At 33.7% G+C, this 67,723-nt stretch overlaps 2 long non-coding RNA genes across 2 annotated transcripts; both read left to right on the top strand.

Annotated features, from left to right (window-relative positions):
* Positions 1-15,904: 15,904 nt before the first annotated feature.
* On the top strand, positions 15,905-25,770 carry LOC128548316 (uncharacterized). The gene is made up of 2 exons (XR_008366943.1): positions 15,905-16,139; positions 24,788-25,770. It is a non-coding gene; the product is annotated as an uncharacterized LOC128548316 (long non-coding RNA).
* An 85-nt stretch (positions 25,771-25,855) lies between these two features.
* Positions 25,856-37,316, top strand: LOC123546520 (uncharacterized). The gene is made up of 4 exons (XR_008366940.1): positions 25,856-25,983; positions 35,399-35,579; positions 36,466-36,641; positions 37,205-37,316. It is a non-coding gene; the product is annotated as an uncharacterized LOC123546520 (long non-coding RNA).
* The last annotated feature ends 30,407 nt before the right edge of the window (positions 37,317-67,723 follow it).

The following is a 67,723-nucleotide window of genomic DNA, read 5'->3' as shown; positions in this document are numbered from 1 at the left end:
AACATGTGAAGCAAAGACTTAATCTGCGATGGGTTTCATATGCTCTACTTATTAAGTTGCTTTGCCTGTTACCAGTATAAAAATGATTTAAATCGTTAACAGGTTCATATCATTATGTTGTTACAAACTCATTCACCAAAACAAGTCCACACACACAAAACTGGTCAATGTATAATGGAATGTCAATGATGGCTATTGTCCACTTTCAAAGACAACACATGTAGGGCATTATCCATATTCATTTTCGGCTATTCTCCATTTTTCACACAAGGATCAATATAAATGGATTTGACATAAAAAGGCAAATGTAAATAACTTACTTTAAACTATGTCAGATAGTGAGATGGTAGAGCTGTACATACAGTGAATTACAAGCATAAAAACAACTCTAAATATTTTTTATGAATTTTCAAACTAAACTTTCATGGATTTTGTAAACTATTTAACATATTGTGTATTGTATTCACAAAAATAAAGTAAAATAATATCAGTTCCATGGAAAAAAAATCACCATTCGTTCTTTTTGCAACATCTGGTGGTTTAAAATCTCTCATCAAGCCTAAGCAACTTACCGAAAAACCTGAAATTTTCAGAAGCGTTCATCGGTCATTGTGTAGCATTTTGGAATTATCATAGCATTATGTATTACCCTGATTACCACTTCTATTCAATCTATTTTCAATATGACCTCTAATCAAGGTTTCTCTGTCTGCATATTTGTATCTAAGAATGATGTTGCATTTGAATACTACTAAATGAGTCAATAAGAAATTAGTTGCATTGCAAAACATATTGAGGAATACTATAAATTTCAGTTACATGAACTTCACAATTTATATATGGCACCAGTTTCTTTGAAATTTAAAAAAATCTGTGTTTCAGATTAAGGTTGAATAATATGGATAAAATGCTCCTTCTACAAACACTGTGGGTCTTACGGAAACCTATGGTCTTACAATCTTTTTTTATTATGATCCATATTTTTACATATTTTTTAATATGACATATTACATAATAAATATATTTATAAAAGTTATTATGTCATATCTGGTATCAAAATCTTTGATTTTATGTGTAGATATTAAAAATAATAATTTCATTTTTGTAACTTTAAAACAATCACAATTGTTAGTTAAATTTATATTTTAGGCATAGTTTTACAATTTGAATCGTCTTGACACCTAACAAGGTGTTTGCTTTAATGACTTTGCCATTAGCATCTTAAGTTAAGCTTCTTCCATCTCAACAACTTGTACTTAACTTGTACTAAGCAAAGTAAAAATCTTGCTACAAAATCAGCTTATCTCTTTTACACAGGCCTTTTTAAAAATAGTCTACTATCTTTAACAAGAATTGTCTTTGTTTATACAGGAAGCTACACTAATATTTCCTTCTTGTAACCAATTCTTCAGAAAATAATGTTTATACTTGGTTTGACAGAGCCCAATAAAAACTACAGTCTCCAATGTCTAAGTATCATTCAAACTTGGACATTCAAAATAAATATACTGGATTTTTAAACACGTGTTGACTCTGTCATTTTCAGGTATGTACTTATTTTATTATTTTAAGACTTTTTATAAAATCAACTTTGTGTATTTTTATTTTTTTGTTGAAATATGACATGACTTGAAATTTAGAAATAATAACAGAACAGAACAGAACAGAGAATTTATTAGTCGAATGCATAATACAGCATATAGACATAAACAATGGTAAATACTAGCAATGCATGGTAACAAATAGTACAAGTATGAAATAACCTTTACAAATAAACACAATAATAGCAATATTTAACGAGAGTGTCTATTTCATTCACGAATAACTTTTGTAAAATATGCCATTTATAGCCCATATTGATGTTTATGATTAAGTCATAGAAATGCATTTGTTATTAATCTTTGTATTATGTACCTCTTACTTAAAGTGAGAATATCGGCTAATTTCCCCATTTCTTACTTAAAGCAAGATCAGCTAATTTCCCCATTTTATTAAATATAAAATATTGTGTATCAAATAAGAATCTAATTTCCCATTTCTGTTAAAATTCTAATATATTGTTTGATGTATCGATCATGATGATTATAATTCAAACTTGGACATTCGAAATAAATATACTGGATTTTTAAACCCATGCTCACTGTCATTTTAAAGATTTCGACAAAAAGGTGTAATAACAGTCCCTAGTATAGTACGAGTAAACAACTGTAATAAAAAAAAGGCTGCAAAACAAAGATCATAAAACCTTTAAGGGTTTTAACCAATTTATATCCAGTGTGTCTGTGCAGTGGCATCATTGAAAAGGATACCTTTATAGAAAAACTGAGAATAAAAGTTCATTTGTTTCCTGATTTCTTTTACATTTTATTATGATAGAATGAATAATATATTTATATTCCTTTTAATATTATTATACAGCTCTATCTTTAATGAACTTCTGAAGTATATTTTGTAGGGAATTTTCTATTATTCTTATTTCATATTCTCTTGCATACAAGTGTAGTCCCGTACAAGTGAAAAATTAAAATGATACATGTATTTTCATTGTTTGAAACAGTGAATTTAACTGCAATTCTTAGGGGTGCGTAGGTTCAAGCCCTACTGGGACCAAATTTTTTCTCTCCTTATTTTCCTTTTTTTCTAGTAAGTTTTTACTTCTTTCAAGACTTATTATTGATTTCTTGTACAAAAATGGAAAAAGATGAATCTTATAAGCGATTTCTTGGTGTTCAAAGTGAATTTGCTACTTAACCAGAAGGGGTAGAGTTACACATCTTTAAAAATATTGAGTTACACGCGGTGGATGTTCTCTATTTTGCTTTCACTCTTAGATTATATATTGTGGAAGAAATTTAGGTAGGTTTTACGTCTGCCCTAAGGTTATTTTTAAATGAAGTAAGCAAAATTCAAAACAGAAACATGGCATTCGACCTTATTAGTCCCCTACTGGTTGAAAACCAGTTTCGGGGACTATAGGAATGTGCTTTTCCGTCATTCCGTTATTCTGTCATTCCGTCCGTCCGCAATTTCGTGTCCGGTCCATAACTCTTTTATCCATGAAGGGATTTTATTATTACTTGGCACAAATGTTCCCCATGATGAGACGACATGTCATGTGCAAAACCCGGACCCCTGGCTTAAAGGTCAAGGTCACAATTGGAGGTCAAAGGTCAACAGGGCTTTTTTCTCTCTGGTCCATAACTCTCCCATCCATGAAGGGATTTTAATATCACTTGGCACAATTGTACCTCATAATAAGACGATGTGTCATGCACAACTTTCAGACCCCTAGCTCAAAGATCAAGGTCACACTTAGTAGTCAAATGTTAACATGGCATGAACAGGGTCTGTTTCATGTCCGGTCCATAACTTTTTCATCCATGAAGGGATTTTAATATTACTTCACACAAATGTTCCCCATGATGTGACGACATGTCATGCGCAAAACCCGCACCCCTAACTCAAAGGTCAAGGTCACAATTTGAGGTCAAAGGTCAACAGGGCTTTTTTCCTGTCCAGTCCATAACTCTCTCATCCATATCAATTGCCAAAATTGTACATCATAATAAGACGATGTGTCATGCACAACTTTCAGACCCCTAGCTCAAAGGTCAAGGTCACACTTAGTAGTCAAATGTTAACATGGCATGAACAGGGTCTGTTTCGTGTCCGGTCCATAACTCTGTCATTCATTAAGGGATTTCAATATTACTTGGTACAGATGTTCTCCATGATGAGACAACATGTCATGCGCAAATCCCGGAGCCCTTGCTCAAAGGTCAAGGTCATACTTAGAGGTCAAAGGTCTAATTCAAGAATGACTTTGTCTGGAGCATTTCTTCTTTATGCTTGGAGGGATTTTAATGTAACTTGGCACAAATGTTCACCACCATGAGACAAATTGTCTTGCACCAGAACCAGGTCGCTAGGTTTAAAGTCAAGGTCATACTTAGAGGTCAAAGGTCAAATTCAAGAATGACTTTGTCCGGAGCATTTCTTCTTCATGCATGGAGAGATTTTGATGTAACTTGGCACAAATGTTCATCACCATGAGGCACATTTTTTTAGAATTACATCCCTTTGTTGTTACTATAAATAGATTACATTGTAACTTTTTTATTACTGGCCGTAGGGAAAAATCGAGACCACTTTTCTGTGGTACAACATGCATGTTACATCCAATATTTAGGTGTATTTTGATCTATCTCTACCTGGTAAAGATTTTCTTGTGGAATTAAATTTTATAGATTTTTTTTTTTTTTAGGATTAATTTCACTTTGTTGTTACTATAAATAACTTTTATGATAACTTTTTGTATAATCGGCCAAAAAAATTCCAAATGAAAACAACTGTACGTTTTTATATATGCTTTGTTATATTATATTGTATTATATTGACAGATATCAGTTCATAATATTATGTTATACCGCAGTAGAGAAAATTAGGTGCCTTCCAGTAGGGGACTTTGTATTGCATGGCAATACTTCATTCACTTGTTTTTTCAATGTTGAAGTATGAATTCTGTCTCATTAAATCCGTTTACTTGAGGCACCATAGAAAAAATGATACTGACATTTATATTTTGTGTTTTATAATTGTTTACCAATAGTTTGATGCTTCTTTTATTAAAATTAATGGTAAAATGAATTCTCTGCAAATGTTTTGGATAGTGGCTATCACTTTGAAATTTGTCTCTAAAGGTATCAACTAATAACGGTACTGTATAAGGTGGTAAAGGTATCAACTAATAATGGTACCGTATAAGGTGGTAAAGGTATCAACTTTTAACGCTACTTTATCAGGTGGTAAAGGTATCAACTAAAAACGCTACTTTATCAGGTGGTAAAGATATCAACTAATAACGGTACCGTATAAGGTGGTAAAGGTATCAACTAATAATGGTACCGTATAAGGTGGTAAAGGTATCAACTGATAACGCTACTTTATCAGGTGGTAAAGGTATCAACTAAAAACGCTACTTTATCAGGTGGTAAAGGTATCAACTAATAATGGTACTGTATAAGGTGGTAGAGGTATCAACTAATAACGGTACCGTATAAGGTGGTAAAGGTATCAACTAATAATGGTACTTTATCAGGTCGTAAAGGTATCAACTAATAACGCTACTTTGTCAGGTGGTAGAGGTATCAACTAATAACGGTACTTTATCAGGTGGTAATGGTATCAACTGATAACGGTACTGTATCAGATGGTAAAGGTATCAACTAATAATGGTACTATATCAGTTGGTAAAGGTATAAACTAAAAATGGTACTATATCAGATGGTAAAGGTATCAACTAATAATGGTACTGTATCGGGTGGTAAAGGTATCAACTAATAATGGTACTATATCAGTTGGTAAAGGTATAAACTAAAAATGGTACTATATCAGATGGTAAAGGTATCAACTGATAACGCTACTTTATCAGGTGGTAAAGGAATCGACTGATAACGCTACTTAATAGGTGGTAAAGGTATCAACTAATAACGGTACTTAATAGGTGGTAAAGGTATCAACTAATAACGGTACTTAATAGGTGGTAGAGGTATCAGCTAATAACGGTACTGTATCAGGTGTGAAAATTATCAACTAATAACGGTACTGTATCAGGTGTGAAAAGTATCAACTAATAATGGTACTGTATCAGGTGGTGAAGGTATCAACTAATAATGGTACTATATAAGGTGGTAGAGGTATCAGCTAATAACGGTACTGTATCAGGTGGTAAAGGTATCAACTAATAATGGTACTGTATAAGGTGGTAGAGGTATCAGCTAATAACGGTACTGTATCAGGTGGTAAAGGTATCAACTAATAACGGTACTGTATCAGGTGGTAAAGGTATCAACTAATAACGCTGCTTAATAGGTAGTAAAGGTATCAACTAATAACGCTACTTAATAGGTGGTAGAGGTATCAACTAATAACGGTACTGTATCAGGTGTGAAAAGTATCAACTAATAACGGTACTGTATCAGGTGGTGAAGGTATCAACTAATAATGGTACTTTATCAGATGGTAGAGGTATCAACTAATAATGCTGCTTAATAGGTGGTAAAGGTATCAACTAATAACGCTACTTAATAGGTGGTAGAGGTATCAACTAATAACGGTACTGTATCAGGTGTGAAAAGTATCAACTAATAACGGTACTGTATCAGGTGTGAAAAGTATCAACTAATAACGGTACTGTATCAGGTGTAAAAAGTATCAACTAATAACGGTACTGTATCAGGTGGTGAAGGTATCAACTAATAACGCTGCTTAATAGGTGGTAGAGGTATCAACTAATAACGGTACTGTATCAGGTGTGAAAAGTATCAACTAATAACGGTACTGTATCAGGTGGTGAAGGTATCAACTAATAATGGTACTTTATCAGGTGGTAGAGGTATCAACTAATAACGCTGCTTAATAGGTGGTAAAGGTATCAACTAATAACGCTACTTAATAGGTGGTAGAGGTATCAACTAATAACGGTACTGTATCAGGTGTGAAAAGTATCAACTAATAACGGTACTGTATCAGGTGTGAAAAGTATCAACTAATAATGGTACTGTATCAGGTGTAAAAAGTATCAACTAATAACGGTACTGTATCAGGTGGTGAAGGTATCAACTAATAATGGTACTTTATCAGGTGGTAGAGGTATCAACTAATAATGGTACTATATAAGGTGGTAGAGGTATCAGCTAATAATGGTACTGTAACAGGTGGTAAAGGTATCAACTAATAACGCTGCTTAATAGGTGGTAGAGGTATCAACTAATAACGGTACTGTATCAGGTGTGAAAAGTATCAACTAATAACGGTACTGTATCAGGTGTAAAAAGTATCAACTAATAACGGTACTGTATCAGGTGGTGAAGGTATCAACTAATAATGGTACTGTATAAGGTGGCAGAGGTATCAACTAATAACGGTACTGTATCAGGTGTGAAAAGTATCAACTAATAACGGTATTGTTTCAGGTGGTAAAGGTATCAACTAAGAATGGTACTATATAAGGTCACGGGGGAGGAACTGTTACACGAGACTCGGTTGTGGAGGATATCATGTTACAGATTTAGGATGCTTCTGTTACAGTATTCCTGGATAACGTTACAGCATTCGGAGTATAATAATAGCTGTCAGTATTTTGTTTGCCAAAGATGTGGAAAAGATTTATCTCTTTTTCCAAAAATAAAAATTGTTTTTCTAGATCAGTGATATGCACGTCTGTTGAGACATGGCTTAACCTGAGAAACACAGTATATTGATGTCAATCAAGCGTTTTATGAAAAAATTCGAAATTTTGATAGAAAAATATCTAAAAGAAATTGATTAAAAGATATTCCAACCATATTTCATGCAAATTTGCATTGATTAAAACTCTCTTCAGGCATGGACTTATAAAACGAGGTACAAAAATTACTGTTGATCTAATATTTCGTGGTTTTATAGAATGTTGCAGTTTAGCCGGATATGTTACAGTTGTGGGGTGCTGCTTTTGAATGTGTTACAGATTTAGGATGATACTTTTTCCTTCTTCAGGATTCTGTTGTTAGATGTAAATACTGCTAAACAACATTTATTTTGTCATTTGAGACAGTCAGACATGTACTAGAGTGGCGTTGCTGTAACGACGTTTAAAAACACAGGGAAGTCCACCTAACGGGAGAAGATGTCGGTTGTGATATGTCAAGAATCACATATGATGAACAGTTGATGATACAAGTTATGCAGAGCAAATCTCCCATCCCTTTTCCATGCAAATTGACCGATCGTTTGAACAATCTCTAAATACATCGGTTGTTAAATGTTTTTCCATAACCTCTAAATAAATCAGCAAAGATATCACGGAGCGAAGTCGAAAAATGTTTTAAGTGTGTATTTATTTATATTCACATAGATTAATTACTTTCATTCAAATCTAAAAAGAGAGTGAGTTACTATGTTTATAAGGTAACTCCTAATTTTTGAACAACCCGAATTTAATGTGCTCGAATTTACGCAATGTCTACAGTCCTGAGACATGCCTTTTAATGGCGCACAGTCCTGAAAAGCCCTTGCCACCGTCATACACACAAAGACAAAGACGCATATACTTTTAGATGAAAATCCTGAAACATTATCCATTTTAACTATGAACTGCGTATAAAATCCTCTGTTAAATGATTTAGGCTCCTAACTCTGACCAAACAGATTCAATGCTTCAGATTAGCCTATTTGATTGTGCATGCTTGCTAAATCTTCATTGCGCAGATGCATATCTGCTTGTAGGCAGCTACGTGCCTGCAAGCAGACTATGATTCGATGGTTGTTCCAACAGTAAACACGTATACATGTTTAACAAAAAAAGAATCTTTTGTTATTTGAAATAAAGTTTTATTGGACATGTGCGAGTTGTCATGAGAAAAGCCAATTAATTTCTTAAATTCTCCATTAGCGATTCCGAGAGGACATTTTCTTTTAAGCTTATTAGTAATTGAAATCGTTGATAAAGACACGCATTGCCAAGCTTTTCTGAAGCTAGGACACATCGTTTGCTAGCTTAATACATGTAGCATAAACAGGTACTATTTATGAAAGAACAGCTTATTAAAGTGCAAACGACGATTCAATGCGAATTGGTGATTATGGTATCATATACATTAGATATAGAACACTAGCTTTCCATTGAAAATGTTTATATATCATTTTATTATATATAACTGTTGAATCAGATTTAGAATTTCGAAATTAGAAAAAAATGCACTTGGTATAATATATTTGTTACATCTTACAAAAAATCCCGCATATTTCATGATATCTAAATTTTATTTGCTATCCTGGTATTGTATATTGTCAAAATGTATTCCAAAAAGTATCATCCTAAATCTGTAACACATCCAGAAGAAGCACCCCACAACTGTAACATTCTATAAAACCACGAAAAATTAGACCCACATTGATTTTTCTACCTCGTATTATAACTGCATGCCTAAAGAGGGTCTTTATCGATGCAAATGAGCATAAAACCTGGTTGAAACATATTTTAATCAACTTCTTTTAGAAAATTTTCTATCAAAATTTCGGATTTTGTCATTAAACGCTTTGATAGACATCAATATACTGTGTTTCACGTGTTAAACCATGTCTCAGCAGACGTACATACCACTGATCTAGAAAAACAATTTTTACTTTTGCAAAAAAGAGAAATATTTACTATTTTTTTGGCAAACAAAACACGGACAGTGATTTTTATCCTCCGAATGCTGTAACGTTATCCAGGAATACTGTAACAGTAGCATCCTAAATCTGTAATATGATATCCTCCACAACCGGGTCTCGTGTAACAGTTCCTCCCCCGTGAAGGTGGTAAAGGTATCAACTAATAACTGAATCCCAGGGATTGTATAAATTACATTCAATGTCATCTTGTGTGTACATTCATGAAAACTGCAACATTACTTTCTATTTAAAGATAAACAAGAGCTAATTACAGCAAATTTGGACTATTTGAAGCCCTTCCAATTAATATTAGAGTACATAAAAAAGCTTTTAAAAGTAAAATTTAACTTTAAGATGTGAAGTCTAATGTTGCAAAAGACATCATGGAGGTCATATAGAGATGGAGTGCCGAGGAAACATTGTGTGGTACTGTAGTTTTGTTATCCTGTAATAATCATATAGCTTATTAAGGAGTTTACAAAGTGAGTCCTGAAAACAGCTGGAGTGATCTGATACCGGAAATGGATATTCCAGCATTTTCCATATCCTAAAACAATATGACAATATGTTTTCCGATGCTGTTCTGTAAATCCTGACATCATAACATGTATTTTAGGTTTACCAGATACACACAATTAACTTGTCATTTAAAATCATGCAATTTTAACTTATCTGCATCTAAACTGTTCATGGCTTTTCAGTATATAAGCATTTTCAATTTCTTTTGCCAAATCGAGGGGGGGGGGGGAGGAAAGAATAATGTACAAGATACAAGATACAAATTTTATTTAAAGTCGGTGTTAAATATACAGACAACATTAGCTATGTATAGCTATTGACCGACATAAATAACAAAAGTATATTTAATAACATAATAAAGATGTACCTATTAAAAGAGTTACAACATTAGCAAATCAAGTTTATAAATAGTACATGAGTTATACATACAAATTGGTTAAACCTGAAATACATCTGTTAATCTTGGCCAGCGCCGTAGCCACACTGAGGCAAACCGAGGCAGCTGCCTCGGTTAAAATTTTAGGAGCCAAACAAAAAAAAAGAGTTAAAAGTAGGCCTATCACACTGATGAAAAATTCAGTTACAAAAATTCAGAAAAGTATATTAATATGAATAGAATATATCAGAATATCATTTGCCTCATTACATCTTTGAGGCAAGGTGAGGTAGAAATCCTAGCAGTCATATTAATAGCCTTGCCAGGCCCTTGCTCCATCCCCAGTTTGCCTATAAGTGACCTATACTCATCAAAGTTAAACCCAATTGTTTATTATCATTATCAAATTTAAACTCCAAAGCGCACCAGAGGCCACTATTTCATACCGATATTTCAAAATTTTCCAGAGGAGAATCCCCTAATCCAACTAAAATGAGGGTACCCCCATACCTGAAACTTAAGACCATAAAATGCACAAGAAGCCACCACTTTATATCTGTATTTCATGTTTTCCAGTGAGAGAGCCCATTAACCCCACTAACACGAGAGGGTTTCCCATTCAGTACCTAAACATTTACACCAAACAATGCACCATAGGCCACCATTTCGTAACTGTATTTCAAAATTTTCCAGGAAGAAAGCCCTCTGACCCCAATGATGGGGGAACATCCTCCCATACCTTAAAATTTAGACCTATATTTCAATTCTATTCGGTGAGAGAGGCCCCTAAAATGCCCCCCCCCTACCCCCCCCCCCACACACACCCCTCAGTACCTCATAATCAAGACAAAAAATGCACCATAGGCCACCATTTCAAATCTGTATTTCAAAATTTTCCAGGAAGAAAGCCCACTGGCCCCACTAAAATGAGGGGGAACCTCACGACACCTTACAATTTAAGCCGAAAAATGCACCAGAGGCCACCATTTCCTACTTGTATTTCAAAAATTTCTATGGGAAGATCCCCTGACCACCCCACCCCCGACCTCAAAATGGACAGAGCTCCCTCCCGTACCTACCCCGTCTCGGCCTATATAAACTAATAAACTACTAGTAAACTGATAAATAGCATGCTCTTGTATGTCTTTATTGGTGGGTTTCTGATTATATTGCCTTTTAGTTACAAAAATGATTGTATCCGAACATATACATTCCCAAATATCCTTGTTATCAATATATTTCTTTCTTAAAATATGAAAGTAGAACTCCGATAAATAGGGCTAAAAGGACGATTTATATAACACAATCTGAGAGGGCTTCAGAACGCACCAGAGCCTTCCTGAGGACAAATATTCCAGAGGGAGGGTATGCCCCCGGACCCCCTAGATTGCCTCGGTTAAAATTTGTGTCTGGCTACGGCACTCTTGGCCAAGGCCTAAAAGCTAGTTAAAAGTAAATAGATGGTAAAACACTGAACTGAAAAAGAACACTAATGCGTTTTTAGAAAAAGGTTTAAGACATCTACCACATCAAATCAGATTTGTTATGGACTGATTAACAGCTGTATTTCAGAAGTCAGTAAAAGAAACTTTCTATTTAAGAGCAGACAAAACATGCTACAGCTAGACTAAAAAATAAAGCAAAGCACTGAGCAACTAAAACGTGCATAATTAAATACAAGCAATCAGCACATGAATAATACTGTGTAAACTAAACACAACATGCCCGACAGAGGGCGGAAAAAGCAGGAGTGAACATATAACAGAAATTATATGAGAGCAACAAGAACAAAGCAAACAGCACATGCATAATACTAAGCACACTAGAAAAAAAAACCAAAAAAAAAAACCATATTGGTTGACAGAGGGCGGGAAAAGCAAAACTGAAAAATAACAAATATAATTTAATTCGAGCAACAAGAGCATCTACAATTCTGCCCGTCCCATGAGCTAATCAGACTCCGGAACTGATTTAGCCCCGTAACATCTCTGAAATGTTGGGGTAATGAGTTCCAGAGTCTGGGTGCCGCGGAACGGAAAGATTTGAGACCATATCTTGTGCTTATTTCAGCAGTGTTGGTGTATCTAAAAGAATAAGAATTACTTTTTATTTTAACTAAATCATGAAGATAAGATGGGGACTGCTTGTTAATTATCTTGAAAGTTTCTATAGCCATATATCTTAACCGTCTAATTTTTAAAGTTGGGAGTTGGGATTTACTTAACAGCTCTTCATAATCTGAATGATAATTGTTGTAGATGAATCTTAAGGCCCTTTTCTGAATGTTTTCTATCTTTTTGGTATTTACTTCCCCACAGAAATGCCATGTTAAAGGACAAAAATTGAAATTTGATAGAATGAAAGAATAATATATATTTAGTTTTCCTATTTTACATAGATGCCTACAAATATGTTTTAAAACATTTAATTGTCTGGAAGCTTTCTTACAAATATTTGAAATATGAGTCTCAAAGTTTAACCTAAAATCAATAGTAACACCTAACAGATTTACTTCATCATCACAGTTTATTTTATTTCCAGCCAAATCGAAAGTAATATTACATTTCTTAGTTTTAGGTCCTATAGCTACTGCCTGAAATTTGTCTGGATTGGCTTGCATTTTATTATCTGAAAACCATTTTATCAAAGATGTGCTGTCACGCTCTAAGGTGGATTTAACTGTGTCTAGGTCATGATTTGCAAAGGATAACGTATTATCATCAGCATAATTATAAAGTTGACTATCTTGAACAAAATGAAATATGTCGTTAAGGAAGATATTAAAAAGCACAGGACCTAATATTGAGCCTTGAGGAACCCCTTTATATATTTCCTGAAAATCACTTTTGACCTGACCTAATTTGATACACTGTTTTCGTTCACTTAGATAACTAACAATCAAGTTCAAAGAATTATCAGATACACCATAGCTTTTTAATTTAAGAATAAGTAAGTTGTGTGGTAAACAGTCAAATGCTTTGAAAAGGTCCATTAAAACTGACACTATATATTTATTATCATCAAGCGCTTGTTTCCAGTCCTCAATCAGCCCGAGTAGGGTTGTCTGACAGCCATAACCTGATCTAAATGCTGAGAGATAAGTATTGAAATGTTGGTAAAAAAACTGGGATAACTCTGTATTTATTGCTCTTTCGAAGATTTTTGATATAGCAGGTAGTATACTGACTGGATGGTAATTTCCTTTGTCTAAAGTACTTTTTTTCTTATGTAGAGGTGTCACTTGTGCTATTTTTAAATTATTTGGGAAAATTGATGTTTCAAAGGACTTATTTACCATAGAGGTAACATGGCTTGAGACAGTTTGCTTTGATAATTTAAGCAACTTTGGGGAGATACCATCAATGCCAGTGGCTTTTTTATACTTAATTTATCTATTTGTTTATCTACAAAAGAAGGTTCAACTGAGTGGAAGCAAAGTTCTGACTGAACATTATTATTTGATTTTATTGCTGTTATACTAGGGTGTTTTTCATCTACTGGTATTGTATCATTTCCAATGTTTTGGGCAACATTTACAAAGAACTGATTAAAAATATTACATACTTCTTGTTGGTCTGTAATTATATTACCTCCTTCACTTAAAATAGTATCTTTTTGAGTTGCATTTCCCTTATTTAGTAAGAAAGGTTTTACAGTAGACCAAAAGTTAGAAGATTTACAGTCCCCCACACAACGATCAATGAAATATTTATTCATGGATTTTCTCCTGATGCTAGTTACCAAGTTTCTCTGTTTTCTAAAGTTTTCCCAGTTTTTCGATGTTTTGTGTTTATTATATTTATTTAGTAACATCCTCTTTTTGTAAATTGCATTTTTTAACGTTTTGTTCATAAAAGGAGATGGTCTTTGTATTACTCTCTTCTTTTTTATGGGAGCATGTAAGTTTGCAGTTTCCAGAAAAATATCACTGAAATCACTGTACATTTTATTTACATCCGCTTGAGAAGTATATAATTTTAAAAGATTGGCTTTAAGATCAGAATTAAAATTTTCTTCATTAAAATGCTTAAAACTTCTGTAGGAACAAAATACGTTTTTTGACTTTTGGATCTCCTGTTTGAATTGTATACCAAAAAAATTATGGCAGTCACTTAGTCCGCAGTCAAAGTTACAAAAATTACCTAATAGATTTTTACTGTTTGTCAATATAACATAAATGAGAGTAGGAATAGCTTTGTTTGAAAAACAAGTAGGTTCTGATATGATGTTCACCAAGTCAAAAATATCACAAGAGTTTTTTAGAGTCTGACATTTTTCCTCTATTGACATGTTGTAGTTAAGATCACCTATAACCATTACATTATCATATTTACAAAAGGCTTTATCTAAGGTATTATCAAAATTTTCCTGAAAAACTGAGTTTAACATAGATGGTGGTTTATATGTACCAAAAATCAACCATTTAGTTTTATCAGAATTTACCTCTACACAGACAGATTCTATTTCCTTAAATTCTAAAGTATGTTTCCTTTCACCTGCAATATCTGATCTCAAGTATGTAATGAGTCCACCTCCATTCACATTTCTGTCAGCCCTCCACATGTGGTACTTGTCAACTGAAAATTGAGAGTCAGGAAAAGAATCATAAATTTTTATTTCGGATATAAAAAGAAGATCTACTAAATTTTCATGTAATATTTCTTGTAGACTCTACACTATAAAATTTATTTCTAAGACTATTAATATTCAGATAACCACATGTAAAATGTCTTGGAAATTGTTTTCTCAAGTTTGTAATTTTAAGCACTTCATAGTTGTTGATATTTCCATTGGCGTCAGTGGAATTAAACGAGTCATCTATGGAATAGAATGATTGTTCAAAAAAGCTATCGGTGAAATGAAATTGGCTGCATTGATTGCATAGCCAGGGGTTGTCACTGTTGCAAAGTTGTTTGTATTCAGTTGTTGTGAGCAAAAGTCAGGTGCTATTGACAATGTGACTAAAGTAATTGATCTTCTAAGTGAAGATCCATATCTGAGAATGACCCATTCACATTCGTCTTCTATATATTTTTGATTTCCAATATTGCTTTTTCGCAAATCTTTTTGGATCAATTAACAATGCAGAAATTTCCTTACTGCAAACCGAACAAAATAGTGGTTCCATGCCATAGATTAGGTCAACTATCAAAATATAATTACTCTGTCACGACTGTATTTTCAGCTGTCGAGCGTCCAAAACAAGAAATTCTTAACATATTTTCCAATTTTTATTATATACATTTCTGTTGTGTATTTCTGACTGCAGTGACATATTAATGCGCGAAAACTAGGTAACCGACAAACCTACGATGCCAGCTTTGTTTACAGCACAGACTGATCCTTGAGACATTGTTTAAAGATTACAGCTAACCTAGAAGAGTCTTTTCTGTAGCGATTTTGATCGATAAGATTTTACTGAACTGAAAAAAGAACAGTCCAAGACAAAGGGGTCCGGCACATGAATGGATTGAGTTTAATGACTTGTTTTGAGTCCTAGAGCCATAATTATGAAAAAATCCATACTAAATATAACTACTCCCTAGGGAGTAGTATAATTATGAAAAAATCCATACTAAATATAACTACTCCCTAGGGAGTATGGATTTTTTCATAATTATGGCCCTAGGGAGTAGTTATATTAGTATGGATTTTTTCATAATTATGGCTCTAGGACTCAAAAAAAGTCATTAAACTCAATCCATTCATGTGCCGGACCCCTTTGGTCCAAGATAGCAAGGAAAACAGCAGCTGTAGTTCGATTCGTCCTTAAAAAGTTACCTCCCTTCGTTTCATTTACGTCCTTTGCAAACATGTCAGAAATACATTTTTCCAGTTAATATCTCATTCCAACTTTTCAAATCAAAAGGCAAATCATAACTTTATTTTACAACAGACATGCTGATTTAATCTGTAAATGCTCTAGACTGCTGTAGTTTGTTAATATCTGTTTATGCAGGATGAAGGCGTAATTTCGCCCCAGTCAGTTCGTCCCCAATTTTAATGGAATTGGTTAGAGATCCGTTACTTAATATACAATAAGTAACATGTACGTATTATGTACTGTAAAGCAAGTGTATAAAGTAATTGCTTGTAAAGATTATGATTAGTTGTTATCACGATTTTTGTAAATGTTTTATTTATAATTCTGAATAATTACAACAAGTCATGAGCACACTCCATGCCTTATTTACTGGAGCAAAGAGCTAAAAAATAAATAGATTGGCAATTTGAAAGGCATATAGAACAAATATTTCCAACATCCCGTGACTACTGAATGAGATTTCGTTGTAAGCGTCCATTGATCACTATTAATTAAGTGGGCAAATGCTTTGAAATTAGATTAATTTCGGATGTTTGTTTACAATAATATGGTGTTTTTTTTTTATTGTTATTAGTATTTTCTACATGGGGAAGAAATGAACTTATGACCAGAAGTCTGGCAAATCAACAGTTGTTGATTGAAAAATGGACTCGATTCAGTTTATTAGGGCCAGGCGTACCGTCTGTTTTATACTTCAGGTAAGCGTCTGTTGATTTGATCACAATTGATCAAGTTGGCAAACGCTTTGAAATAAGATAACGCGCTTATATGCGATGATGCGGAAGTATCTCCAGTTGCCATTCTTTGTATTTTATAGTTCTTTGACTGAAGGAAACGTTAATTATTTTCATCAATCAGTTCCGAGACAAATATGAATTAAGAAAAGCTTCTGATTATGGTGTACAAATTGCTATATATATATATTATCATTGAAAGTGTCTCATCATCTGGTAACTGGATGTCTACTACTAGCCTTAGTTCTAGGCGTTTAATAGTCAAACTAATTTGACTTTGTCCTCAGAAATATTGAGATATTTGTTTCACTTGGGCAATATCCCCACTCACGTCAAACACTCGAAAGACCAAAATAGTTGAAGCGATTCCAATGAAACTTTCATCGCTGCTGACGCGTCACATGCTATAGGTTTAAATGCCAATTTTTGCACGGAATTGGCAATAAATTCAAATGCAACTTACTTGTATCAAAAGGGGATTCAATTCCTGATTGATTTATGTAAAAATTATCAAATAATATCCAAAATTACAAATGTTCTGGTGATTTAAACCTATGTATGTACTGTACACGATTAACATCTACTGTTACTTCACAAGTGAGTTAGGCCTAAAAAAATCCTTTATTTCCGGTAACATGCTAAAAAAAAAAAAATAGGGTAGGTAATTCGGAAATTTTTTTTTTTTTTGATTTTTTTTTTTTATCAGAGAGACTTTTCGGAAATTATTTTTGTTCAAAAAATGAAAACAAATAAGGGGGTTATGCCTTAACTCATTCTGCCCGCACGACGCATTTATGCGTCGACCATTTGTTATCTGAATACTGCGTGCCGCTTCTAGGCGGTGTTGTTAACTACATCTGGAAACCGCACGCCGCATACATGCGTCTTTACAGTAATAGCTCTGAATTCCGCATGATGCATTCAGTCGTCACGTTTCATTGGTCTTAAATAAAAACTTTTAGTTTTTTCTAACAAGTTGGACTCAAATTTTTTCTTGCGTAACATTTTTAAAACATAAATAAAACAGATGTTGTGAAAAAATGAATGCTTTGGTTGAAGAAAGCTGTAAAAGCAAGCGTCGTTCGAGTTATAATTTGTGATTTTTCGAAGCCTGAAAATTACGGATAATTCTTTATATGATCGAAACATAAAAAAAAGAATAAATAAATAAATAGATACCAACAAATATTCATTGAGAAATGACAGTTGAAATAATGCAAACCAAAAGTATATACTTTTTCGCTCATCGCTATGCGGCAAATAATGCCATCTGCGGGATCAAGCAATTTTACGAATAAATAGAGGATATTACATGAGTGTCTTTTCATATTGAATTTATTAAACTCGTTGAATAAAATAATAAAATGCGAGGCTATGCTGAGCATTTTATCAATTTTATTCAACGAGTTTAATAAATTCAATGTGGAAAGTCACAAATGTAATATTCTTTTTATCACATGTTAGTCTTTCCTGCCGAAACATCAAAAATTCTACTTTCTTTTATCATATCAACAAGTCAATTTGACCAACGTCTCCTATACTATAAATGACGTCGACGTCAAAGCTTTATTACACTAGTGTATTATCGTTTTTATTTAATGGCTTTATTACACTCCCACGACGTCAAACATGTGATAAATGAGTTTATTACGTTTTATTACTACAAAATTATCCTTAAACATTGTGCCAGAATTTCATTTAAATCTGTCAAAATTTAACAGAGATAAATATAAAAACATAGCTATGGGGCTAGAAAAGGCGTTGAGTATATTCTTTATAAGTACGGTTCTGAGTGCGGAAAAAATGCTGAATTATAAATGATCGGGTATTAATTGTTATGAAAAATACACTTCAGTAAAGACAGACGTACATAATTATCGCACAAAAATAACGTGTAAGTATCATACCGAAATGCAAAACAAAAAGCACACAGCACTGCCTGAACAAAACTGGTAGAATTGTGGATTGTATCATTGAAAAGAAAAGAACTAAAATATTTTCTTTTACATGAAAGATTAAACTATCTTCAACTCATTCACACCAGATCTTTAATTTTTACCTATGCGATATAATAATGCTCATGTGTGTATGAAAAAGTAAAAACATCTTGGTTGGTATCTATCTATTTATTTATTCATCTATTTATTTTGTTGTTAAACTTCGAGACTGTCTCTTGATCTATAGAATAAAGTGTTAATAATAACTCAATTATTTCGACAGCTTGTTTGTGATACTTTAGAAACTCCGCAAAATTGTTTCAAAATTCAAATTTTCATAAAGTACATGACTGTACATGTTTTCTGAAAATTAGCCCAAAATAATCTCATTTTCAGCACAATAGTTTCTGTCTAAAATAGCTAAAATATTCGTTTTATTACATCTTCATATTAAACACATACGCTATTTTTTATGGCAAATAACTTTATTTTGATGCATTTTGATTGCCTGGATGCGTATAAATGAGTAAAATCAGTGTTAGAAAATGACAATAATATGTATTTAAAATTATTTTTAAGAATTGTTCATATTTGCTGTTTAAATATGTGCATGGTAAATGTTGTTTAGCCAAAACAAAATCTGATGAGAGAATATGGTCATTTGTTTTGCGTTTTTAATTCAACAGTCTGTTGAAATGACTGTACTACAAAGCTGCATGAAATTAACTTTGTTGCATAGCTACTTCAATTTTCTTACAAAGAGTGCAAATTCCATACCTATTAGCACATATCTGATGTCATATGTCACTAATTAACAACAATATCCCAAGCAAAAAGCTACAAAATCAATGTTATCTCTCAAAACATCTCTCGGTATTCAGGGTAGATTGGCTTATCAGCCTCCTAGGTGGCTGAAAGATAAATATCAGCAGAGTAGAAGTGGAGATAACGCTTTAGGGCAGAATGAGTTAAGAGCATCAGTAAGTTGATTACCAACATCACTGGGCATATTTAAAGTTTAAAAAGTGCAGTTTTGCATCTTTTTGGTAGGTCGGGATACCAGAAACAAACAATGTTTTTATACGCCCGAAGGGACGTATTATGTTATGACGCTGGTGTCCGTCTGTCCGTTAGCAATTTCGTGTCCGCTCTGTAACTCTTGAACCCATTGAAGGATTTCAAGGAAACTTTACACAAATGTTCACCACACCGAGACGATGTGCAGACCGCATGTTTTGGATGTCTCACTTCAAGGTCAAGGTCACACTTAGGAGTCAAAGGTCATATCAGTTTGTTTCGTGTCCGCTCTGTAACTCTTGAACCCCTTGAAGGATTTCAAAGAAACTTGACACAAATGTTCACCACTCCAAGACGACGTGCAGAGCGCATGTTCCGGATAACTTGCTTCAAGGTCAAGGTCATACTTAAGGGTCAAAGATCATATATGACTTTGCTTTGTGTATATTGCTCTGCATTGCAGTGGTTTTGTTTTTATTTGGCAGAGTGATAAAACCAATAACTTTACATGACTGTGTAATTTTTTATTTATATCTTCCAGCCCGCCCGCTTAGCTCAGTAGGTAAGAGCGTTAGTTTACGGATCGTGGGGTTGTGAGTTCGATCCTCGGGCAGGGCGTATGTTCTCCGTGACTATTTGATAAACGACATTGTGTATGAAATCATTAGTCCTCCACCTCTGATTCATGTGGGGAAGTTGGCAGTTACTTGCAGAGAACAGGTTTGTACTGGTACAGAATCCAGGAACACTGGTTAGGTTAACTGTCGTTATGTGACTGAAATACTGTTGAAAAATGGCGTTAAACCCAAAACAAACAATTATATCTTCCATTATTTTGGTCCTTCAAAGTTTTGATGTTAAGATTGCCAGGAGTATCACAAATATAAAACAGTATGAACGTCAAATTATTTTGACGCGCCCTCCGGTGACCAGACAGCTAACAAATTCTCAGGTGATTTTCTAGCTGTCATGTTATTGATTTCTTAATGAATAAGTAATGATTTTATATAGTTTTAACTGTTATTTATTTAAGATGTCAGTACTTAGGCCAAAATTAAAAATATGTTTGTTTGCTGTCTCTCTACCTACCCACTAAAAATGCTGTACCCCAAAAGTTTTTATTGGACAATGCTGGTCAAATTTTTTTTTAAGTTGTGATATGACAAGTGCCACATATATTTCAAGTAAGCAAAATAATGAATAAGAAAGTTTAAATTGTATTATTTAGTTTCATCCTTTTATATAACATATACAAATATGTCTTATTAATACAGAAGAAATATTCTGTAAGAAACTATCATATATCTACTGATATTTGTCTATTACCCCCACACAAAAAAAAGAGTTGCCTACCTACCTACCTACCCAACTTTAAAAAGTAGGGTCGGGAGACAGCAAACAAAGACTTTTTAAATGTGGCCTTATCTGTAAACAAAATATTGTATGAAATTCACACTGTGAATACATACCAATGTATATTTTTCAACGTCTCGGATAGATTACCAATTTATCAGTCGATAAAACGAATAAGACCGTGTTTGTATACAAATCCATTGTTATTTTCTTTTAGAAATGATAAAACATTGATTGCCGAACGTCCGTGTTATGTTTTTCTAACGGCATAAACTTACATCCATAAAACACAAATTTAGAAATATCTTTTTGATGAATTGAAAGCTTATAAACCAAGCAATTCATTCATCAGTTTTTACTTTACACATGTATTTCGAATAAAATGGATTATTTATGAATGCTTAACTACTGGTTTTCTAAAATTTTGAACATCACATTGCCGCTATTGGTATTACATGTAATTTAAAAAAATTTTGAATACTAAAATTATAAATATTTCAAAACTGTTTTACCTTTGAAAATCCATTGAAAAAATTGTTAAAATCTAAAAATCTGAAAGAAATGTGTAATGTCTCATATTCAGTATTCAGACATTATCACAGTAAGAGAAAAAATAACAAGGATGAATTGTCAGCAGTACGTAAATATTAAAATTAGCAGTGACTAGGGGGCCAAAAACAGAACTTTTAGACAACACGTACAGGACAGTATGAATACTGAGAGACCTATATTTTATCTTTAAAATTAGGGCTGGGAGGATATCAAAATATTGAAACCGATTATTTATATGAAATCAAACCGATTTGTTTAATCGGCCGTCATATTCAAAATGCTGTTCTCTTTCCTGACGACTGTGTCAAGGTACATCCAGCAGCTGATTACATTAGGAACTTCCGGTGGACTTTATTGTTTGCAAGCAGTGCGCTAATTAATAAGTCATATTTTGGTGTACTTTATTTTAAATATATCATGACAAGCAAATTATTGACTATGTTCACTGTGTTTTAGCAGAAATATATTGTGGGTCTATTTGCTTGTCAAAGAAATGTATAAAGATAAAGTACTAATCTTGATTTTTATTGTGTGAGAGTGATTAGCGGTTTTGCAAAATTGAAACTGGTTTCACCTAGTAATCAAATCGGATCCAATTAACCAAGGAATCGTCCCATTCCTATATAAAATCGGGCGATGATTTCAAAAGTTTGCTCTCCTACTTCTTTTCTTGTCTGTTTATGTGGAAAGTTACAGGAAACATAATGGTGAAAATACAATGGCAAATATTAAAGGAAGTGTTTAGCTGTCCGGTAACTTGATACCTAGCCAGGGGACTTTGTAGCTGTCCAGACTAATAGATTTCTTGAGCCACACCATGAGAAAACCAACATAGTTGGTTTGCAACTACCACTTATCCAGACCAGCCTGCGAATATCCGCCCTGAGTCTGGTCAGGATTCATGCTGGTCGGAAAGCCGCTATGTTGGTTTTCTCATGACGCGGCTCTCTTAATGAATAAACTTACTTATACCTGTTACAATGTATTTACTAAAGATATTGATACTTATGTGTAAACAAAATTTTGATTTGAAACAAGATTTTAGAAAAGCATTGGTTCCTGAGTAAACTTTAACTGAACATGTGTAAATTCTAGATTAAGCAAAAGTATAAAAGAAACAGTAAGCTTCTGAACAACAGAAATGAGTTGCCTGCGATGAGCTTGACTAGCTGGACTTAGTCATCATTTTGGGGAGTAGGTGTTTGTGTGTGCATCTGTTCGTCTGTGCGATCGTCCGATTTTGTCCGGATCATAACTTTTACATGCATCTTGTTTATATTTAGCATGAATGTTTATCTAAGTTAGAAGATGTGACATGCATAAACCCCGTGTTCCTATCTCAAAGATCAAGGTCACAGTTGGGGGTCAAATTTCAATTTAAGTTCTTCTTCATGCATGGTTGGATTTTGATGTAACTTGGCATGAATATTCAGCTTTGAATTTGCAGGTGGCACTGCAGTTAAGTGCTTTTGCTTTATGTTCCTGATTGCCAAAAACAGACAGTGTCCAATTTGTATGTTCTTACAACTCAATTTTAGTGAATTTTACCAGTGTGACTGAAGTATTTCTAGTTTTACAAGAGAACTATAGGTTTAAAAAATGCTGCACAAAGACCTAAAAGTATTTATGAAGAATTTTCATCCTATTTCAAAATAATTACATAGGTAATTTCTTAAACTTGCATTTGGTTGAAGAATTTAATTTTGGATTAATCTCATGATTTTCAATTTCTTGAAATAAAATCGATGGAGGAAAATACATGTAGGCATAACAATACATTTTCACTTTGTCATTCTAATGTGTATACATTTGTTTTGAATTCTTCTGATATTGTATTTCAAGTATTACAATATTTTGCTAAATCCTCTCCATATTTCAATGTAAGAATGCTACTTACACCATGTAGAAGGAGGTCTGGGTTCAAGTCCCAGTGGAGAGTATTTTACTACTGGGTATAAAAAATGTAGACTGGATAAAAACATACCTGCTCTGCGTAAAAAGTGACTAAAAGGGAAATGTAAAAATTATAGTGTAACACCCACCCCTAATATACCAAAGTCAAAAGCTATACAATATACATAGCTTTAATATGTTTGTATTGTTATATTCAACAATAATATTGTTTACAGACAATGAATAAATATGGAATTGATTTCACAAAAAGTGTGTTTAACTTAATATCACCTGTTGTGCAAGCTTAAATTTGAATTTTCAGTTCAGTTTTGTTAAAATCTACTTCTCGATTACCATTCAAGATACTGCTGTGATAGGTCATAGGATGGTGAAATATGATTACTGAATGCAAAAGGTAAGCCGTCCGTTCCTGCATCAAAAGTAAAGTTCACAAATATGGTTAAATGTCAAACTTTGTGTACATTTTTACACTAGAAAAGGTTTCGCTGATATTTACACATAATGTGTACAATCTGTGTTGTTCAGAGACAATCGATCCTTCAGTACTTTCAGTGCTTTGATTTTATTTGAATCAATCAGACGACTTGTTTCAACAAGCATTTGGCTGAACCATCAATATAGCGTTGAATGTCAAAGAGTAAGAAAAATGTGCAGTCAGTCTGGGGCTCAAACCCCGGTTCCCTTGCTTACAGGGCAAATGCCCTATCGACTGAGCTAACTGGCTATCTGACACTTTACGTGACCAAGTGCGTACCATGACATATAAGTTCTCTCAAAATATGAGGGCGTAGTTGTGATGTGGTCATCATAAGAATTGTAAATAGGAAAAGCCCAGGCTAAATATAGATATAAAAATAAATAAACAAAATGTCGTAAGTAAGCCTTCTGATTGGCTAGCGGAATTAAGGGTTGTCAGAATGAGGCTATCAATAGTTTGTCTTCAGATCCTAAGCGTAGCATAATAGGAGATGTACTTCAGTCAGATTGGTGCTATTGAAGAATCGTCAGGTTTAGTGATTCTAGCTAAAATACTTTCTGAATTATAAGCATTATTTCTTTTTGCACCAAATCAAGGGGGAAAACTCTGCTATTACTTGGCCATGATGTTAGCAAAGGTCATGTGCTACTGATAATAATGAGACATTTGGTTATTTCAGCTGAAATACTTTTTGAAATATAAGCAATTTCTTTTACAAAATCAAGGGGAACAACTCTGCTTTTACTAGGTCAAGGAAGATAATACTATACTGTAAGCAAAATGGAACCTGTGCATTTCTATTATTAGAATTGTTACTTTGTTTTTTATGGCTTTCAGGAAATAATCTTTTAATCAAATGTGATTTAGTATTTATAATAAATGTTTCAGATTTCACCAAGATTCCTGTGACAGTCAGTTTTATGAGTCAAGATTACAACAAGATCTCATTTCTGCATCTGGAAGAGTCTACTTCACCAAAGATGTGTTTGAGCTTCTCTGTGAATTGGGATTTGTTACTAACATTTTGTTTCTTTTTAAGTGGAACAATGTTTTCTTTTACACATGGAAACTCTGGACATTCATGTTGCCTGTTTGGGACCAAATGTGATATCCAAACTTTGACCATGGCCACTGACCTGCAGGCCAATACTCATGTGACTGTGCTTTATTACATGAAATCGAACATAATTGAACTATACAAAGACTAGCAATTTGCACAAATTCATTTACTGAGGTTTTATTTCAGAAATCATGAAATACATGTTTCTGTTGGACAAAGTGATCTTACTTTTAAAGCAGCATGCCTCCAGATTTGGCTAAAAGATAATCTTTCTTTCAAACTGAAGTTTGATCATTTTATGAACATAGAATATGAATTTTTGTTTCTAACATATTTTAAAAGTTCCAAATCAAGAAAAAAAGATGACCGCATCGGGAATCGAACTCCGGACCACCGCGACAATAAAGACATTTTCCCATCGTCGTAACCAATAGCGCTATAGCTGAAGTAGTGATAATGACTCCAAAATATAGATAATTATAACTGAGACAGTTTACCTGGAGTAAAAGCGTGACAAAGGCTTTTCAATTTTCGTCGTAAGAAGTAGTAAAAACAGCAAATTCTCAAGTGTTTCCATAACATAAAGTTTGTCAGTAATTAAGTTTTAAAGCCTTCTTAAGAAATATAGCATTTATTTCAAGATACATAATTTAAAAAAAAAAAAATTTGTTGTCAAACGATCTGGAGGCATGCTGCTTTAAGCCAACTGACCTTGCTCTGACAAATATTACAGAGGTCATTGCAACAACTTGTGTTTTGTGGTATGTATGAACGAAAAAAGTGACAATAATATAAGAATTCTTTATTATTATCATTCTCTAATTTTTTAGTGTTTCAACTATAAAAGTTTTACTCGAGTATAAAAATTAATAGTTATCTTTACAACTACCTATTTTCAGAAACCATGCCTTCGTGTCTGCTCAGGCTTTTGCAGAGACATACAATTCTGTCTTCCACAACGAGCATCCTCACATGAAACAGTTCATTGCATGGCAGTGTCATATGAGACTCACAAATACAAATGGTATATTGCTAATTGTAACATTTGATTTACCTAAAAGCAGTTATTATTAAAAATATGTGTAAACTTTAATGCATTAATATCAGACAAGTCACACACAAATGTCAGACAGGGAAGTTCAATAAATAATTTATTACATTAAAAAAACCCTGAAATTTGGGAAAATATATCTCAAATTATTACGTGGCTTGATTTGATTTCCAGTTAAACAAAGAAGGAAATCAAGCTCTGTATATTTAACAAATAATCAAGGCCTTCGAGTTGTTTATCATCTGATTTACCAGGGTTCAGAGTTCGGATGTGTAGGAATTGAACCACGAGGGCGTTAGCCCGAGTGGTTAAATACTGAAGCATCTGAACAATGAACCGTGGTAAATCAGACGATAAATCACAAGAAGGCCTTGATTGTTTTCATTCTGACATGCTCATTGATATATTTTAATCAGTATTATGCTGGACTTCATTTACGCGAGGAGTAATGTCTCAGACGTTGTGCGGCAGATTGACGTCATAATTGACGTCATAGTGCTCTCTTACCGGTCCGCGCGTCAACCGTTGTTTATCACAGAATATACAGAGCTTGATTTTCTTCTTTGTTTAACTGAAAATCAAATTGAGCCATGTTAGAATCTGTGATAAACAACGGTAGATGCGCAGACCAGTAGGAGAGCATTATGATGTCATTTATGACGCCATATTGCCGCATGACGTCGGATAAATTACTCCTGGGGTGAATGAAGTCCAGTGTAATATTTATTAAAACATGTCAATGAGCATGTCAGAATAAAAATAATCAAGGCCTTCGGGAGGTTAATCGTCTTATTTACCATGGTTCGTAGTTCAGATACTTCTTTATCTAATGCCCTCGTGGTTCAATTCCTAAGCATCTGAAATCTAAACAATAGTAAATAAGATGATTAACCACCCAAAGGCCTTGATTATTTTTTAGATATACATTGTGAAATTCACCAGAGGTCTTTGGCAATATAATTGTTGTTTTTTTCCAAGGGAGCATGTGGCCGAACCCCCTTACTTGTCCCACTTTACATCCAGTTTTGGCTGGTGAGCCCCTTGATTGTCAATAGTAAGTGGTATATGAACATTCGAAACAGTATTTTCTACCATTTTTTGCTTAGATAAGTATATTACTGTGCTCAAAATAAGGAATTGTTATTTATGTCTAAGTGCTTCTTATTAAAAAAATTGTTCAAAGATCAAAATATACTTAGGAAAATATTCAGTAATGACTTTATTGCAAATGTTAATTTTGAATAACAAAAAAATATAACAAATATTTTGAAATGAAAAGAATTGTCTTTTGATCACTCTGCAAAAACATATTCTGTCTTTCTGGAAAAAAATCAGAAAGGCAAAAAATTCTTGGCTCCAAGTAAAATCACAGACCACCACTCCACCCCACTCCTTCAAATAGTCAGCCAAGTAGCATGGCACACATAGCTGCTACACAGAACATTGACCTTAAAACGAGCTGTCTGTAAGACAATGCTGGACTGTTTGAATTGTTGTCCCAAAAGCAGGAATATTACCCGGTACCCTAAATGTTAGAGTAGTTTCAATCCAGTAACTGCACAGTTTTGAAGTAACTTGCATGCAAAAGTTAAAGTCCAATAGGGGGCATAATTAGGGCAAAATGCATGTCAGAGTTATGGGATTTGAAGCTTTAACCTAGATTTATAACCAAGGATAAACATGTGAAGTTTCAATTCAATACCTGCACTTAGGAGAAAGTAACTTGCATGTAAGATTTTAACCAGGATTTTCAAAGAACCAAAGGGTGCATAATTTGGCCAAATTACATGTCAGAGTTATGGGACTTGACCAAGTGAGGTTGGTAATTGACCTAGAAAAAGAAAAAATAAGTTTCAAAGATATATGCCTTTAGATAATAGCCATATGTACTTGCATGCAAAGCTTTAACCAAGGTGTGACACCATGCTATTCAGTTGGGCCAGAAATATAAGCAGTTTCAGTCCCAGGTTAGTAGGATTGTTAATCCAAATCTGACTGTTGTAGAAAATTATGTTGATGATTGAAAGGTACACTCAAGAGTTACAGAAAAAGATACATCCTATGAGAGATTTTAATATAAATAAGATTATACATATCCTTAGCTCACAACTTTGAAAATTTGACAGTAAGTATTGTTTTATTTTGGCAGTTCTAATCAAATATTTCATACATAGCACTAGATGTATGACATACAACATTTAGTATTCAGCATTTATCATCAAATTTTGAATTTTGCATTTAACAAGTATTTGATATTGGGCACTTGTCAATTGACAAGTTGTCTATTGTCTGCCTCTAAGATTAGAAGTAATCACTTTATCCATGTAAATGTCACTGGAATTTTCTAATAAATTATATGTAAATTCAAAATGGTTTTTTAGCCCACCATCATCAGATGGTGGGCTATTCAAATCACTCTGCGTCCGTGGTCCGTCGTCCTTCCGTCCGTTAACAATTTCTCGTTATCGCATCTGCTCAGAAACTACCAGGGGGATTTTGACCAAACTTTGTCATAATGATGTATTGGTACCCTAGTTGTGTCCCCCTGAAAATCAGACTGGTTCAACAATTTTTTAGTGAGTTATGGCCCTTTGTTTATTTCTATAATTTACATAGATTTATATAGGGAAAAACTCAGAAAATCTTCTTGTCCAAAACCACAGAGCCTAGGGCTTTGATATTTGGTATGAAGCATCATCTAGTGGTCCTCTACCAAGATGATTCAAATTATTTCCCTGGGGTCTAATATGGCCCCGCCCCGGGGGTCACATGGTTTATATAGACTTATATAGGGAAAAACTTTGAAAAACCTCTTGTTCAAAACCACAGGGCCTAGGGCTTTGATATTTTGCATGTGACATCATCTAGTGGTCTTCTACTAAGATTGTTCAAATTATCCCTCTAGGGTCAAATATGGCCCTGCCCCGGGGGTCACATGGTTTACATAGACTTATATAGGGAAAAACTTTGAAAATCTTCTTGTCCAAACCACAAAGCCTAGGGCTTTGGCATTTGTAATGTAGCATCATCTAGTGGTTCTCTACCAAGTTTGTTCAAATTATCCCCCTAGGGTCAAATATGGCCCGCCCTATGGGTCACAGGATTCATATAGACTTATATAGGGAAAAGCTTTTAAAATCTTCTTGTCAATAACCTACAACATTCAAATTTGGACCACATGTATGTTTTGAGTGCCAAGATGAACCTTGACATGAGTTGACCTTGATTTTGACCTAGTGACCTACTTTGACATTTCTGTAGCTACAGCCTTCAAATTTGGACCACATGCATAGTTTTGTGCACTGAAAAAAACTTTGACCTTGACATTGACTTAGTGACCTACTTTCACATTTTTGAAGGTACAGGTTTCAAATTTGGACCACATGCATAGTTTCGTGTTCCGAAATGAAATTTCACCTTGATTTTGACCTAGTGACCTACTTTCACATTTCTCAAGCTACAGTCTTCAAATTTGGATCACATGCATAGTTTTGTGTACCGAAACAAACTTTGACCTTTACATTGACCTAGTGACCTACTTTCACATTTTTGAAGGTACAGGCTTCAAATTTGGACCACATGCATAGTTCTGTTTTCCGAAATAAAATTTGACCTTGATTTTGACCTAGTGACCTACTTTCATATTTCTCGAGCTACAGCCTTCATATTTCGAACACGTGCATAGTTTTGTGTACCGAAACAAACTTTGACCTTCACAATGACCTAGTGACCTACTTTCACATTTTTGAAGGTACAGGCTTCAAATTTGGACCACATGCATAGTTCTGTGTTCCGAAATAAAATTTGACCTTGATTTTGACCTAGTGACCTACTTTCATATTTCTCGAGCTACAGCCTTCAAATTTGGACCACTTGCATAGTTTTGTGTACAGAAATGAACTTTGACCTTAAGGTTGACCTAGTGACCTACTTTCACATTTCTGTAGCTACAGGCTTCAAATTTAGACCACATGCGTAGGACTGTGTACCGAAACAAACTTTGACCTTGGCATTGACCTAGTGACCTACTTTCACATTTTTGAAGGTACAGGCTTTAAATTTGGACCACATGCATAGATTTGTGTACCGAAATAAACTTTGACCTTAAGATTGACCTAGTGACCTACTTTCAAATTTCTCAAACTACAGCCTTCAAACTTGATGCACATGCATAGTTTTGTGTACAGAGAACTTTGTCCTTGAAATTGATCTAGTGATCTACTTCCACATTTCTGAAGCTACAGCTTTCGAATTTGGACCACATGCACAGTGTTGTGTATGGAAATGAAATTTGACCTTGAGCTAGTCAATAAGTCTTGAAATTTGGAACACTCAAAAATGGCACATTGGTGGGCGCCAAGATCACTCTGTGATCTCTTGTTGGTTTAAGAAATTAGTAAGGTGGCTGGCTTGAACCGTTTCTGCATTTTAAAACAAACTGTTTCTTAAATGATATGTGAGTTTTCCTCACTGTCATATTTTCTTACTGTAAGTTAATAGTTAAGAAAATCATATAATCTTTCAAGTATCCTCACAGATTTTATTTAACAAGAACAGTTTCTAAAATAATTCCCTTAAACCCTTACCATGCTGGAAACAACTGATTCTGCTTTTGCAACCAATGTAGTTCAAGAGCACATCCATGCAGCCTGATCGTGATCTACACAGTTTGCTATACAGTCAGTATCTTTTTGGTAAGCACCCCTTTAAACGGTTAATGGTACTGTCCAAATTGAAAGATGGACTGTTCATTATAGAAATTTAGCATTGTAAGGGCTAAGGATAAGCTTCAATCAAAACATTTAAAAATTGTGACCATTCAAATTAAGCTACTAATTATTCCACATATTTGTAATAACACAGTTGTTTTTGTTTCTGGTAAGTACTTAAATACCATACATTTCCAATAGCTGAAACGGAACCATTACATTTGCATTTGTTCATATTCTATATTTTTATGTGAAATACCATACATTTGTATTTGCAAATCCCATATGATGTAATTCACTATATATACTCTTACTACAATACAGAAACTGTTGTACCAATTCAATACAAGGAAATTCATTGATGCAAGCATCAAAGACGCCGCCAAGTGTTGTGTCTGAAGTACATTTATTGCAATATGAGAAATCACCTAATCATTACTTTATTAGTCTGACTGGCTACAAGTTACCAACATTAGCTCATAAAACAATATATGTTATAAACTGTTTAAAACATGAAGAATAAACATGATAGAAAAGTTTTACCATGCAATACAAATCCTCCACCTGCAATGACTTTAACATTGCGAGTAAGTGGTCCCTTTGCATACAAAATTAAAGTAATTATTTCACTAACTAAGGTCATCTCCTGTGAAAAGTTCTTATATGCAGGAGCGTGTGTATGAAGTTTCACAGAAATGCAGTTGGGAAATGAGGAAATGTTGAAATTATTTCAAAGTTGTGGTTCACAGAAACCATTATTTTTAGCTCACCTGTCACAAAGTGACAAGGTGAGCTTTTGTGATCGCGCAGTGTCCGTCGTCCGTGTGTCCGTGCGTGCATCCGTAAACTTTTCCATGTGACATCTCTAGAGGTCACATTTTTCATGGGATCTTTATGAAAATGGGTCAGAATGTTCATCTTGGTAAATTCTAGGTCAAGTTCGAAACTGGGTCACGTGCCGTCGAAAACTAGGTCAGTAGGTCTAAAAATAGAAAAACCTTGTGACCTCTCTAGAGGCCATATATTTCAGAAGATCTTCATGAAAGTTGGTCAGAACGTTCACCTTGATGATATCTAGGTCAAGTTCGAAACTGGTCACGTGCCTCAAAACTAGTCATAGGTCAAATAATAAAAAACCTTGTGACCTCTCTAAGGCCATATTTTCATGGATCTGTATGAAAGTTGGTCGAAGTTCATCTGATGATATCTAGGCAGTTCGAAACTGGGTCACTGCGTCAAAAACTAGGTCAGTAGGTCTAAAAATAGAAAAACCTTGTGACCTCTCTAAGGCCATATTTTCATGGGATCTGTATGAAAGTTGGTCTGAACGTTCATCTTGATGATATCTAGGTCAAGTTCGAAACTGGGTCACGTGCGGTCAAAAACTAGGTCAGTAGGTCTAAAAATAGAAAAACCTTGTGACCTCTCTAGAGGCCATATATTTCATGACATCTTCATGAAAATTGGTCAGAACGTTCAACTTGATGATATCTAGGTCAAGTTCGAAAGTGGGTCACGTGCCTTCAAAAACTAGGTCAGTAGGTCAAATAATAGAAAAACCTTGTGACCTCTCTAGAGGCCATATTTTTCATGGGATCTGTATGAAAGTTGGTCTGAATGTTTATCTTGATGATATCTAGCTCAAGTTCGAAACTGGGTTGCGTGCGGTCAAAAACTAGGTCAGTAGATCTAAAAATAGAAAAACCTTGTGACCTCTCTAGAGGCCATATATTTCATGAGATCTTCATGAAAATTGGTCAGAATGTTCACCTTGATGATATCTAGGTCAAGTTCGAAAGTGGGTCACGTGCCTTCAAAAACTAGGTCAGTAGGTCAAATAATAGAAAAACCTTGTGACCTCTCTAGAGGCCATATATTTCACAAGATCTTCATGAAAGTTGGTCAGAACGTTCACCTTGATGATATCTAGGTCAAGTTCGAAACTGGATCACGTGCCTTCAAAAACTAGGTCAGTAGGTCAAATAATAGAAAAACCTTGTGACCTCTCTAAAGGCCATATTTTTCATGGGATCTGTATGAAAGTTGGTCTGAATGTTCATCTTGATGATACCTAGGTCAAGTTTGAAACTGGGTCACGTGCGGTCAAAAACTAGGTCAGTAGGTCTAAAAATAGAAAAACCTTGTGACCTTTCTAGAGGCCATATATTTCACAAGATCTTCATGGAAATTGGTCAGAATGTTCACCTTGATGATATCTAGGTCAAGTTTGAAACTGGGTCACGTGCCTTAAAAAACTAGGTCAATAGGTCAAATAATAGAAAAACCTTGTGACCTCTCTAGAGACCATATTTTTCAATGGATCTTCATGAAAATTGGTCAGAATTTTTATCTTGATGATATCTAGGTCAAGTTCAAAACTGGGTCACATGAGCTCAAAAACTAGGTCACTATGTCAAATAATAGAAAAAACGACGTCATACTCAAAACTGGGTCATGTGGGAAGAGGTGAGCGATTCAGGACCATCATGGTCCTCTTGTTATTATCATGTAATGTAATGAGTGTTTTCTATTTACTGATGAAGTTTTATGGACCTTAGTCACCTACATTATAGATTTCAGAATGCAGATTATACACAGCAATTTACTGTTTCCCTGACAAAAACAATCAAAAATTTTGTCAAAGAAAAGAATGATATAACACAAATAATCTCTATATTGCCCCTATTCACAAAGCATGAATCTTTCTTATATACTTTTGAATATCATAGAATTCATTTTTTTTCCGGACGAACGATAAACTTGAAGTCCTCGTTGAACTGTAAGGTTACTAGGAGTATGTCAGTGTCTAGTTCAAATCTAATATTACAAGAAATTTAGAAAGCATAATAACCCACTGCCAAAGTGTAGAAAATATTTCAATGAAAATGTTTTTTTTTTTTTTTTATTTTATTTTTTTTTTGTCAGGAATGGACAAATACAAAAACTATCTATTAAATAAAAAAGAAAAAAGAAAAAAAGGAAGCAAGTAACAAGATATAATAAAACCAGAGCAACTGACTAGTCATATAAGATCAATGAACATATAAATTCAACAAGGAATTCTATTTTAAAGTCACTGATGCTTTGATAAGTTATGGTCCCATGGCTTTTGATATTTCGATCTAACCACATTTAAAGAAGTATTAACTTGTCACTGAAAAATTCAGCCAATTGCTCTTTAGCCTATTGCACACCTTAGTTGACAGTGTATATCTGTAAACAATGAGTAGATCTATATGACACATAAGCAAAAAAAAAAAAAAGAAAGAAAAAAGAAAAAAAAAAACCCCCAAAAAAACAAATAGAAACAGGAATTTGCAAAAGTGTGCGCATTCTGAAATTACATCACTGTACCTATCAACAAAGAAAATAAGACAAAAAGGTTAAAAATAAGTTAACAGCGGCACTTCCTTCGTTCATTTCAACATATCTATGCTTATTGATTCCTTTATTTACTTTGTAAATACGTTTTTTTTCCAAGGAATTTTTATGCAGGCAATTGTAATTTTCCATAATTTTAATATTCTCTTCGAAGTTGTAAAATACACGAACGCTCCCTTGTCGAGGCAATTCACGCTTTACAGTATGGTATATCTGCGGTGTGTTCTATTTATAGAAAATGAGATAGGTAAGTAGGTCATGCTAAGAATAGAAATAGAAAACTTGACTTACAGAGTAACCTCCCTTATCAATAAATCGGATCAACATTTTTGACGAAATTGTAAATAAAAAAAAAATGTTCTGCTCTACAAATAAGGAGAGGAAAGACAGATAGCATTGTTTTAAATCACATAATAAGTTGCATTACATACATTTTTTATGTTTTCTTTTTGCCATTTTTTGTTTATTCACTAAAATGCGTTGTGCAATATCGTTGATCCTTTTACAAACTATTCACTGTGTTCAGTTTATCACTCCGAAACTATTCATTACCATCTTTACAGGCTCCGAAATAAAAGTGTATCCCATATACTTTCAGGGTGGCATCGAATAACTGAATCCACACTTAATATGTAATTGTTCAATGTCTTCAATCCAATATATTTGTAACTTTGCCAATCCAATATGTAAACCATTCCAATACATTTTAAACTTCTCAAATCATATACAATTGTAGCTGCTCAAATCTATTAAAATATATTAATTTTGCAACTTTCCAATTCCAGTGCACTTGCAACTGCTAAAATCCCTTAAAAATATGTAGTTATAGTAAAATCGAAAGAAATACTCAGCTTTATACTTTCATCTTGAAGGTGAGTTATAATAAAAAAAAATATATAGAAAAATATATATATATCCCTAAAAGGTACCAAACTCTGTGGATCTTTTTGTTACTTAAATAAATTTCTAATTTTAGGAAAATAAATAATGTCATAAACATTGCATGAAACTACCGCTTCTAAAAACAGGGTTTGAAATGCAAACAATCTGGAAAAACTACTTCACTGGACAATGTCATGAATTCTAAGTGATCTGACTTTGAATCCCTTCATTATGGGGAAAGAAGATTAAATTTCAACCATTTATAGATGATTTTGACGACTTTTCAATAATAAATTGGTATCTTTGTATTATAAAAACTTGTGAAGAAAATGGCTAATTATGAAATTCCTGTGAATCCATGGAAATAAACTGAAACATGGAAATGTCTATCCCTAATTTGCTTCATACATTTTCAGGTAGTCAATGAAGTCATCCTGTCTCAGAACAAGACCAGATGGGGTGTCATGAAGAACGGTGTTTTTGAGGAGAAAACCAACTTTGCGTTTCAACTGAAATACAGTGTCACTAAGCCACCACATTACCATCTGGGCCAGGATATGTTGTAGACATAGTCAGATCTGCTGACAACAAGCAAGGGTAAGAATGAATTATGTTGGTATAAGACTGGAAAAGTACCCACTTCATTATTATTTAATGACCTGTTATCCCGATGAAGGACTGAAACCAGTAGATAAATAAATAATAGTCTAAACATACCCCTTTGTTTGGTGTGTCATTCCTCCATTAACATTTCTTTTCATTGTGTGAAAAAAATATAAAGCTATGAATCAGCAAAACGATGTGCTTTATCATTGTGTCATAAGCACATTGCTTTAAATTGTGTGTTTAATGCAGATGAAGTAACTATTCATTTAAAATTTAAATGTTATGCATAACTGCATTATTAGTTGGAAAATCTCTATTTTCAATATTACTCATCAACTTATACCATTAGAGCCAAGAAAATGAAAAAAAAAACTGAATAAATTGATTAAACACCATTTTTATACAATAATTTAATCAATGGCATTGTACATAATAAAAATAATAATTATTATAACAATATCAATAATGACAATAATTACAGTCTTACTGTAACAAAAAGTCATGACCACACCCCTAAGTCCATTTTACCCCTATTGCAAAATACCAGTGCTTAAAGCACTACATGAGGCAAAAAAGGGAGGTAATCATTAAGAATTTTATATGTGTCAATGAATATAGCCTAAAGTAAGCTAGCTCAGTGTGTTATCAACAGACTTGACAAATATATCCACAGGTTCAAGTGTTTTGTTAGTTTTGGTTCAGGAAAAAGTCAATGAGGCTGTCAAAGTGTCCATACCGGGAAAACTGTGATCTGTATATTTTTCTAAAACTTTATTAGTGAAAAATATTTTTATACATTCCCTTAGATTAATAAAATTGTTCTGTACAAGGGAAATTTCAAACTCTTTTTTATAATTTACTTGTTTTTCTGTTTCAGGACTGCCTGGTTTTTAGGGTCTCAGCCACAAACAGATGTAGCCCACTTTGTGAAGGGATTGCAGTCCTCATTCAGTGTAGATGGTATAATGGAAGATGGTGGTCTATTTTCAACTTTCACTAAGAAGGAGCTTCTACACCTTATGACAGCAGCAGACAGAACTCTGCGAGAACAAGGTATATACATACAGTGTTATGATGCACAATACGAAGCATACACATAACTGAATTATTGGCACCTGTGTTACACATCTGTAAAGTTGCTTTCAGAAGTATTACAATTGCAATGCAGTCTCATATTGAAAGAAGGGATTTTTTCAATCATATATCTAACAACAAGTACTGTAAAATAAAAACAAAATGTTTGTTAAAACATAATGCTATGTCGTATAATATTTATATGATCATTCTGATATGATAACTGCTACCAACTGCATATTTAAAAACAAAAAAGCTGTATAATGCAAAGATGGAAGAATGATAAAGTGCACATTAGCAAAATGTTGGTTTGAAAACTGTTATCACTATTGGTGAATATGAAAGTGATCTGTCTTGAAAAGGTTGCAGGTCTGCAAGAAAGCTTTGTTTCAACAACATTATTGGAATTGAAGTCAATAAAGAAAATATGGTCACAAAACTGTCCCAAAATCATATTATCTACCATGCATGAACTCTACAACTGTAAATAATGATTGAACTGGGAAGAGACAATGAAAAAATATGATAATATAACTATTCAGATGATGCATTGTTCAAGAAGACGCTTGTTCAGTACGTTGAAAGACAACGTAACAGTGACATAACTCTGCTAAACCCTAATCAAATGTTCTCTGGGGCCGGTGTTGAGGTGAGCTATTTCAAATATTTGCATTGTTAGAAATTATAATATAAAGAAATGATGCATCACATCAACATATCAAAGACTGCTACCCAATTTGATCTACTTCACATAGAAGACTTTCAGAATTTATGATATTAGATGGGTTTTGCACTTTCTCACACACTGTATCTATTAGACTATTAGAATAACACGCAAGACTTCTACAGGGTTGCCAGCAGTCTTGAAAAGTCAGGGAAATTGGTTTCTTTTTCAAGGTCAGGGAATTGTCAGGGACTTTTAAAATTTGGTCAGTGAAAAATGAAAATCCTGGAAAGTCAGGGAAAAGTCAGGGAAAAATTATTTCAAAGCTCGAAGAAGTTAATCATTTTAAACTTTTGTGGCTATTGCAGTCTTCAAGCATTAAATTTAAGTAATTAAAAACAAAGTTTAATGATGTAATACTGTAACATGCATTTAATTTGTTTAAATCCCCCATTTTTCTTTAAACACTGATTTTGCTTGAAGACTGAAAGGCTTTGCAACCCTTGCCTCCAGAACTAACTAACATTGTTTTGAGATCTTGGATTTTGAGAGTGATGCTTTGTCAATATGATTCCAATGGTCTTGCTATTAGTCATGGTGTTTTATTGTTTTTGCCTCTAGGAAACTGTATAATAACAGATCTTGGATTTTTGAGAATGATATTTTGCTAATACTAGCAGGGTTCCAGTGGTCTTGTTATTAACCATACTTTATTGTTTTTACCATGAGGAAAGTGTACCTTAAAAGATGTTAGATTTTTGATAGTTACATGTCTTGCAAAGATGCTTTTGATATGTATTTCTTAATAACTAGGTTTCACTGACCAATAGTCACAATTATGTTTCATTGACTTGACCACCAAACAGTCGTACAAGAAAGAAAACCATGTTTATTATCATTGTGTTTGATGTTTATGTTTAATATATTTGGAAAATAAATACAAAACATTTGGAAAAAAAATAATGGGAGGATTGGACGGCTATAGGGGAGGTCAGGAGGTCGTTTAAATGTTTGGCGGTTTTGGTCAGTGAAAAACATGGATTGGTCAGGGAAAAGTCAGGGAAAAGTCAGGGAATTTTATTCACCCAGAGTGCTGGCAACCCTGTTCTACCTACGCAAGTTATTTCAAGGGACATGATACCACCAGTATTTAACCCTGTTACAACACTTTTACACATTGATGTCATGTCGATCTACTATATTATGTGCCATGAAATAGTGTTCCCATATTTATCTACTTGTTAACATAAAATACATATTAGTCAACAGAATCGAAATGATATGACAGAATGATACGTACATCTATATTTTTAACATTTCTCCACTCTACAAAAATGCTGTGTATATACTCAGTCTACACTTACAACCTTCTCGTATTGTTTTGATATGTTAAAACATGGCTCTGCTATAGGTTATGCTCTATATTATTTCAATAAATATTTAAGGAATGTGATACATGTCAGGCAATTCAGAAGACTATAATGTTGCTTTATTTTATCCGGTTTTGCATGATATGTAATGTGTAGATGAAATATAACAAAGATTAAAAAAAATAATTAAGAAACACAGGTCTGTGTAAAAGTTTCCAATTGCTATTTCTTTTAGGTCAATTCAGAAGAGACACCATACATCTGGATCGAATCATGGCCAGGTTGTCCGCCTGCTCATTTGTACAGGACAATAGAGATGCCATTTTCAGTAAGCATTAGATAATCTTCTTATGCATGTTTGATATTCAAGTATTAAAATAATAATGTTGAGGTGGCTGTCCTGAAGATAAAATTGATTTGTCATGATTTATCATAAAATTACTGGTCTAGGATGCCACCAAATATACAAACAAATGACAAATGAGATACTGTATCAATCAATTCCTTCTTGGCACAGAAAGAACAGTTTTTAGGCTGGCGATATTCGCCAGACTATTATAACCATATATCGAGTTTCTGTAAAGTTCAACAGGTGCTGAGACTGACAACACAAAATATAATTTCATGCGCGATTCAAATAGTCCGCTACGTTTATCAGTTTTGCCATTGAGTTGTATAAAGATTGTTAAACTTACCTGTTTCAATAGATCTGCTTGCGCAAACATGTTATAATAATGTTTTATTTTTCTAACGGTAAATGCTTGAAAGATAACATTAGAAAATATTACATAATGACGGTAAATTAATTCGCCTCCATGAATGAAATGTCCGTATGAATGGAACTAACTCAACGTTGACCGCTTCGTTATAGATTATGACCTCGGTCTATTGAAGGAGCTAAGTAAACAAATGCTGGTTCCGAGAAACAATCGTCGATATGAATTATACTGCGCATTATTCGACGACCTGACATAACGTGGAAAATAAGAAATATGAAATATCAATTAAAATGAACTTACAGTGATATGAGTTATGTCAGGTCTTATATTTAGGGCTTAAGTTTTAAGAAACTATTCTTTCAGATCATTTGCAATAGGTACTAAGGGACGTAATCGCTGCGTGATTGCCATAGTAACGTGATAAGAAACAAATGACCACATTATACCTGTTTTTAGGCTATTTTTATACTAAATTCGTTTTAAACATTCTAACGAATACTGAAAGATATAATGTAAAAAGCGCTTTGTCACAAATTTGCTTTAAGGGTGGGGATGTAGATGTACTGAGTTTTGTTTAAACACACGTTTTCAACTTTTTTCAGGTTATATTAAGATAGTGGACCCGTATTGGTAATGTTTAACAATTGCACTAACTTGATACAGTTCTGAAGTTAACATATTTCGCACTGTGATTCATCTTTAAATGACGTTTGTTTTTTATTTGTTAATTTTGTATAAGTTATGTCTTTTTTCCTTCAGCTGAAACAGAGACAAATTTCAAAGTGATAGCCATTGTGCAAAACGATCACAGAGAAAACCTTTTACCAAATATTTTTCTAAATGAAACCTCAAAATATTGCGTAACGATTATAAAACACAAAATAAAATTGGCGATAACAATTTTTCTGGGGAGCCTCGAGTAAAAGGATTTAATCGGAAAGAAATTAAGCTCCAACTTTTGAAAATTATGGCCTTGCTCTATGCATTCATAAAGAACCACAGGGCAGAAGTAAAACCTACCTACCTACATTTATTCAAAACTTTGTAAAAATAAATGCAAAATCAAGAACTTTTACAAATGTAATTAAGTATTTTTCAAAGATGACTAAACATTCACCCTTCAGGTCAAATTCATTTGAAACAGCAAGAAATGACTAAGAAATGGCTAATCAATTAAAACATTTCCGCTTTTGTACGACATATCATGATAATAATTATGTCTTAAAAAAGAACAACAGTTTATCATACTCGAAAAAAGAAAAATAATGAACAAAGTTTGGTCCTAGTAGGGTTTGAACCTACGCCCTCCTGAAAAATTAGTTAAAGTAATCTCATGGTAGGAATTGAATACTCTTCAAAAAAAAAATACATTATTACGGGTATGTCAATTTTCCTAACCATCGTATTAAGGAAGCAACATGACTAGACAATAATCATTAACAGTCCGGTTTATAGCAGGGTTCGAGCCCAAAATTTCCCTCATACCGACAAGAAAATCGCCCCATTTGATCAATGTTCATACATTCACACATAATGTGTGTGTTGGGTGGGGGATTGCATATCGAAATATGGATGATGTGTTTGTTATCTTTATATTTTATCTGATATTATGTCCCTCAATGTTTATTATCGCTTCATAAGAAACATATATAAACGGTTATGGCACGCCAGTTGTCCAATAATAACGTTAACCCAGGTTTACGGTAAAAAAAGTAGAATTAACAATTACAGATAAACAAGGGTTTTCGAACGTAAAACCAGGTTTTTCTAATACTTACCCATATTTTCGGGCGAAAACACGCCTGTGAACCCAGGTTTCAACTAGGTTTTTCAATTGAACTTTGAATTTCGGCCGTTATTTTAAGTTCACAAGCGTAAACCTATGTTTACGGAAGTAAACCAGTGTTCTCGGGTGTAAACCATAGCTTACGAAAGTGAACATATGTTACCGATCGAGAATTTAGGTTTACGACCGTGAACATGGGTTTACAACCGTAAACATAGGTTAACGCTGGTGAACATAGGATAATGACCAAAAATCATAGTTTTGTTCGAGAAACCAAGTTTTTCGAACTTAAACCTACGTTCACGTTCATAAACTATGGTTCACGCTCGTAAACCCAAGTTCATGGTCGTAAACATAGGTTCACGTCCGTATACAATGGTTCTCGGAATTAAATTATCCAACAATTACATTCTTTGTCGAAAAACTATGATTATCGAATACTAACATAAATTTTCGAGCGAACACACAGTATTACGGGCTTAAACTATAGTTTACTCTCTTGGACCCATGTTTACGTCCGATAAACTAGGTTTCTCGATTGAACTTTAACTTGGATGCACAAGTTAATCAAGATCACAACAATACCCTATGCTCGCCTTATTTTAATATGGAAAACCCATAATATCTAAGATTTTGCAAACATCTTTCCCGCACAGTTTTCATTCAGTGTTTTGTGGTAGCCAGCCTTTCTGTACTTTCAGTACTTTGATGTTTCCATGTACCACTGCAACAGACAAGAAAAAACATTTGTCTGCAATGAGGAATTAACTATGACTAGGATGCACTAGTAAAGTTTCACAATGTATTTCTTGTTTCAGTTAGCTGCAATAGGGGAGTGGTTGGTTTTAGCTAGGACTGTGCAAGGTCATAACTTTCCAGCGACCTTAATGACGCTTGCATTGACGATGGCAATGTGTTCATATCGCAAGTTACTTGGAGAAGTTGGACACTTCAGCCTGCCACTTCTTTATGGGGAGCCAATGTGTGGGAAGACTCTGACCGCCCAGTGCATGGCTAATGTAACAGGGTCTGATTCTGTCTACTCGAGGTATGTAATAGTCTGAAAGTTAAAGCTGAGTTTTCTTACTGCTTCAATATATGTGAGCAACAGTTTATGAAATGAATTAAAAGAAGTGAAGATACCACTTTTTCAAACAAGGTTTCAGATAAGGCCTGCATTTTCCGCAAAACAAAAATGTGTTAAATATTGCAAGTTTTTCAATACTGCTCTCTGAAATACCAAACTTTACAAAGCAAAGAACACCTGATACAAACAAGCACCAAAGAACAACGGAAGACAGATTTACAAAATGGTAACTGGCTTAATTACTTAAATGAATGGCTACAAGGTGAATGTATTTAGACTAACATGCAAACAATAATTTCAGATGTACTCTGGCTGCAACAACTGAGCTGTGCAGCATGTCTACGATACCAGTTGTATGGGATGACCCCACTGAGCTGATGTGAGCCAGCTGGCAATTGACTTGGGAAATGGCGCCATTAGGGGAACCAAGGATTGCAATCTACAGCCCCAGACAGGTTGTTTAGTGACAGCCAACTTTGATTTGGGAGGAACAAAGAAGTAAGTTTATGTACATTTCTCAAAAAGAATTGAATATAGGCAATTAAACTATGAACTGATCAATGTTCCTTACTGTTTAAAAAACCTGGGTGCTTTTCAAGTAGGTAGAACAAAAAAAAGAATGCTTTCTGTAAGTTTTTGACAATATGTCTGACATGGTAACTGAGGTTCTTAATCAATTAACAATGATGTGCAACAGTCAAAACTATTGCACATGCTGCATGTATGACTATGATAATGCATTTTTTACTAAAAATTACAAGGTTCCAAACGGTAGGTATCCTTATAAGGTTCAGAGGAATTATGGTTTGTAGTGTACTTACTCATCTAATAATGGAAAAAAAGTTTCAAGCTTGATAAAGTACTCTAGCAAAGTACTCAACTAATGAAAACACTGGTTCTTTAAAAAGCAAGTAGCTAGACCAATTACTGAAATTAAACTGTCCTATATAGACCTATAATAATGATGATATAATACTGTGACACACAATTAATTGTCATTTCAGATACTACACCCGTCTCAATCTTATCCTCTTCAAGAAGGCAGAGGTCAGTGATGTGGCCCATGTGATGCAGCTGGAGGATGGCGCCCGCAAGGCTTCACCTGCACTACCTGGTATGTTAAGTCTTACAGACGGTGTTACAGCAGTTGATATATGGAAGATGACCCTCCAGATTATGACTTGTTGCAAGGGTTTAGAAGTTAGGCTGGTTGAGGGTATGGCTGTGCCCTTAACTGTAATGACAAAGGTAAATATCTGTTCTAATGTAACAAATATTATAACTAAAGCATTCATTAAAAACCAGGTAAATGAAATCACCCTTTAATTATGAACTATATAAAACTGTGTCAGAGAGGCAAGATATGTCTCAAACAATGCAATGCAAAAAAACTATGGAATGAAAATGGAAATATTTATTACATGAGGTCTTTCAAAGAGTGGAGAAAAAAGACAGCTGGAATGGCTTATACTAGCACATAGTACTCTATGGATAAAACCAAATTTTTCAGGTTCTGTTTGGTGTGATTGTGGCATACAGACACTAAAAAGAAAAATGGCGCGAAAAAAAATGGTAACTGCTTCAAAATTATGTCGCGACAGCTGTTTTTGACAAAATCTGACGCTTTGTCTTATGGAAAAAAAAAAAAAGGCCATAAAAACTTGAAAAATTTTGATATCAACCCAAAAACCTTGTATTTTTTCATGCTTTTGGGGTTTTCCCTTGTACTTTTCAAATAAAACTGGCCGTGTCAGAAAAAAAATTTTTCCCCTTAAAGGCCAGACCAAAAAAGGAAAGGGCGTGAAAAAAAAGGGTAGTCGCATAATGGCGGATAAAAATTTTAGTCCTCAGTTCTTTTGCTTTTGTGCTTTTGCCTTAATTTTTTTTGGGCATTTTTTTTTGCTAAAATAAAAGGGCAATTTTTTGCTTGAAAATTTGGGTTTGTTTTTCATAAGGAAAAACCCAAATTACAAAATTTTTCAGGGAAATGTAGTTCAACACCCCCCCATAAAATTTTTGGGGCTCTTTTTTTTAGCTGTTTTTGCGTTTGTGTTTTAAAGGGAATTATTTTCTTGCATAAAAACAGGGCCCCCCAACTTTTTTTTTGATTTTTTTTTTTCTTCAATTTTTTTCAAAAAAAATTGTGGGGTTACAAAAATTTTAAAAATGGGCCCTTTTTGGGGTCTGGGTCTTTGGGAATTGGGTCAATTTTTTTTTAAATAAAGAAAAAAAACTTTTTGTGTGTTTTTCCCTTTTTCATCTTTTTAAAATTTTTTAAGTTTTAATTGAAAATTGGTCGGGTTTGTGGCAGTGAGTAAAATGCCTCACTGGAATATCACGCAAAAAGGAAAGACCCCCCCAACCCATTCATAGGTCCCGACCCCAGGCTCTTAAGGCAGGCAACAAGTGGAGTAATTTAACACAGTCCCAAATAGTAAAAATTTTCCCCCCGTTTTCAGTTTGACAAGGCGGGGATTAAACCCCAACAACACCCGCGGGAAAGGCCTCTTTTCCCCATTTGGAAACAATGGGGGTTGGGTTTTATGCTGTTTTCAGTTTTAATGGTTTTTGAAAAAAAGATGTTTTTTATTAGATGTTTCAAAAAATGTTTATACATATTTTAGCCAACTCTTTTTTTAAATAACGCTTGTTTAATCCTTGAACACTCAATCTGTTTTTGGCCCAAAATTGCCCCTTTTTAAAACCCCTGCAGAGGGAAAAAATCATTCCCCCGTTTAATGCAGCATTTTTGGCACAGGTGAACAAAATAGCGCCCCGGGAAAACCTTCAGTCGGCTCGTTTCTGACTTTGAAAGGGTTTTGGGCCCCGAGCGGGTTTAAAACCCCCCTGGGCTTTTTTAAATTTAAATTTCCCAAAAGACAAAAAAAAATACATTTGAAAAAAACCCCTTTTTTGAAAACATTTTTCGCATAAACAAGCTAGCTGACTATAAGTTTACTGAACGGGAAGTAAAAAATTTTTCAAAAAGGAAAAGAAAAACATGAACCTTTTTATCTTTGAATTTTAAAACAGTGCATGTTGCCTCAAAACAAAAAAACTGTCGTTTATAAAAAACAGATAATTGCCCTGTCTCTCAACCCAAAAAGTTGGGAAAAATTAAACTGAAAATACCCTTGTCTTTAAATTTGGAAATTAATAATAAAAGGGGGTTTTTTTTCCAAAACCCCGGAAATTGAAATTGAATGGTTCTTGTCGACATGGGGAACTGACGAACTGCCACGCCAGTTTCAACAGCGCCTGCTGAGCAACCGGGGGGAAAAAAAAAATGTCTGCAGGGGGGTTTATGAAGAAGGTTTAAAAGGGCCCTTTTTGATTGTGGATGTAGGGGGCACAGTTTAGAAAAAAATTTCTGCCCGGTAAAAAACCCCTCCAAATTTTTTCTAAAAACAAAAGGGAAAATTAAAACACTATTATCCCAATAAACTTTTACAGCGAATTTTTCCAGCAAAAAAACTACTGAAGCTTTATCACTAAAAGAAAAGAAATATTTCACATTAAAACATGTTTTTTAAACCAAACCTTTTAAAACCCCAATCATTGGGATTTAGCACTTTGCTTTCGGGTAAATATTTAAAGGGATCCAAAAGGGTTGATAAAGCTTTTTTTTGTTTTATTCGAGCACCAGAGGGCACCGGGGCCTTTCCCTTTCCCAACGGCCACTGGCAAACTTTATTGTAGAGGCACCATGTGCACCCAGGCTGTTAATTTTGCCCCATACGAGAAGCGCAGAGCGCCCATTCCCGGGCCCCCAGAAGAAATTTAACTAAAACAGCCTTCACCGATACAGAGGCACCCCCCCAGGAAAAACACAAATTCACCCACAATTTCAAATGTGGAGAAAAAGCGGGGACCCAGCCCCCCTTTTCACTGGAAAAAGTATGTTGGAAAAATGATATGTTCAAAAAAAGTTTTTTTTTGCCCAAAGGGTTGTTTAAACCCTTTTTTAATGCCTTCAAAATTTACTTAAAATAAAAACCTTTTACAAAAATTTTTATTCCCTTCAATAATGGTCAGTTGTTTACTTTTAAAGGGGCCCTGAGTTGTTTTTCCCTTGTTTGGTTGTGTTGTGCAATGTTGGGAATTTATTAAACTCTTTAAAATTTTGCAGAAAAGGGTTTGGACGAGAAAGCAACTGCAAGCAGCACACGGCCCAAAAAATTGTGGCAGAAAAATTTTGTAAGAAAAAACTATGGACTTTTTTTGTTTTTGTTTACCTTGTTGATTCAAATTTGGGTTTTAAATGAAGATCTTTAAAATTTTTTAAACTTTTATTGAAAACAATTTTTTGAATCTCCACTTCCCTATCCAATGCAGAGCAAAACGGATATCATTTAAGCGGGGAAGCAGGGGACAGCAAAAATTTGTCAGTACGGGCAGAAAAAATTTTCTATTTTCAAAACTTTTTTGGGGGAAACCGAGTTTTTTAAATTTAAAGCCACCCCTTTTTTTAAAATTAGGGAAAAACCTTGGAGGGTTTTTAAAAATTCATAAAAGTGAAAAAAGGGCCCAAACCAAACGGTTTTTTCCTGCCGCATATTTTTTATGCTTTGTAAACCGCCACCAAACCATTTTTTTGGGTCCCAAAACCCCCCAATCACAGGTCAGCATTTGCGAAAACACAGCATTAAGGGTTTAAACCCCAAAAATTCCCAACTTGGACCCAATAAAACCCGTCTGGTCTTCAAGAGACAAAGTGTTAGCAGTCTTGTTTTCCGTTTCGTCTCTTTTTTAACTGAAAAATGTTTGAGGGATTTTCCCCCTCCACTTATTTTTTAAATCAATTTTTGTTTTCTTATTTAAAAAAAAAATCCCATTGTGTCTATAGGGAAGGGTTTAAATTTTTTTTTTAAAACGAGAGAAAGGGAAATGTTTTCGCCCCAAAAATTCCCCAAATTTTGGGTATTTTTTCAACACACAGTCAAGCAAATGATGAAAATTTGTTTTGATTTTTTTTGTAAAACCCATTTCAAAAAATTTTTTCACCAATGGGAAAGAATAAAGTTTGCTTACAGACCGTTTATTTCTTTTTTTAAAAATGATAAAAACATTGATGGGGTGGGCAGAAGTGAACATTTTTTTTTTTTTAAATGGATGTTTTTAAAAACGGCCTAATATTTTTGCTAACTTTGATTATTTTTTGCTACCCCTTTCTGAATTTTGAAATCTAAAAAATTGGCACAAATAAGTTTAAAACCCTTAAATTTTTTTTAATTCTGACCCCTTTCTTTTAAAAAAACATTTGAACGCCCACAGAAAGTTAAACAGAAGTTTTTGCGTCCCGTCACTCGGATCTTTTAAAAAATTTGAAAATGATTTTTTTGTTAAAACCCAAAGTACAACTGTTTTTGGATTAAACAAATCCAAAAAACGGCCGGGAAAAGGGGAATTTTGAGGTTTGGGTATGTTTATCTTTTTTTCCTTTGGCGGATATAATATTATGATAGGGGAAAACAAAATACTAAAATTTCCAATTAACTGACAACCCCTATCCCAAAAGTAAGCAAAATTTAAAATTTCCCTGGAATATTTCCAAACCCGGTAAAAGGTAATGGTCAGCATCCGAATGCAGGACACAGAAAAAAAGATTTAACCAAACTTTAAATGCGTTTTCTTTTTTTTACTTTTTTGGGGCATTTAATTTAAAATTTTGAAAACTTAATCCCCTTTTTTAATATTTTGCGACTACCAGTACCCAATTCAGAAATTTTTAAAAATGTTCGGTTGCTGCATTAAGGAAAAAAATTCTAAAAACCCGGTTTTCTAGGAAACCAATCCCTTTTTAAAGAAATATTTTTTTTTTTTTTGAAAAACAGTTTTAAAAATTGTTTTATCAAAGCCTATTTTCCGCAAGACATCCTTTGGTTTCCAAAAAAGAAAAAAAAAACAAAAAAAAGGGGATTTTAATTTAAAATTTTCTGAAAAATGAAAGTAAATGACGTTTGTTCACTTACCATACAATATTTTTTTTTTCATTTACATTTCAGTAAGCGGTTGGGCAGAAAAAAAATAGATCTAGGGGCTTTTTTTGGTTCCTAGTAAACAAGTAGAAAACATGCAAAAGCAAGCACGTTTTAGGTCTTCTTACGGGTAAAACACTTTCCTTGAATAAAAACAGTGAAATGCCCATTTGCCCCCAAACCATCAAAAATCAATTTTTTTTACCCCAAAATTTTGGGTTTTAATTTTTTGGGCTTTTGCCTGCAAAAATGAAAAAAAGTTTGTTTAAAGTAAAACCCAAGATTTTCCCAAATTAAAAATTTAAATTTTTTTAAACACACTGCTTAGATTTTAAAGTGACAGTTTTTGTGCAATTTAATTTTTAAATGCACACATTTTTAATTATAAAGGGGAACATTTTTTTTGTTCACCTTAAAAATGACAAGGGGGTTTTTGTGATCGCGCAGCGTCCGCGCCCGTGGGTATTTCCGGGGGAAAAATTTTTGCTTGTGACCACTCTAGGGGCACTTTTTTTTGGGATCTTTATAAAAATTTGGTCGAGTGTTTACCTTAAAGATATCTAGGTCGGGTTCAAAACGGGAAATTGTTCGGCAAAAAAGTCGTAGTCAAAAAATTTGAAAAACCTTGTAAACCTTCTAGGGCCATTTTTCCAGGGTCCATAAAAATTTGGGTCAAAAATTTTAAAACCCTTTGGGATATTTTGGTCAATTTCCAAAAAGGGTTACGTGGGCAAAAATTAGGTCAGAAGGTCTAAAAAAAAAAAAACCCTTTGACCTCTCTAGGGGCCCCAATTTTTCTTGAGATTTCAAAAAAATTGGGTCAGATTTTAAACCTTGTTGAAAACTGGTTTAAATTTTTGGAAACTGGGTCCCTGAAATCAAAGCTAGGTCAGTGGGTCAAAAATAAAAAAAACCTTGGACCTTTTTAAGGGCCCATATTTTTCAGAGTCTTATGAAAATTTTGGTCAAATTTTTTTTCCCCTTTGGATATTAGGTAAATTTCAAAAACGGGGTTAAAGTGCGGTAAAAACCCAAGGCCAGAAGGCCCTAAAAATAAAAAAAAACCCTTGTAAACCTTTAACTGGGAGGCCAATATTTTTCATGGTTTTTATGTTTTTTGGTCAGAATTTTCATCTTTTGTTATCTGGGGTGGGAAAAACGGGGTTTCCCGTGCGGCCCAAAAACTGGGGTCAGAAGGCTGAAAATAGAAAACCCTTGTGACCTTTCTAGGGGCCTTACTTTGGTTGAAGGGATTTATAAAAATTGGGCCCAAAATGTTAACCTTGTTTTAAATTAGGCCGGGTTTTCAAAATTTGGGTAAGGGGCCCCAAAATTTAACTGGGTTTCCAGTAGGCAAAAAAAAAAAAAAAAACCTTGGGACCATTTTGAGGGGTTTTTTTTCAGGGAAATCTGAAAAATTTGTAAATTTCTTTCTTGATGTTATTTGGTCAGTTCGAAACTGGGTAAAATGCGGTAAAAAATTTGGGCCCCAGTAGGTCAAAAAATTAAAAAAACCTTTTTCCTTCTAGGGCCTACTTTGAATGGGATTTTCCCTTAAAAATTTTGGTCAGAATTTTTTCATTGAAGTTTCTAGGCAAATTCGAAATGGGTCACATCCCATCAATAACTAGGTCAAGGGGAAATAATAGAAAAACCTTTTGCCGCCTGGGGGCCCATATTTTTCAATGGTTCTTCAAAAGGGAATTTTGGTCAAATTTTTATCTTGTTGATACTGGGTCAGGTTCAAAACTGGGTCACATGATTTTAAAAAAACGGGGTAACGGGTTCAAATAAAGAAAAAAGGGAAGTCTTCTGGGTTTTAAAAAATTTGGGTCATTTTTGGGGACGGGTTGGGTTTTTTCAGGACCTTCGTGGTCTTCTTGTTACTTAATTAAAAAAATTGTGAAGAAACCTTTAAAAATTTAAAATTTATGGATGTTTTTTGCTACTAGAGTTTATAGGGATGTAACCTTTTGTTACTTAAATTACTTGGGAAACCCAAAAAAACAAAACCCTCTGTCGAAATAAAGGAATTTCGTTTGTGCTGGGGTGGGCTTTTTTGTTAAAGATTATATAGGGATTTTAACCTTTTTTTTAAACCTTTGTTACAAAGAAAAAAGAACAGGGGTTTTTGGGCAAAATCAAAAATTTTTCAGTAGTGACTGTGTGTAAACTTTTTTTTAAAAAGAGTTTTTTGGGTTTTTCCTTTTTTTTCCTACAAAAATTTTAAAAAAATAGAATCAGGGGTTTTGCAAAAAACAAAAAATTTTCAGAAAGTAACGTGGTGACTTTTTTGTTTTTTAATTTATATGGGATTTTTCCTTTTGTACCATTTTAAATTTTAAAAAAAAGAAATCGAGGTTTTGGGGTCAAAAAAAATTTAAAAAAAATTTCTGTTTTTGACTGTGTGTACTTTTTTTTTTTCAAAAGTTATTATGGGGATGTTAGAAAATTTTTCCCAAAAAGTGTCCAAATTTTTGGACGCTAGCCAAAAAACCGTATTTGCATTTCTGCATAAAAGTTTTTGTAAGGGAACCCGCTTGGGAAAGGGAAATTTAAATAAATTTTGGCATTTGTTCGGAATTTTTGTTTTTCGGGCAATCAAAAATAGGAAGATTTTAAAAACGGAAGGTTTTTAAAATTGAAAAAAAACATCGGGGATACGGGTTGCCAAATTTGTTTGTCCAGCGTTCACGTGTGTATAAGTCCCGTCTTTCTTTTGGGTTGGTTTGGTTTGGGTAATTCCAGTATGAAACGAACTTCGGAAAAAATTTTGCTTGGCCACTTAAAACAAAACAATAATGTTAAGCGAACTGTGAAAAGGGGTGGGGCACAAAGAAAAACCCAAGGTTAGCGTTTTTTTTTCAGCTTTTTAAATTTTTTTAAAATTTTTTGTTTTATTTGTTTTTCATGTCCTTTCAACAACAGCTGCCATTTTAATGGGTTAAAAGGGGTGGCTTTAAAAAAGGTTTGATAAAAAACCATTTGACCTATAAAATTTTCAATTCTTGAAAAGGTAGCCAAAGGTCTTTGATGAGGTTTTTTTGAGCATTACATTTCATTTTTGTCTTTTTCCTTTTGGGGTTCGGGGGGGGGTAAGTCAACAGGTTTTTAAAAACCCCAAATTTGGGGAAATTCGTTTTTCAAAAACACTTTTTTTTCTTTTTGGGAAACCAAAAATTTGGACCACTTTTTTTAATTAGGGTAAAACTGAAAAAAAAAAATTTTTTGGGGCAAAAAAATCACTCATTTTTCTTTTTTTTTCCCCCGTCAATTTGCCTTTTTTCAAAAGGCAGGGCACTTTATGGAAACCGAAAACCTTTCCCAGGGGGTTCCCTAGGATTAGGAAAGTTCCGAAATTCCTTATTTAACCTATGAGGAAGTTTTTTAAGGGGCATAAAGTATTTTTAGGACACCCCAAAAATTCTTGAAAATACTTATTATTCATTTAAAAATTTTTCATGCCTCCTTCTTATTTTCATGTTTTCAAACCCCCCTTTTTGGGGTTAGTATAATCCAAGGGCGGCGCGGGGAAAAATTTTTTTAGAAATATGTGTAAAATTTTTAAAATTAAAAAAAAATTAAATTTTTAACTTTGAATTTTAGTTTTAAAAACCATTTTGGGTTTTTTAAAAAAGCCCAATTTGTGTTGCTTGATAAAAAAAAAAGGGCGGTGTATCAAAACTAAAATAATTTTTTAAAAATTTTTCCCCAGGCCTGCCATAAATTTATACTAACCCAAAAGGGCCCCGGATCGATAGCACAAAATATTTTTGGGAAATTTAAAGTGAAATGATAATTTTACAAGGCCCTTTTATGCAGTAAAAACCCAAAAATTTGTTGCCTTTTAAAATTTCTTCCGTAATCCTAGCCTTTTCTTTTAGGGTTGTCAAGTTTTCAACTTCCGTAACCAAAACCCGGGGGCTAGGTTTTGGGTCCCGAAATGGGAGCCCGGTTTTTTCAGAATCGACTTTTAACTAAAGGTTTTCCGTAAACCACTGCCCATTTTGGTTTCCCCCTTTTTTTCCAAATGTAAAATTTTTAAAATTTTCTTTTTTTAAGAAAGAAATAAAACTGTTTTTTTGTAGCCCAATTTTTTTTTTAAATCGAGCCCCCGCCCGCTTAGCTCAGAAAGGTGGGAGCTCCGTTTTAAAAGGATGCAGGGTCGCGATTTAACCTGGGGCCGGGGTTTATGTTCCTGGGGACTATTTGATAAACGCCCAATTGTGTCTGAAAATTTTTATCCCCCACCTTGATTATTGGGGGGAATTTTGGCAGTTACTTGCAGAGAAAGGTTTTGTACTGAACAGAACCCCGGGGAACACTGATTATTTTAACTGCCCCCCGGGTTTAAAACTGAAATACGGGCGAAAAAGGGCTTTAAAAACCCAAAACAAACTTTTTTTTTCCCCCCCAATTCGAATGGGAAGAGATCCCCCGGCGTCCACATCCACCTGTTTTTCTGGTTTTTTGGGCAAAACAAAAAAATTTTTAATTTTTTTGGGGATCAAAATTTTTTTAATTCTTAAAAAATTTTTTCGTTAATTTTGGTTTTAAAAAATCAGAAATTTTCAAATGCTTTTGAAAATTCATTTTGGGGTTTATTCCTTTTATCTTTTGGGAAAAATGAAAAACTTTTTTAAAATGAAAAAGGTTTAAAAAATTTTAAAAAGGCCGTAGATGCCCTCAACTTTAGGAAAAACACTTTTAAGTTAAGGTAAAATTTTTTAAATCCTTTTTTATTTCGGGAAAAAAAAATTTAAAAGTTTTCAAAAATGCTTATTTTTTTAATTTCCATTGTAAAAAAATTTTTTGAAAACATTTGTGGTTTAAGAAAAAAAACCCAAATTAAAAAAACTTAAATTTTTAAACCCGAAAACGGACACTCGGCATCGCCAACCCAATTCTTTTTTATAAGTTTTTTTAAAAATTTTGAATAAAAAAGGGTTTTTGGGTTTTAAAAACACGTTCTCCCCTTTTTTGTCTTTTTTGAAAAAATTAAATCAAAAATTTTTCCTTGAACCCATTTTTAAACTACAGGAAATTTGGGATGTTAATCCAGTCTTTTTTAACTTAGCCAAATTTTTTAAAAATTCAAGGATTTTTCAAAAACGGCACTGGGGGCAGAAAAATTTCCCCCAAAATGAAAAGATATCTTTTCCCAAAATCACACAACAAATGGTTTAATTTTGTTTACATTTTTTTTTTTTGGGGGGAAGGGGTTGTGGGGTTTTATAGACTTTTTGTTTTTCTACAGCGCAAAGAAACTGCTTTGTTGTGCTTTCCCAGTCTTTTTGTTATTTCCGTGCCCCGATTTTAGATTTTAGTCTGAGCTTCGGGGGAGGAAAAATTCAGTTCTTCTTTTTTGTTTTCCCCGGGTTTAAAATTATTCTCCAAAACAATGTCATATGAGGGGAAAAATTTTTTGCTGAAAATCAATAAAAGAAAGGCGGAAACTTTTTTAAAAAATCAAGTCATGGTTCGCTGGGGGGGTTAAATTTAAGCTTCGGGCCCCAAAAAATTTTTAAAACCCCGAAGAAAAGGCCTTTTGTGTTTGATTTGTAAAACTTGGTTGAAAACAAAAGTGCTGTAGTCTAGTCTAACAGTAACAGAAAATAATTTAAAATTTTGATTTAAAAAATTTTATTTTCTTTTTAAAATTTTTTTACACTAACACTATCTTTTTTTTAAATAGCATTTTTTTTCCCTTTCGGGGGGGGTTATCGCGCAAAAATTTTTCCCAATTTTTTTTGGCCCTTTGGCCTTCCCCCCAAATTTGCTGGGAAAAACCCCGGGGGGAATTAAAAAAATTTTTTCAGATAAAAAGTTAAAATGGGGGGTTTAGTTTTTTAAAAAAACTTTCAAACAAAAACAAAAAATAATATTAAAAATTAATGTTGACTTTACTTTTTTGCAATTTTCAAAACACTGAAACTCGTTTTTTAAATTTGCGATCTTAAAAATTGATTTGGGGAAAATTTCCATAACAAACAGATCACCACCAGTAAAAAGCCCTTTATATTTTATGGTACCCAAAGAAATTTATTGAAAGGCGGCTCAGATAAAAAATTGGTTGAAAAAGTTTGAATGAAATAAAAAATGTTTTTGGGGCCTTTTTTTTTTAGCCCCAAAGAGCACAAAATTTTTAAAAATTGGTAGTTTTGTGTTGCCCTGTGTCCGTCTCGTGTCAAAAAATTTAAACCAGTTTCATTTTTAAAGGTCAAAATTTTTGACCCAAATTCAATAAAAATTTGGTCGGGAATGTTACCCTCAAAAAAAATTTGGGGGCCCAGTTTTAGATTGGGTATTTTGGGGAAAAAACTGGGCCCAACCGGGGTCAAATAAAAGGGAAAAGTTTTGAAAAACCCCTTGGATCCCTTTTTTTCCCCAATAAAAATAAAACTTGGTAGAATTTTAACCTCAAAAAAATTTTTGGAAAATTTTCACTTTGGGGTCTTTTGGGGTTTTTAAAAACTAGGTCACCAGGTCAAATCGAAGGAAAAGTTTTTTTCAACCCCCTAGGGGGTCAATTTTTTTTGGCCCCAATTTTAATGAAATTTTGTCAGAAGGGAAACCCTCAAAAAATTCTTGGCGGTTTGACATTTAAACCCATCTGGGGTCAAAAACTAGGCCCCAAGGTAAATAAAAGGAAAAGCTTTTTTAAAACCCCAAAGGGCCCAAAATTTTGGGCCCAGTTTTAAATAAAACGGGGGCCAAATGTTTCCTCAAAATTTCTTGGACGTTTTTGGGATTTGGGGCTTTTTTGGGGTAAAAAATTTTGGCCCACCGGTCAAAAAAAGGGAAAAAAGCTTTTAACACTTTTTGGAGGCCCAACATCTATGACTTTTTATTTCATAAAATTTTGGTCGAAGTTAATCTTAATGATTTTTTGGGCCAATTTGAATGTGGGTCAGTAGGAAAAAAAAACTGGGTCCCGGGGTCAAAAAAAAGGGAAAAGCGGGTTTAAACCCCTGTAAGGCCAAAATTTATGACCATATCTTCAAAAAATTTTGGCAAAATTTTATTCCTGTAAACTAAGGCCCAAGTTAAATTTCGGGGGCGGGGGGGTGAAAAAAAGGTCCGGGGTTTCAGATAAAAGGGAAAAGCTTGTTAACACTCTAGAGGCCCCCATTTATGAATGTATTTTTCATGAAACTTGGCCAGAAATGTTTTTTTGTTGTTCTTTGGGTCAAATTCAAACCGGGGTCTTGTCCACATAAAATCTGGGTCCCCGGGTCAAAATCAACCGGAAAAAAGCTTTTTTTCCCTTTTTTAAGAGGAAAATTTTAATGCCCATATTTTAATAAAACTTGGTCAAATTTTAATCTTGTTGTTCTTTAGGCCAGAAGGGTGAGCGATACGGGCCTAAAGGCCCTTTGTTTATTTTTTCTTTAAATCCTTGAAAAATTTAAATTTTTTTCCCGTAACCTAATTTTCTTATTTATTCCATGTTTACATTGGGGAGTGTAAAAAGTTTTAAAAAAAACGATACTACACTAGTGAAAAAAAAGTTTTTGGGACATCGATTCTTTTATATTTTATAGGCGACGTGGGTAAAATTGGACTTTTTTTTAAAATAGAAAGAAGAAAGCCCCAAATTTTTTGGTTTTTCCCAAACAAAAAAAGGGCTAACGGATAAAAAAATTCATCTTAAATCGTGACAACCCAAAATTTAAATTTTAAAAAACCCTGGTTGAAAAAAATTGAAAAAATTTTGGGCGGTAAATTCAACCAAGGGAAATTTTAAATTTTCGCTTAAAACCCGGTGCAAGGGAGGGGGTTGGTGTTTCCTTTTATCATGCATTTGGCTTTAAAGGGCTTCCGCAGTCAGTTTTGGAAGTCTCTTAGCAACCCGGTTCCTATCTAAAAAATTTAAATTTCATATAAAAAATTGTTACAAAAACCCAGCGAAATGCACCCCCCCATCATTTACTCTCGTGCTTTGACCCTTTAGGGAAACACGGATGGATATCGGGTTTCTGGCATGTGTTTAAGACAAACGTTTACTGTCCCCGTGGGGAAAGGTAAAAAAGTCGAATAGTTAAAAAATTAAATTAAGAATTAAAATGCCTTTTTTTTGGGGGGTTTTTAAATTAAATTAAACAAGCAAAAATTCAAATTTCCCAGTCCATAAAATTCATGAAAAATTTGCGGGGTAAAACCTATTTTTAAAGAAGTAAAAAATTTTTTTTGGGAACTTTTTAAAAAACCCACACAGAATTAGCTTTCTTTCCAAAATTTTTAAATATATACATTAGTATCCCTTTTTAAAAAAAAAGGGGACATCTATCCCTGTCATGTCAAACTTGTGGCTTTGAAACTGTGTCATGATCTCTAATTCTCCATTTTGTCTAGATGGTTTCTAGGTCAAGTTCGAATATAGGTCATGTGGATTCAAAAACTAGGTCACATGGTCAAATAAAAAGAAAAGCTGTTTAACACAAAAAGAGGCCACAGTTGAAAACCCAATTTTATGAAACTTTGAGTTGTTTTTTTGTTTGATCCAAAAACAAGTTTAAAAACTGTGTAAATGAGGTTCAAAAAACAAGCAGTAACCCAGATAAAAGGGAAAAAACTTGTTAACACTTTTGGGTCCACATTTAAGTTTGAAACTCAAGAAATAGGTCAGAAGGTTTGTCTTGATCCCCTTTTTGGTAAATTTTTGAATCGGGGTAATGTGCGGCAAATACTGGGCCCCCAAAGGTTTAAAATTTAAAAAGCTTGTTAACACCTTTAGAGGCGCATTTGTCCCCCAAAATTTTTTTTAAAAATTTTTTCCAGAATTTTTGCCTTGATTATCTTTAGTTCAAATTTTAAAAACGGGGTCTTTGGGGGGGCAAAAACTGGGCCCCGAAGGCCGGAAAATTGGAAAATAGTTAACACACAAGAGCCAAACCGGTTTTTGGAGTTTAAGTCCCCTTGTTCCCATCGAAAAATTCCCAATTAAGTTGAACCATACTTTTTATTAATTTTTTGAAAAATTTTAAAAGGTTTAACGAAAAAAAATCTCAATTTCGTTTTATTCTTTTCCCTTCAAGTCCTTTTTTTATCCGGGTTTTGAATTTTCGGGAACCCCCCAAAAGGTATTATATTGAAAAAGAAGGAAGAAACGGAAATTTCCCAAAAAATTTTTCAGTGTTTTTTGTTAATTGTTTTTGGGAAAAGTCCCTAATTGATAATTTTACTAGTAAAATTTTAGCTTTCAAAATTAAGCTTAAAAATGTATATTTTGGGGGGCTCTTGTTTCCAGGGTAATCCCATTTCCTCTCTTTTTTTAAGCTCATGAGCAATCTCAGGTGGGGTTTTTTTTTTCCTCAAAGTCCGGCCCCCGTCGTCTGTCTGTCTGTCTGTCTGTCGTCTGTCGCCCCGTAAACGTTTAGCTTGTTTAGTTTTTGAGGCGAAATTTTTCAATTTTCTCAAAAAATTTTATTCAGAATAAAAACCTTTGGGAAAAAATTCGGGCCGAGTTCAAAAAGGGGAAAACTCGGGTCAAAAAAAGGTCACTGGTAAATCAAAAAAAAACCTTGTTTTTTGCGATAGAGGCTGTTTTTTCAATTGTTCTTCATGAATAGGGGGAAGTTGATAATCTTTTTTTAAAAATCAAGGTCGAGTTCAAAAATTTGGGTCATCTGGGGGCAGAAATTTGGTCCTAGGTAAAACCCAAAAAAAAACCCTTGTGTATGCAAATAGGGCGTTTTTTTAAAATTGATCTTCATGAATTTTTGGTCAAAAAGATTCCCTTTGAAAAAACTGGGGCCGAGTTCAAAAGGGGTTAACCCTGGGGTCAAAAACTAGGTCCTGGGCCCAATAAAAGAAAACCCTTTGGGTGTATGCGGTAGAGGCTGATTTTTTCTTTTTGTTTTTCATGAATTTGGGGTCAAAATTGATTCCCTTGATGAAATCTAGGCGATTTCGAAAATGGGTCACCCGGGGTAAAAAACAAGGTCACTAGGCCCAAATGAAAAAAAAACCTTGTGATGCGAAAGAGGCTGTTTTTTTAAATTTTTTCTTCAAGATTTTTGGCCCGAATGTTTATTTTGATGAAATCTTGGCCGAGTTAGAAAATGGGTAAATTGGGGTCAAAAACTGGGTCACTGGGGGTAAAATCAAAAAAAAACCTTGTTTAGCGTTTAGGGGCGTTTTTTTTAAATTTTTTTTCATAAATATTGGCCCAAATGTTTTCCCTTTTGAAAAAATTTTGGACGAATTCAAAAAAGGGGAAACTCGGGCAAAAACTAGGTCATAGGTAAATCAAAAAAAAAACCTTGGGGTTGCGTTTGGGGGCGGTATTTTCAATTGCTTCATAAATTTTTTGGTCAGAAAATTCCCTTGATAAAAAAATTTCTAGGCCGGTTCAAAAAGGGGTCATCTGGGTAAAAAACTGGGTTCACTGGTTCAAAATAGGAAAAACCTTGTGTTTTGCGTTTGAGGGTTTGAATTTTTAAAACGTCTTTTTAAAATTTTAGCCAGAATGTTTTCCTTGAAAAAATTCTACCCGGGAGTTCGAAAATGGGTCATCGGGGGTAAAAAAATAGGTCACAAGGCCCAATCGAAGAAAAACATTGTGTTTGCAAAAAAGGAAAAGAAAGTTTTAAATTTTGATTTTCCCAAAAAATTTTTGGTCAGATTTAAAATTTCCTTGAAAAAATTCTAGGTTGAGTTGAATAGGGTTTTCTGGGTCAAAAATTTGGTCCCTAGGCCCAAATTAATGTTTTATCTTGTGTAGGCGAAAGAGCCCGGGTTTTTTAAAATTGATTTTGTTAAAATTTTTGGTCGGGAAAAATTTTTCCCTTTAATTAAAATTCTAGGTCAAAATTTGTATTGGGTTTGGGGGCCCAAAAATTTGGAACGGGTAAAATTCAAAGAAAAAACTTGGAAAGTGATAAAAGGCTGTATTTTTAAAATTTGATCTTCTTGAATTTTGGTCAGTTGATTCCCCTTGAAAAAAACTGGTTGAGTTTAAACTTGGGCCCTCGGGGTCAAAAATAGGTCATATCTAAAAAAAAGTTGTTTAAAACGAAAGGGAAAACCTTTTTTTTTTGGCCCAATCTTAATAAAAAATTTGGTCAAAATTTGTTTCCATAAAATCACTAGGTCAAACATGTTTTCCACTGTTATGGGTTTTTTATTTGGTGGGGGCGCCCTGGGGCCCATCTTGGCCCTTTTGTTAAAAAAAACCGTATGAAAGGGGGTTTTTCGACGCTTAAAAGTCCCCAATTTGTTAAAAAAACATGGAATATTTTTGATGCCCTTATATCCCAAAATCCCAAGCCATTTTAAAAGGTCCCCTTTAAAAACCTTTCCAAAAACCTTCATTTACTTTAAACCAAATTTGTAAAAATGTGGTTTTTTGAAAAAAATTTAATTTTCCATGAAAATGAAAAACGTGCCTTTATATCTAAATGTAAAATTAAAAGGGCGTTGACAGGGTCAAATTTAAAGGAACACATCTTCCTTTTTATCTGTATTTCAAAAAATTTTTTTAGGCTTTTAGGTCAGGGGGGGCGTTACAGGGCCTTAAAAGGGCCCCTTTGGGTTAAGGTTAAATTAAATGTTCAATATGGAAAACTCCAAGTACAGAAAGTTTTTTAACTTTTAAAGGAAAAATTTAAAACCCATACAAAAAAAATTCCCAAAAGTATTTTGGGGGAAATAAAAGAAAAACAGGAAAGAAAGCGCTTGTTTCATGGTAAAAGAAAAACCCCCTTTTTACGGGGACAAATAAACTGAGGGATTTTTTTGGGGTATTAAAATTGTTTCAAGGGGAAAAAAGTTTGTTTTTTAAAATTTTTTTTTTATTAAACAAAAAAATACCACAAAAAAAAAAGGGTGCTGGGGGAATTTAAAAGTGTTTAGCAATTTTGAAATATTTTTTGAAAAGGGGGGGGGAGAGGTCTTCGGGTACAGCCATTCTTGAGGGAAAACCAAGTCAGTAGATTTTTTAAATTTTTATTTCCAGGACAAAAAGACAGACGCTGGAGTTCAATTTTAAAAAGTTCTAAAGTTACTAAAAAATTTAAAAAAAGTTTTAAAAACGGTTCTTGATAAACTGTTTGTTTTTATCAAGGTTTAAATTAAAAATATTGTTTTTCTTATTTTAGTCTAGGTGTTTGAGTGTTATTTTTAAACGAGAACTGTCCCAAAGACACCAAATCCCTCAAATACCCAAAATTTAAAATTGCCAAAAACGGGAAATTACCCTATTTTAAAAATTTAAATGAATTTTTAAAGTTTAAATTCCTGTATCGGGATTCTTTTTTTGGAGATGAAAACCCTTGATGCAAAAATTTTTTTTTAAAAAAAACCAATTAATCGGGAATTTTAACCCCAAAAAGGGGGCATAATTCGGGCCAAAAAATCCCGCAAAATTTTTATGGAACCTGATGCTCCCTAGTTTTGAAAAAAACCTGAAGACACATTTGAACTTTAAAAAACATAAAATTCTTTAGTTTTGGAGGGGGAAAACTTTCACCAAAATTTTAAACCGGGATTTTTTTAAGCCCAAAAAGGGGGAATTTTTTGGGCCCAAAATCCCCAAGTCAAAAGCTGTGGGGCTAATTTAAAGGTACAAGAGGTGACTCAACAGAAAAGGTGCGTTTGTGAGTTTAAAAATTTTTGGGAAAAAAAGGCAATTCAAAAGTTTAAGCTTTTGCCCCTGAAATTGGTCAAAAGGAAATTTAAAAAATTAAATGTCCTTTTAAATTTTTTTTACAAATGCTATTTCCCTTTTTGTTAATATTTTAAAACTTTAAAATAAAGCTTTAAACCATTTCATTGTTAAAAAATGAAAATTTAAGAAATTTTTTTGAAATTTTCCTCTAATAAATTTTTTAAAAATCCAAAACCGTAAGTAAAAATGTCTGTTTTTCCATAGAAAAATTTTGGGAGGCCAAAAAAACGGTTTAAAAAAGTGGGGGTCATTAAAAGAGGTAGCACATGAAACCCTTGTAAAACATACAGTTAAAAACAACCGATTGTCACTGAAGAAAATTTTTGAGAATTTTTTCCCCCAAATTTGTGAGCACTGGTACCAATTTCCCCCTTTCCCCATGTTTTTGGGGCCAGGGGGGAATAAAAAATTTATGTAGAAACCCAACCCTTTAGAGTTACTTCCCTTAATGAAGAAAACTGATAAATGATAAAAAAAACAAACATAGGGAAGGGAGCCCGTCTTGTTAAAGGGTTTTTTAACAAATTATGTGTAAAAATTTTAAAAAAGTTTTTGCACACTGTTTCCAGAAGGTTTTTGTTTAACTATTTAAAAAAAACTTTACAAAAAATTGGGTTTATGTTGTAGTTTTATATTAAAAAAGCACAAAAAAGAGCACAAAAAAGGGAAAAAAAAAATTGTGACAAATTTTTTACAGAAAATTTAAATTTTAAAGGGGTATAAAATTTTTAAAAACCCCCCATAAAAAGATTTTTGCTTTTTTAGCTCCCATATTCGAAAAAAAGTAGAGCTTCCTACTCAAACCCCTGCATCGGCGTCGGTTGGGCGGCGCCCACCTTTGGTAAGTTTTTGGGACCACAAAATTTTGACAAAGTCCCTTTGAGAAAAAGCTTTTTACCTTTTTAAAATTGTTTACCTTCCCCCTTTGGGCCCCTTATAGGCAAGGCCATTTAAAACCCCAGGGATTTTTGGGGTGAATTTTTGGCCCCCTTTTTGGGGGGGAAAATTGGTTTTTGTTTTTTATAAACCCGTTTTATATTTTTACAAATTCTTTTGGAGATAAAGCTTTGAAATTTAAAAGGGAAAAAATCACCATGGGCCCTTATAGGGAAAAGCACATAACTCCATCAGGGGTTTTTTTGAAATTTTTGGGGGCCCCCTTTACTTAGAAATCATGGGTTTAAGGGTTTTTTTAAACCAGTTCCCTTTTTTTACAAAATCTTTTGGGGATAAATCCCAGAAAAATTTTAAAAGTTTTTTACCCCTCAAACCCTGTCCAGTTTTAGGCAAGGCACATTAAATCCTTCAAGGAATTTTTGGGTGAATTATGGCCCCCTTTCCCACTTGGAAAACTTGGGTTTAAAAATTTTTTCGTACCAGTTCAAATTTTGACAAAATCTCTTTAGATAAAGCTTTTAAAAATTTCAACCCCTTTTTTTACCACAAAAATGTCCATTATAGGCAAGGCACAAACTCCCCCCAAGGTTTTGGGTTTAATTTTTGGCCCTTTTTGACTTAGAAATCTGGGTTTGTTTTTTATACCAGTTCATATTTTTTACAAAGTCCTTGGATTTAAAACCTAGAAAATTTCCAAAGTTGTCTCCCTCCCATGTCCTGTTATTGGCAGAAGCAAATAACTCCTTCCCGGTTTTTTTGGGTGAATTATGGCCCCCCTTTTTGTTTTGAAATCTTGGTTAAATTTTTTCTTTCCGTTCATATTTTGAAAAGCTCTTTTGGGTAAAGCTTTTTTAAACTTTTAACACTTGTTTACCTTTAACCAAGCCAGTTTTTTGGCAAAACACAAAAAATCCACCAAGGAAAATTTTTGGGTGAATTTTTTGGCCCTTTTTTACTTTGAAATCTGGGGGTTTTTTTTTTGTACCGTTCTTTTTTTGCAAAATCTTTGAAAATAAAGCTTTAGAAAAATTTCAACACATGTTTTCCATCACCATTCCAGTTTTAGGCAAGAATTCAAAACTTTATCAAGGAAATTTGGGCTAAATTAAGGGGCCCCCTTTTTTTTTAGAAAACTTTTAAGTTTTTCCACCAGTTTATATTTTGTGTAAAGTGTTTGAAAATGGCTTTTTAAAAATTTTTTTCTTGTTTTGGGATTTAAAATTTTCAACTGAAAGGGAAAAGGGACATAACTCTGTCAAAATTTTTTTTTGGGTGAATTTTTGCCCCCTTTTTGGCATGGAAAAGGGGTTTGATTTCAAACCTTTTCCCCCGTTTTGTCAAAACTATTTGATGGGAGGCTTTTAAAAAATTTTTTCAATTGGATTTCCCCATGATTTCCCAATGTAGGCAAAAGGAAAATAACTCTTACAAAATGTTTTGGCGAAAAGGGCCCTTTTTGGACTTTGAATATTGGGTTTAAACATTGCCCTTTAGGGGAAGGTTTTTCGAATCCACAAATACAGGAACATTTTTTTGTCCCAATTTTATTTTTTTTTTTTTTGCTGAATTTTCTGTTGAAAAATTTTGGCTCCAAAATTTTCAATCTTTTCTTAAAAAGTCGAGCGCGCGTCCTTTCCCACAGCTTTGTTTTTTTTTTTGCTATATCAGCTGTTTTTATGATTTTTTGCAAATTACATTAAAGTGAAAGAAAGGTTCCCGGTGTTTGGGGGTTAGTGTGTACTTTTTAAAAAATTCTGTTAAACCGGGCACTTGTCCTTATTTTATTTCAGAAAATTTTAGGGGTTTCTTGAAACTCCCCCCTATTCCAACTTGCAGTTTCTATTCAGGTTTCTTTGAATGACTGATTTGAGGGCCATGAAAATCAGTTTACTGACCGCTTTTGGAATAAAATTTCAAGGTTATTTTCAAAAGGAACATTTTAAAAAACTCCCGATGAAAAAAAATAACCCTTTTTTTTGCTTGGCTATAAAATTTTTGGTTACTGAACAGCAACATTAGAATTTTTTTAAAAATTCCCCCATACAAATGTATATGTCCCCAAATAGAAAGAAGAATTTTTCTTGTTTTGTCTTAGGTAGTCTTATCTTTTCTTAACGAAATTCCTTTTTTAGTGAATTTAAAAGGGGTTAAAATTTTTAAAATTCCCCGTATGGGCCCAGCCGGGCCCCGATAGGGACCATTTAAAAAGTGAGTCAAAACAGCTGTTGAACCAAACCTGACCTTTTTAAAAGTGCAGGCAAAAAATTTGATGCTTTGTCCAATTTTCCATTCTTTTTTTAGAAAATTCCCTACCTTCCCGTTAAATTCTTTTTCCCCCTGGGTGGATTTTCCGTGAGTCCCGGCATTTTCCCTTTTAACCCTCACTTCCATCGGAAGTTTGTACCTCTGACCCAACCCGAACCGCTGAAAAAGGGAAAATGCCTTGGGGTTTTCCCTCATGGTCCCCCCAGTTCATTTACAGCTTTTGTGGTTTTATTATCAGTCAGAAAATTCAAGTAATTAAATTTCCCCAAACCAAAAATCTCCCTTTCCCGGTTGGGCCCAAACCCGTTTTGTAGTCATTCCCGCCAGGAAAAAGCCACAGATCCAATCTTTGCGCCCTTTGGGGGAAAAAAGGGCCAACCAAACCCCCGTCTGTTGTCATGTCAAATTTGACAGAAATTTTGGGGTGTGTGGTTAAAAATTTTTTATTTATAAAAGCATCTGATTTAAATTTCCCCAAAACAAAAAATCCCAAAAAAGACCGTTGTGGTCACTTTTGGAAAAGTGGGGAAAACAGGGTTTCCGGAGAAGGGTTTTGCCCAGTTAATGGACAAGATAAAACTGAGCAGTTGCAGGGCTCGTTCGTCATAGGGGAAACTTTACCCAAAAATTTTTTCCCGTCAATTTTTTCCCCTGACAAGTTTTTTTCCAGCCCCTTTTTTTTTTATTATTTTAAAGTCTTACTTTCAAAAAAATTTCTTGCGTTTTTTTAGTGCAAAGTTTTCTTTATTTTTTTCTGCCCAGTTTTGATTGTAACAAGCTTTTTGAAATTTACACCCTTTTTTTGTTCAAATTGGTTCAAGTAAAGGGCAATGATATTCTTTTTTAAATTCAGGTATTTTTTTGAAAAAGATTAAAAGTTTTTTCTTTTTCCCCTTTTCCCTTTCAGAAATTCTATTCCAAATTTAAAAATGTCCCCCAAACTTGCTGAAATTTGGTCCCCAATTTTTTTTTCAGATCTTGAACTTTCTTTTGTAATTCAGGGAAACTCTCGTCGGAACGAATATTTAAAAAATTTTTTCTTCTTTTAAGCCATTTGTCAAAAAACTGCATTTTTTTTCTAGTTTCCCATTTTGGGTTTTTCCTGTAGCCTGGACTTTTAGAGTTTTTCTTGACCTTTAGGGTTTTTTCCCATTAAATTTTTTGTAAACATTGTTTTCACAAAAACCCATTTCATTTAAAAGCGTACTAAAAAATCATCTCTTTTGAAATTTTCTTTCTGCATTAAAAACCTGTCTCGAAAATAAAAAAATCCTCCATAAATTTTATTTGATGAGAAACCCCCAAAAATGAATGCACATACAGAATAAAAACTAAATCCATATTTTATTTTTCATTGTTTCCCCCCCCTTGTTTGAACCCTTATACCGTTGGAAAAATGGTTTGTTTCATTTATTTTCGTTTGTATAAACTGAATTTAAAATTTTTAAAAAAAAAATTTTAGGTAACAGTTTGTTTTAAAATTTTTTGATAACGTAAAGCGACTGCCCAAATTTTTTGAAGATATCAGTAAAAAAAAATAAAACCTCCGTTAAAAAAAATTCCCAAAAAAATTGTTTGTTTTATACAAAAAAAAATTTCTTGGGCTTGTAAAAAAAAAATTAAAATTTATCAAAAAAATTTTTTACATTTTAACCTTTGGTTTTGGGGGGGAAAAAAAATTCTCCTTGGTACCAAATTTAACACGAACCCAGGGTATGATCAGAATTGTTTAAAAAATTTATCTGGCTTTTCTGTTGTTTTATCTGTGTTTTTTTTTTTTCATCCGTATTTTTCCCGGGGGAAAAAATTCTTTTTAAAATCGAAAAAAAAAATTTCCAGGTGCAAACTTAGAAATTTTGTGAAAGGGGTTTTTTTTTGGCATTTAAGGCGTTTAAAATTTTTGGGGTTATCAAGGGTTTATTTTGGGATGAAAAAAAAATGTTTTTAAATAAAAGGTTTTGTAGTTTTTTTCCCCAAGTTTTTTCAAGAAAACAGTGTTTTTGCTTGAAAATTTTGGGGCCGTAATTTCAATGTTTCCCTTTTTCAAGTTTTTAAACTCGTTTATCTTTTTAAACACAAAAAAAACCAGTTTTCAGTAAACCCTTTCCTTTTTAAAAATTTATTTTTTGCTGAAAAATTTTGCATTGGTGTTTGTTTAAAAGTGTAAAGGGCTACTTTTTTCATGCAAGGTTTCATGGAAATACATGTAAGAAAAAAAATTTTAAAACAAAAAGCCAAATTTTTGGGTTTCTAAGTTTTAAATTTTCCCGACTTAAAAAGTTGGTGAATTTCATTGATGTAGCCAAAAAGGGGGGTGTGAATACTAGTTTCCCTTTTGATTCAGATTGCTTGGAAAAAACCCTCATCGATACCCTTCTTTTTAGGGGAAAAGGGGGAATTGGGCCCTCTTTTTCATTCCCCTGGCCCATAAACAATTTTTTTGGGGTTTTTTTGGCCCCCACTTTTGGGGGTGGGGGGCAAAAATATTTTTCCCCCGTCCATCCATCCGCCCCCTTTTTTAAAGTTGTGTCGTTTCCTAGTCCAAAAGTTTTTGACGTAGAGTCACAAAAAATTTTCTGGGTTTGTTTGCGGGGCAGTTGTGCACCTGGGGTTTTTGGGCCGGATTCAATTTAGTCATTAAGGTTTTGGGGCTCTTATTTCAGAAAAAATTGGTAATTTTTTTGTGTCGCCCTAGCTCCAAAAGTTTTTGACCCAGAAATCACAAAAATTTAAAAGGAAAGTTTTCCAAATTGGTGTTGTCCCCCCTTGGGGGGTTTTGCCCTCTGGAATTCAGCGTTTTGTAGGAGTTTAAAGGGGCCCCCGACTTATTAAAAAATTGGTCATTTTTTAAAGTTGTGTCCAGTTCTCCAAAAGTTTTTTGCCCCAGAGTCACCTAAGTTTACAGGAATGTTGGTCGCATGTTTCATTGTGCCCCCCCCATCCGGTTTATTCAGTCATTAGGGGTTAAAACCCCTGACTTAGTTTAAAAATTATCTTTTTTTGTTGTGTCCCCGCGGCTCCAGAATTAAAATTTTACCTAAGTCCCAAAGTTTACAGGAAAGTTGGTCCCGCATGTGCATTTTTTGCACCTTGGGGTTTTTTTGCCCGGTTTAATTTATTTTGTAAGGGGTATTGGGGGGCCCTTTACCCAAAGGAAAAAAATTTTTTTTCCCCTTGCAAAAAGTGGGGGGCATCCTGTCCCCTGGACAATTTCTAATTTTAAGTCTATATTTCCTCTTTAATATATACTTTAAAAAGGGGTTTTACCCTGAGTTTTTTTCATATTTTTAAATTTTTTTAAAAGGAAATTGAATAAAATAAATTTAAATGCAAAACTTTTTTTTTAATGCTTGTTTTGCTTTTTCCCTTTGAAAAAATAAAAAATTTTTTAAATTTCTTTTTCAAAATAAAAAAGTCAGTTTGGGCCCAAAGTCTCCCATTTTATAAACACAGCGATTCAAAGCTTTAAATTTCCTTGTGTATTAACATTTTTAGCTCACCAGAGCAAGAAATCTTTAAAAAGAGCTTTTTTGTGACCGGGGCATTTTTTCTGGCGTTGTGCGTCGTCCCTTTAACTTTTTCCATGTTTACCCGAGAGGCCACAGGGTTTTACCCAATTTATTAA

The sequence above is a fragment of the Mercenaria mercenaria genome, chromosome 14 (assembly GCF_021730395.1).
Source record: "Mercenaria mercenaria strain notata chromosome 14, MADL_Memer_1, whole genome shotgun sequence".
In the NCBI taxonomy this organism is placed as follows: domain Eukaryota; kingdom Metazoa; phylum Mollusca; class Bivalvia; order Venerida; family Veneridae; genus Mercenaria; species Mercenaria mercenaria.
The sequence above is the reverse complement of the archived record's forward strand: the minus strand, read 5'-3'. Positions and strand labels throughout refer to the sequence as shown.